Source organism: Accipiter gentilis, chromosome 14 (genome assembly GCF_929443795.1).
Source record: "Accipiter gentilis chromosome 14, bAccGen1.1, whole genome shotgun sequence".
Lineage (NCBI taxonomy): Eukaryota > Metazoa > Chordata > Aves > Accipitriformes > Accipitridae > Astur > Astur gentilis.
The window spans coordinates 21643834-21715238 of record NC_064893.1 but is presented as its reverse complement, the minus strand read 5'-3'; the positions used below and the strand labels follow the sequence as shown (position 1 = coordinate 21715238).

Sequence of the window (71405 nt, the reverse complement as noted above, 5' to 3'; positions counted from 1 at the left end):
GGGAAGGAGGCAAATGGGGCTCTTTACAGCAAAAGCTCATTTTCCAGGTTGATCTTTCATTATTTTTCATTATTTAGCAGAAATCCCCATTATAATGGACTTAGCCATGGTGCAAAATAACTCAAGACCCATCCCAGCAGCCTCAATCTGTGCTGGATCCCCTTGGCTTCTGGGGAGCTCCCGGGATGCCAAGTGGCTTTGGGAGCCAGTTTCTCCGTAAGAGAATTCAGAAATGACAATGCTGTGACTGTATCATCGGGGCAGAACAACATGGGAACACTGACTGACAATTCCAAGAAAGCAAACAAGGGAGGGGAGAGATTTTGGTTAAACATGTCTTTTCAGAGATATTAGCTGCCTCTCAGTAGCCTTGCTAGCAAACTCTGAGATCTATTCCCCGGCTCAAGGGGCTGGTATAGCAGGACACTGGGCACTTCTAGAGAAATGCCACTGACTCTTTATAAAAACATGAGACCTTGTACTGCTCAGCTCCTTGGGCCAAGAAGAAAGGGACAAACTGCTGCTAAAGAATTTGGAAGTGGAAATACAATGACAACAAAGTGATTCTGTTGCTGGAAAGAAGGGGCAAAAACAGGATAAAAGAACCCCAAACGGCAGCCCTGGTCCAAGTTTTCATTATGGGTATTATTTGCCTGTACCAGTGTGATGTGGTAGAAACTTCCCAGTAGCTGAGAAGAAGGTTGCAGCTCTGTCATAGGCAAAGGTCAGGCCAGCAGAAAGATACAAGCATCCAGCAGTGAGAAAACGGTACAGAAACTAGCACAATTCCTGCAAAGGACTTGGCAGGAATTAATCTTCGCAAAGAGCTTCAAGTGTAGATAAGCCAGGCCTTGTGGGTGAGCTCAGAGAAGTCCTGTGCGCTCCTGCAGCTTTCTCAGCCCCTGTGAAGTTAAAGACATTGCACAGCAGTGTTTCCAAAGGAAAGCCCAGGATTTTCCCTCAATTGAAAAATAGGACAAAGCATGCGAGTGTGTGAAAAATGCACTCATCAAGGATCTAATTTTTAAAGGGAAGAATTCTATAAATGACCTAATAAAAAAGTGATCTAATTGTTTCCACAACTGCTTCCGAAATTACCAGGGCCTTTTCTCCTCGCTTGTCATTGTTCATGGAGTCATAAATCACAACCCGGGAGATCACTCAGCTCTTGACAATTTGCAACCGTACTACCAGGTCTCATATTCAGCCGGGCCGTGATCACTGACAAGCTGTTACTTAAGCAGTTGACAGGTTCAAAATAGCACAAACTACAAGGATACCATCAAGTAAAGAGCTTTTAATTCATTTTTTTTTCACATGCTTATCTTCTACTCTTGTTGTGAGCACTGTCAGAAAACATGGGTACTCCACCGTAGGTGTTGCAAAATCACATTGTGAAATCTAACATGAATATGAATTTTCCTCTGTCCTATTTCTTGAAATATTGATGCAATTTCATAAGGCAGGTAAAGGTCTCTCATTCTGAAGGACATTTATTCAAAAAATTCTTCCGTGTGTTACACGGAGGATATTTTCTTACTTCAATTGCTGAAATAGGCTTTCATTAAAAATGAAAAGCACAGGAAGCTGAAATTTTAGGAGAACAACTGACCTTCCAGAAAAACAAACAGAATCATATTGCATCTCACACCTTCTTATTTTTTGGTAGCCATCTCTCCGGATTTGTCCTCGGCAGCATTTGGATGCTGGCAGCCTGCATGGTTCCCTGGGAGCGAGGTGCTGGAGCCAGGGCTCCTCTGGTTGCACACCGAAGGGAAAGCCACCCGTCTCGTTTAGCTGCCTGAGCAGTGCGGTGGCATAGCAAAGCAAACAGCGTTACTGACAACAAAGACAGGGTGATGACATATGTATTTTAAATCCCAGCTAGCCAAACAACAGTAGGTGTTTCTCAAATTTGATCCTCCGGTTGACAAACACCCTTCTGTCTTTTGTTCCCCCAACAAAACTGAGCTTGCTCATTTTGCAGCTATATTTCATTCCCTGGTCAGCCTTGCAGATGTGTTTTGACATTGCTCGGTGAACCTGGGCCATATTTTAGACACAAAGCTATGGAAACTGGGGTGCATCTGGCACTGTGAAACATCACACTGGGATCCCTCTTCTTCCCTCACACCAATGGCAGCAAATGTCCTTCCTAAACCACTTCACAAATAATCCAATAATTTATAAATTTCAAACTCATTCCTCTAAGCACTTTTTTGGATTTGATGCCATTAAACAAAAAAATTTATACTAGGTATTAAGCTGAACTTGTAATGTCTGGCAAAACCCCTTTCAGTCCTTCTTTTTGGGATGGTCATCCCATGTGCTGCAGCTTCTTTCTTTAAGAAAACTCTCCCATACCCAGGGAAAGTAATAAAACCAGTTTTTTCAATGAATCATCAGAAGGTGACCTAACCTTTGCTGAGAAGAAGCAAGCACCTGACAGAAAGTTGGGGCCAGGGAGTCAACTTTCCTGACCCATGCAAGAGATACCAAGAAAGGAATTTAATAACTGAGCACTGGCAAGGGGAGAGCCAGTGCTGTGGTGAACTTCAAAAGCAGCTGTATTGGAAACAAAATGAGGCATTACCTGTGGCAGGAGTAAAAGTTGTACAAATTACATCACAGTGGGAAGAGTGGTGAAAAAAAAAAAAAAAAAAAAAGAGCTTGTAGTAGTCTCATGGTGTTATGTTTTTGGGTTTCTTTGGGGTTTTTTATCCTCTAAACACTGCCACCCTGGGAGAATGCAGCCCTTTTAGGTGTCCTTTATTTGATTTTGGCCTGGTTTCATGAGCAGAGGGCACTGGTGGGCAGCGTGCTAGGTAGGGGTCAAGCACTGAGCTTGAAATTTCCCTAAACATTGGCTGGAGAGCACAGCCAAGGCAACTCCTCATGGCCAGGAAGGGGGAGAATATGCTTATGGGAGAGCTACATGCTGCAGGGCACTTCCCTGTGCCCTCCCAGCTCAGGTACAGGAGATCAAAATGTTACCTGCGCTTGCGGAGAAACCTGTTCAAAGTCAAGTCCTCCTGCTTAGTGCAGGTTTTGCAAAAAAACCACCCCAAATGCAGAGACACTTTGCAGACAGGGCAGAACAGTAACAGCTGGAGACTTTTCTTCCTTTTCACTCTAAGTAGAGCGTTATTGCCTCCAAGTTCAGATTTGGATATGTTTTTTTCCCCTACTGAATTCAAAGGCAAAGTGCACAGCTGGCCTAGGCTCCAGTCTTCTGTATACAAAATCGACTTGCCTTAAAGGAGGATCAGATCTCTGCTGATGACACTCAATAGCTAGAGCAAAATAAAAGGGCAGCTGGTCAGAAATTGCTTGGTGAAACACCACTAGACACCAAGCAAAGCCAAGCAGCAGAGCGCTCTGGTGGCTTTGCGTGGAGACTTGGTGGAGCACTTAGGGCAACATGTCATGAAGCACTGTGTCATTGTTATACCTAAATAGAGAGTGAGCCCCTGTGTAAGGGGAGTCCAGGACAAAGACTGAATGCACACAAAAGCATCAGCTCCAAAGAGCTGCTTTCAGAATTGCCTTCCTGCAAAGGAATTAAATACTGCAGGACAACTAGCAGTCCTGCATATTCACATTCATTTAGATATTTATGCGATTGTACAGTAATATCCAAGCTCTCCCACTGGAGATTTTTAGCCAGTTAAGGAGGCACAAAAAGGGCAAGTGACATGACCAAGGCCACAGAGGAAATTAGTGGCAGAACAAAAAGAAACCCTGATTCTTCTTCCCCACACCCCCAATTCCATTAGTTGCTCAAACTTCTGGAGGACTGTGCTTATAGAAACCAGCAGGAGTTTCAGTGGTTTAAAGGTCAGGCCCAAGCACAGCAAAACCCTGGGGCAAAAATGTGTTTCTCCTCTCCCTTCCCTCCAGCAATTGTATATTCCAACACTCTCAGTGGAGGAGGTTAGTCCTTCACTGGAGTCCCTTGAATAAAAAGAAGCTTCTGGGAGCACACTGAGCAAATGGGTTATTTTGAAAGGACAAGTTAGCTCTATAATTTGCCTTCACAATGTGTTCTGCACTCTAATTACAAATGCAAACACAGTAATTGAGAACAGCATCATAAAACTCTTAAGGAAGCCGTAAGTGATATAATACATGGACATGTTTACCATTTGGTGCAGCAGGATGCCTCTGTGATGTTTTCCCCATGTTTAAATAGGGTGGAGATTTGCTTTTCTTTCAGAAAGTTAATTCCATGACAGCAGTTCTCCCCTCAGCCTCCCTGCTCCTGAGCCTGGGTCAATTAAAATACAGCTTTTGGAAAACATTTCCTCTCTTTTCTCAAGTCAGAAAAAACCCTTTTTCTTTCAAAAGGTAAAAAATGGTTAATTAAAGCTATTCTAAAGAGAAGAAAAACAGAAAGGTCTTAGTGTGTTCTCCACCTGTGATGTCCCACTCTTGCCTGCAACAGCAAATAACTCAGCAGGGTGAAATGTAGAAAGGACTGGGGGGGCTGTACTGCTGCCCATCTAAACTGTCCTTGGGGAGACTTCAGCCCTTCCAGTGGTTTACAGGAGAGAGGCTCTCCAGACAGCTTTCCTCCAGGTACCCGCTGCCTGAATAATGGAGGCAAGTGGTGCCTCTTGATGCTCTCCACCCATTGAATGAACTCTGCCATGTGCTGGGGTGTGGAGAAGACTTCAAAGCTCTGGTTTTTTCCCAACAGAAGAAGGGTGAGTAGTTTAGGCCGATGAATGGTAAATGAAGTCAGGCAAGCTCCTGGCAGACTGGCTGAGAGTTTTCCTGCATGGATGGACAGCAGGAAGGTCTGCAGCATCCTGCACATGGTGCAGTCCCACTTTCCTGTCTTCACCCACTTTGTCCCTTTTTGCCCTTCTATCCCTCCTCCTCTGTCATCTCTCAGGTCACCCTCCCCATGTGAAACTGGGGTCTTGCTCCAACAAAGACTTCAAATCAAGGCAAAGTCTACGGGCCTCAAAAGTCTTCCCAGACACAACACAGAGAACAGAAGAAAAGTGGAAAAATAAATGTAATATCAGCCTTGTCCCCTGGAAAGGACCTTTGGGATGCTGGGTGGTAGGGAGGAGCGGACAGGAGGGATGCTCGGCACTTCAGGGAGTACCGCAGGAGGAACGGTGGGACCGACCCATTTGCAGAGGAGCCAGGTAGTGGCACGGACAAATAAACCGGGAGAGGATTAGGGCTGAGTGTGCACCGATAGGGTCCTACAAGCTCACCTAAGCTTAACAGCTGCTAAATAACATGACAAATCATGTGATTCAAACCAGAACAGTTCAACCTCCCTTTCGAGATCAATGAAGACGTGTGTCCTATCTGCAGCTCGCTCTGGCTCACACGCGCGCACACCCCGTCTCTTTAGATTTGCTGAAAGCTGCTATGGCCTGATTTTCAGAGGTGCTGAGTGCCTGCAACTCATCATGACAGGCTATACATCAAATCCATCACCTCTTGAGAAACTTGATTACCCTAGTGGAAACCCTCATTTCAAGCGTTTAACTGGTTCCTACTGGTTTCAGCCGGCCAGCTAGGTTTTGGAATGGATCACTTGGTTTGGGCTGTACTAATCCTTCAGGAGAAATAAATCCAAGTCCATAAAGACCAGTGTAGGAATCTACTGAAATGTCTAGAAAGGTATCACTTAAAAGAAAGAAAAAAAAAAATCTATTTTTAAAACATTGAACCAATAAAAATAACTCACACTTGGCTGGTTAGAGCTGTTCATCAGGTGACTTGCTGCTGAACAGATGTCTCCAGCTGGGAATTCTTGGATGAAATTCTCTAGCTTCTCCTTTTTTTATAAACCAGTTATTAAAGATGTACATTAGAGGTTTGAAACGTGTTAATTCAAGCCAGAAAAACAAAACAAAACAGAAACCACACATACATTGCCAAAAGAGAGGTTGCTGAGGTGTAATCACAGCTTTAAGGGGTGAAGCTCTTTATCTGGATGTTTGAAGGATGAAAGCACAGTTATTAAAAAACCTGCAAATACAGAGTTAAGGCTGAACATAAACAAGGCACTCTCACTGAATGCATGGAGAGTCTTAGAGAAGCCCATCCAGGAGACTCTAATCTGTTTTTTCACAATGCTCAGAAAATGTACAAAGTGGTAGTTAACTGGTATATGGAGATTAGTTCACCACAATTAGAGAATTTTTTTCCCTAAATTTTCAGCCACAGTGGGTATTTATATTTATATATATTTTATATATATATATAAGCCTAATTAATACCTGTATTACTGTTTAGCCAAAGACTCTGGCTAGAAGAGGGATAACTGAATCTGATGTAGCATGGGTATATACTGATTGCTTCAGGAGATGTTTCTTTTCTACCTTAGAGGGCATATACTGGAAATTTCGGTGTGCATTTTGTCTCCACTAACGTATGAGGAATTGATCCCAGCAGAGAAAAACAAGCAGAAATGATCTCCCTTGCTATAGCAAATCCAATGTGTGCCATAGGATTGCCATTAAAATAGACACGGAACTGAAGCAACCTTCCCTGACCACCTTTCATTCTCACAGCAGCCTGCGCTCACCTCACACCATCCCTCTCCTTGCTGCATTTCTCTGCGAGCCGTCTCTGCAGCCAAGGAGATGCGATCACTATTTATGGGATCTCAGAATGACCCATACAGCAACTGGCCAATTTGGCTGGGGAACATTTACCTTGGGAAACACTGGTTGAGAATTTGTAGCACCACTGTGCTGCCAGCTCTCCTGCACAAATGAATTTAACCGTTCTGCAGAGAAGCTCTGGAAGCAAAGAACTAGTTACAGAGAAACTGCAGCTTGCCCTAGGAATAGCAATCAGCTTCGTGAACCCTCCCCATGTCCTGGCCGAGTTCATATTAGATCTGCTCCCCTCGGACCCTCCATAGGATCCTTGTAGTGGCCAGTGATGGGAAACATCTCCAGCTTTTCTAGGCCCTGGAGGTCTAGTGAGATTTGAGCTGGGAGGTGTTCACAACGCGCAGCAATGCACAGACACACGTGCTAAAACACAGTTTTATTTCCCAAAGAGAAAATGGCAAGCTGCACTATAAGCCAATATTTTGTTTGGGCAAACGGAGCATAATTTACACTCCGAGACCGATTTTAAAAGAATCTGATCTGGCGCTATTGAAAGCAGTGGATCTGTTTATATGTAAAAGAAACGAAGATCGGGAGCCTTTTTCTTTCCCCTGTCTGGGTAACAGCTGAATAAGTGTTCCTCAGGCTAACGAGAGCAAACAAAAGCATTTCCCCAGAATTATTCCCTTTCTTTGCCTCTCTTCTTTTCCCTTCTCATGTTTAGGACTTCAAAATGTTTGGGGAGGAAGGTGGAGGCTTGCAGAAGCCACCTTGTTTCCAGTTTGGCTCACCTTTACCTCTCAGAAATGCAGAGAAGGACTTTAATTTCACTGAATAACAGCTTTCTACTAAATACTTCCTCACTTTTCTTCTACACCTGGATCTATATGGAGGGGCTAGCGTAGAAATAGGTGAATAAGATTCACCTACGAATCCTTAGGTGAATAGAGAGCTTCATTCCCAAAGGGCACAGTAAACCTGATCCTTCCTTTTCTGATCAACAAGAGCACAGAAGCTGCAAATCTGACCAGTACATCAAAAAGGAGCTTGAAAAATACTTTGAGCAAAAAATGCTAACGGTGCATCCTTCTCCTGTAACTGCACTGATATTAAATCAGGAAACAGTACAGAACAACCACAAACACATATATACAGGGGCTGTCAAAACAGAAACAAAACAAAATCCCTAATGGGGACTAAAGGTGCAAAGAGCAAAAAGAAGAATATACAGTATAGGCTTTAAGATTATATTTAAATCCTTATGCAGCAAACGCTGGAAAGGGAATTCCAAAAATTTTCTATATATAAGCAGGTTTTTTGATCCAGGACTTTGTGCAATGAAAAGGAATTACAAATCAGTCTGAATGAAAGGGTACGGGTGCCAGCGGGTGTCGGAGCATGCCTGTGGACGCCTGGGCTGTAACGACAGCCCCCTGATCCTGTAAAGGGCCAAGGGACGTGCTCAGCTCTGCTGCGAGTGGCCTTTCTGGTGCCGCGGCCGTTGAACCTCGAGCAATGCTGGTCTTTCTGAAAAGAGGCTTGCGTGGTGCTGGGTTTGCTCAAGAACAGCTGAGGCCAGATCTTCCTTCCCTCCTTCCTGACCATCTAAAGATCTGATCATCAGGAAAGTCTCCCACTGAGTCCCTTGGAAAAACAGGCAGCAGACTGCGGCCAGAAAGGGATGCTGATCTTTTCTGGAAGATCTCCTGGCTGCTTCTGACTTTGTGACATTGGGCATGGGTCCAGGATACTTTCCCTGTCCCCCTGACATCTCCCTTTTCTACATCCCTTCCAAGGAAACTAAAAACCTTGGGAAGATGACTTTTCCCACCCAGACATCTGTGCAGTACCTCTGTATTCATAAGAGAAGCAGATAAGGGATTTTTTTTTCTAGTAAGATGTTGTCCAAGTTGAAAAACCTTTGAATGACACGAAATGCCATTGCAAGATACAACTGCAGTAATTGTAGTTCTTCAGCTTCTACTGGCTACTTCAGTCCCAAAAGGCGACTTCTGATCACTCAGAAAGGTTTTGGTGCTGCTTATTAGCTAATGCTCCTAGAGGGGCTCAGATAATGAATTCAACATGCCATGGTTCAAGTGGGAAGCAGAACTCAGCCAAGCACAGGAGGAAAGCTGATCCTAGCAGGACTCGAACAGGGGATTTTGTGCTTCCAGATCAGGTGTTTCTGCTAGAAACCATTTTTACCATGGTGTCAAGGGGAATAACAAGAGCGTGTATTAGAGAGGGGGCTATGATGAGGCTGCAGAGTTTCGAAATGATGAGAAAGAGACAAATTCTCTTGAAAATAAGTTTGGATCGGCTCATTCATGGTATGATGGGGCTAAGGCTGGAAGAAATAACTAGAAGGAGAATGTTTTGCTCTCTGCTTACCTCCCTGCCAAACACGCCCTGGTGGGACGTTATAGAAGAGGGTGAAATGTTGCCATTTCGTCTCGGACACCCCCTTCCCGACCCCAGGGTGCAGCGAGACCCCGAGCAAACTGCAGAGGGTGCCACCGAAGAGTTGCACTTCTTTCTCTGAACAAAAAGGCAGCAGGAAAGGCACCGCAGCACCCACCCCCCCAGCCCTTTCAGCCCCCCTCCTCGGACCGCTCATCCGTGCAACCCTGTGCCCGGCGCTGCCGGCCCGGGCTAACCCCCAGCAGCGGGGGGCACGGGGGGGAGCCACTGCCCCCTCAAAAAAAAAAAAAAAAAAAAAAAAGAAAAAGAAAAAAAGATAAAGATCCCCGCTCCCCGGGTCCTGCATCCACCCACCCTCGCAGGGACGCGGAGCCTCGCCCGGGCATCACCCCCAACGTGCGCTGGTGCGGAGCCCCGCGACCCGCTCCGCGCTCTCAGCACCCCCCCGGCATTTCCAGCCCCCCCTTCCCTCCAGGAGCCGTCGCGCTCCCCCCAGCTCCCCCCGGTTCCCACCCGCCCCCTCCAAAGCGGCGCTGCCGGCAGCCGCGTTCAGCGCTGGCTGGGGAGGGGGACGGCGGAGGGGGGTCGGGGACGGGCCCCGCTCCGGGGGGAGCCGCGACGGGCAGGGGACCCCTCCCTGCGCCGGGGACCCGCTCCGCACCACCCCCCCCCCCCCCCGCCCGCTACCGACAGAGGCGAGGGCACGGGTTTAACTAAACGTGGTGCGCTCAAATCAAGCCCCTAAATTTAACGCCGTCCCGTAGAGAAGTACCTGTCCGGCTGTACTTATTCTGCAGGACACCCCCCTCGGCGACCGAGCAAACCCCAAATCCGCTGCCCGCACATACTGATCCCGACACCCCCCACTCCCCCCCTCCCCCAGCAGGGATTTAATGCTGGACACTGCGAAGACTAGGGGAAGAAAAATACCCCCACAAAACCTACCCTTCTGAAGTGTTGCTCCACTCCCTTCTCACAGATCCACCTGTGAAAACGTGTCTAAAGTTAGTACTGGGATTTGCCCCGCTCTTAACTGGTTCAGGCTAAAATCTGAAGAGATCCCAGTTAACCCAGGAGGGTACAATAGCTTATTTTATACTGCAAAGCTGCTGTGCAGACTTTGTCCAAAGAATGTTGCACGCTTTACTTTGACAATCCCCGCAGAAAAGAGAGAGAGAGAGAGAGGAAACAAAGACTTATGATTACCATTAGTAATTTAATCCTAAATTCGTGGGCCATTCCCATCAGCCCGAACAAGCACGCATCAACACTTTTCTTTCTCATGCACATGTATCTGCGATAGATGATTAACCAGGTCCCTCGCTGCTTACACAGGGGAAAAAAATCCTGACAAACAGCACGGCGTCTGCTTGCAGTTTGGGAAATTAAAAATCAAGCGAGGGGAGGTAAGAATTAGGAAGGTGATGCCCTTTTCCTCCATCAGTGCCGGCTGCCAGGCACGGGTGATTTCGGCTTGGGTGTTTGTTAACAAAACTCCCATTTCAGAGAACATATCCCACTAATGTTATGGGGTAAAAAAGCTAGTTCTGGGGAAAAAGTAGCAGTCGGCTACCAAAAACGAGGAGCGCTTCTCAAGAGAACCGGTAGCGTGGAAAATACATATGTAACAGTCTTCTTTTTATCAGTTACCTAGACCTGCTGTTTCTAAGATTTGGGAATTGGGATGCCACCGTAATACGGTTCCCTTTCTAAATGTCATCCCCTACCACCCCTCCCGGCATCAGGCAGAAGCCCTACCAAACCAAACAGCTATAGGTAACTATATGCTCCAGTTTTAAGGGCGAGCTTTCAAATTTTAGTGGCTCAGGGACCCTCACTGCCCTGCCCTGGGCGGACACGCCGGATCGAGCTGATCTGAAATGACACTATCATTTTCTTTGAACTCTTGCCGAATTCGGCCGGGAGTTTGCGAAAGGGAGGGGGGAGACGAGGGAGAGCGGGAAGGAGTCATTCTTTACTCGAAACTAACCTTCAAAAAACGGATCTCAAAAAATAGAAAGAAAAAAAAATTAAAGCCGCTCGATTAGCAGCTTTCGGGTGTAGGGAGAAGGTCGCACTTAAACAAAAATTTCTCGGAAGGCTTGGAGGGGAAGCGAGCTGTGCCCCGGCGCTGCGATGCCGGGCAGGTGGGTGCCTCTTCTCCCCCCCCCCGCCCCCAACGGCGGTACTTTTCCTCCGCGGGCGCGGAAGGGACGGGAAAAGCCTTTCGGCAGCCGCCGGGGCCGCCGCTTTGCCCCGCGGAGGCTTTTAGGGTGCGTAGGGCCGGGGTGCGCGGAGCTCCCCCTGCGCGCAGCACCGCGGCCGCCCGCCTCGGCGGCTTGTCCCCGCGGAAGGGAAATTCCTCGTGGGCTGCCTCGCTGGGCTGCTTAGCCCAGGAATCCTCTGCTTCTGCTCCAGCAACATTAATTCTTCCCCAAACCTTATTAAAAAAAGAAATAGATGGGACGGAGGAACATGCCCCCTAACATATAAATCCCAGCGAGAATAACCTTTGGTGGCTGAATTAAAAGCTCTACAATAAACAAAATTGGCCTTTCACGGGGGATTCGGGGCACAAAGCGGTTCTTAGTTTAGCCAGCCGCGTAACGTCGCAAGTTTTGTGGGATGCATTTTGTAGTGGGGAGCGAGGGATGGAAGAGCAAAGAAACTGACCCAGAAAGTGCCCCGAAATTTTATGACGATGAAGATGGGCGCGCAAAAAACGATCTGTAATTCGCGGTTTAAAAGATTAAGAAAAGGGACAGAGTGTATATGGACGGGGACATAATCAGATCAATGCTTCCTCCGCCTTTCAGTAGCTCCACCTTGTGAATATACCTCAGTAATTATGAGAGAGGAAAAAGTATTAGCCATCTAATGGCACATTTTGCAGGGCTGCATCCTAGCTTCCCAAGCGCTCGCCGGGGTCCCCTTTCCCTCACTGGCAACGATAACGTTTGACGTGCAGGTGAAAATAAAGCTCTCCCCAGGCAGCTTCCAGGACCTCATAAATAATAACTACAGCGGACCCGCACGGGAGGCCCTCGGCTCCCCCCAAGCCCCCAGGGAGGCAGCAGTTCCCGGACGGGGACCACCGGGCTCCTGTCCCGGTCTGCTCTGCCAGGGTGGCCGGGTCCCCCTGCCCGGCCCCTGCCTCTCCGCGGAGGGGAACCGCGCACCGCGGAGCCCTCCGCCTCTCTGCCGCCTCGGGGCCGCTCGATAACAGCGAAAAGAAGGCGATTTCCCAAATCTGGCACTGATGGGGAAACCAGCAGCGCCGTGCCCGGGCGGAGCCCGGAGCCCCCGGCACCGCCGGGGCTGCGTTGCCCACGGGGGACGCAGGGCGCGGGGAGCGGGTTGTTCCATGCGTGTCCTCCCCCGTACGCGTTTAGAGCGGGGCAACCTGCGGCGGGATGTTTGCGTGCTCCCGGGAGCGCAGCCCCGCTTCAGCCGGGAGCGGGGTGCGGAGGGAATCACTCGCTCGCCCCCCCGGGACCACAACGCGTGGGGAGCACTGGAGCTGGCCCCTCTCGGGCACTATTCACCGGCAGTTATGTCCCGTCCAAATGTCGCGGGGAAAAACTCAAACGAGGCGTTGCCGCGCGAAATTAAACCCCGGAGCGCCTGTACTGCGAAGGGGGATTTCATCCAATTCCCCCTCCTCGCTTTCCACCCCATCCCTTCAACCTGCTGCCGGAGGGACCCCTAGATTTTTTTTTTTTTTTTGTCGGGGGGGCGGATTTTGCGCGACTTTTGCCTCCTCCGTTCTCTGCGCGGCCGCGGCTGGCTCCGCGGAAATGCGGAGGAGCGGGACAAGCGGGGCCGGGCTGGTGGCATCGCCCCGGCTATGGTGCTCGGGTCCGGCAGGACCGACGCCGGCGGGACGGGACGGGATGTCTCCGCTTGGGGACTTTAGCAGTGTTGTCCCAGCTCCAGAAAGGCAGTTCCCTCCTAATTATTTTCTGAAAAGCAGATCTTGAACTTTTTTTGTTCTTTTGGCTAAATAAATTGGAGGGGGGAGATATGGGAGATGCTGAGGTGCAGGGGCGGAGGAGCAGCTCCGGAGCGGCGGGGCCGGGCCGGACCCGCGGCAGCCCCGCTCCCGCTCTCTCTCCTGCTCCCTCTCCGGCTCCCGCTGCCGCTCCTGCTCGGCTCCGCTCCCGCCCGCCCGTCCCCTTTTTTTTTCCGGGTGTTTTTTCCTCGTGAAAAGTAGCTGTTATTCTCCAAACGGACACTTGGGGTCGCACTTTCTGTCTGTTTGAGCGTAAAAACAGTGTAAAAAGAAGTCCTAATCTCCCTTAATCGTTACAAAATGTTCAAAAAAAAAAAAAAAATCCTGTTACCGGACCAAAAAAAAAAAAAAAAAAGAAACTAAAAAACCTTACAAGCCGAGTACTCCTTTGCATGCAGTCACTCACTCAGGGAACAGCAGAGGAAAGCAAACACGGTCCCCTCAGAACTGAAATGTAATTATATTTTCTCCCTTTTCTCCCTAATATTTGCAATTGTCTGTGTCAATGCCTTTGCTTTACTTTCGGGAGAGATTTGCTTCCTGTAACCGGGAGGATTTCCCCGGTTGTATAAGGAGAGCTGACAGCCTTGCCGAGCCGGTGCTTCCCTCACTCGCGGGTCGCAGCGCATCCCCCCCGGCACCACCCCGCAGCCCCAGCGCTCGCTCCCCGGCCGGAGCCGGTGCGCGTTCGTGGCCCTTTTTTTTTCCGCGGTACCTTTCGCACCGGGGACGCTTACATAAAGTTGGAAGGGGCGATGCGTGTGCGTGGGATGGGGGGGGGGGGAAGCTTGACCGCCTTGAAATTTGCTACGGGACGGCAGCGGGCAAAAAGGGACTTTGTTATATTTAGAACAAAGGGACGGGCAGGATGTCCCCGAGCCCTCCTCCTTTGTGGATTGCAGAGGCCGAAAAGGAGGAGCGGGGGGGGGGGGGGTGTTGGTGGAAATAAGTAAATAAATAAATAAAAGAGGAGGCGACCGTGCGGGAGGGGGGAGCAAGCGCGGAGCGCCCGGAGCAGCGGGGCTGGGAGCGGCGGCCGCTCAGCTGGCGCTGCGGAGCTGTCACGGAGCGGCCCGCCCCCGCCCCCGCCCCCGTCCCCGCCGCCGCCGCCGCCGCCGCCGCCGCCGCCGCCGCCGCCCGGCCCCGCCGCCCCCGCCGCCCGCCCGGGCCCGGCCCCGCCGCCGCGCTGCCATTGGCGCGGCCGCCGCCGGCCCCGGCCCCCGCCGCGCTCTCGGCGGGCACGGCCGTATAAGAAGCCAAGGGGGGCTGCGCTGCGAATCACAGCTGCACAACGAGCGCTGGAGGCGGCAGCTACAGCGGAGACCTGGGTTTTTCTCGTCCCCCCTCTCCTCCTTTTTTTTTTTTTTTTTTTTTTTTTTTTTCCTCCTCCTTCCCCTCCTTCCTCCCCCTCTTCCCTCCCCTTCCCCTGCGCTGCCAGCGCCGGCGAAAACTCCCGTGCAAAGCCCAGCCACCGCCGCCAAATAGCCAGTGCGCTCCCCCGGCCGCCTGCTCGGACTGGAAAGTTGCGGCAGGCTCCGGTGCTCTGCTACCGCGGGGAGAAGGCTCCGGACTTACAAAACGCAGACGGGGGCACGGGCTAGACGTTTTGCACCGTTCTTCTTCTTCCTGCGCAGACCCGAAGGCAGCATCTTTGTTTTGTTTTGCTTTTGCCCTTTCTGCTCCCGCTCCTTTCTCCTTGCGACCGGGTGCCTAAGTGCCAGGAGCTGCTGCAGCCGGCGGTGCGTCGCGAACGCCGATCTAAAAAGACAGGAGACATCCAGGCGGCCCCGGGTGCCGGCTCGTCCTTGGCTTTGTTGCTTCGGACTGAAGAAGCCCCAGAAGCCGGGAGAAGGAGGCGGCGGTGCAGGGGGAGCAGAGGCGAGGAAGCGAGGAAGCAAAGCCAAAGTTGATTGGGAATAAGGGAGCGCGGCCAGCCCTCTGCCAGGCTGCGCGCTGGAGTGAGGTCTCCAGCCCCCGCCGCCGGGAGAGGTGCCTGCAAGACAGCGATGGCCGGAGAGCTCAGCATCGGAGCCGAGCTGCCCACTAGCCCCCTGGCCATGGAGTACGTCAACGACTTCGACCTGATGAAGTTCGACGTGAAGAAGGAGCCCCTGGGCAGGAACGACCGCTCGGGCAGGCACTGCACCCGCCTGCAGCCCGCCGGCTCCGTCTCCTCCACCCCCATCAGCACCCCCTGCAGCTCCGTGCCCTCCTCGCCCAGCTTCAGCCCCACCGAGCAGAAGACCCACTTGGAGGACCTGTACTGGATGGCCAACAGCTACCAGCAGATGAACCCCGAGGCGCTGAACCTCACCCCGGAGGACGCCGTCGAAGCCCTCATTGGGTCCCACCAGGTGTCCCAGCAGCTGCAAGGCTTTGAGAGCTTCCGGGCCCACCACCACCACCATCACCACCATCACCAACACCACCACCAGTACCCCGCAGTCACTCACGAAGACCTGGCCGGCAGCGGGCACCCTCACCACCACCACCATCATCACCACCAGGCCTCTCCCACTCCCTCCACCTCCTCCAGCTCCTCCCAGCAGCTCCAGAACTCGCACCAGCAGCATCCCCCCTCCAGCAGCGTGGAGGACCGGTTCTCGGATGACCAGCTGGTCTCCATGTCCGTGAGGGAGCTCAACAGGCACCTCCGAGGCTTCACCAAAGACGAGGTGATCCGCCTCAAGCAGAAGAGGAGGACCTTGAAGAACAGGGGCTATGCCCAGTCCTGCAGGTATAAACGTGTCCAGCAGAAACACCACCTGGAGAACGAAAAGACCCAGCTCATTCAGCAGGTGGAACAGCTCAAGCAAGAAGTGACCCGGCTCGCCAGAGAGAGAGATGCCTACAAGCTCAAGTGTGAGAAACTTGCCAGCAATGGCTTCAGAGAGGCCGGCTCCACCAGTGACAACCCATCTTCCCCCGAGTTCTTCATGTGAGTGCTTAACAAAAATAATTAAAAAACAAACAAAAACCCCCCACCCCCCAAACCTGACCCCCGTCACCTTCCCCTCCCGCTCCCATCCTCCTCTGACATCTCCATCCATCTGTCTGCTTGACTAGAGAGAAAGAAGGAGAGAAAAATAGAGACTTGATTTTTTTGCAGCATCCAGTCTTCTAGAGTAGCTGTGGGAAAAGTAGGCTGGGGGTGGGGACGGGAGAGGTAAAGTGCAACTTTTCAACTTTCGTTTGCGAGTTAGAGAGAGGGACAGAGGCAGAGGCAAAGGAGAAAAGGACAAGTGGAGCGTTTTATAGATCGCTTGCTTGCAGAACGAGATGGACTTTAAGAGAATAATAATAAAAAAGGACAATGAACAAGCCATCTATAACATACTGCCTGCTTGGAAAAAGAGAGGACACATACAGCACCATCTCATGCACAATTTACCTGCTTGGAAAAGAGAATAACTAAAAAGGACAATATATGCAAACTCTTCATATATTGCCTGCTTTGAGAAATAAGTCACAGGACTCAGATGGGACATTCAATCTAAGAAAGGAAAGAAAGAAAGAATGAAAGAAAGAAAGAAAAAAACTCATCAGTTTTATTGCCTGCTTGATTATATAGAAAAATACGAAAATCTGCATTAAAAATATTAATCCTGCATGCTGGACATGTATGGTAATAATTTCTATTTTGTACCATTTTCTTGTTTAACTATAGCATGTTGATCATCGATCATAGATTTCTGTTGTTGTTTTGTTTCATCGATAAGAAAAGCATCACAAGTTATCAAACTTTTTACTGCTTGTGCAGTTTTGTTCGTTGGTTTTGCTCTCTTATTTTCTTTTATGGTTGTTAGCTTGTAAATATCTGCTACTTCAAACCGCACAGGAGAAAAAAAACACAAAAACAAAATAACATTTCAGCAGGCTGGTTATACGGTTTGTTTGGTATTAAAGAGATAAGTAAGGAAAAAAAAAGTTATGGGCATTTTGCATTAGAGAAAAAAACAACTTTGTATATCTGGTGCACTTTTAAGTTGTATTTTTTTTTTTTTTTTTTTTTTTTTTTTTTTTTTTTTAGTTTTCATTTTGGTTTTTGTTTGTTGGGGCAGAAGCAAAAACGCCTGAATGGCATTGACAAACCTAAACTTAACAGGGAAAAACTCTCATCGGTCACTAGAGCCTACTCCATGCCTTAAAGTGGCAGCGAAGCTCTTTCCTTTCAGGACAATTCCCAGCCTGGAGTGGTTAGGCTTGGCCATATAGTTTCCCTTCTGATTGTACACTCAGGAAGCGAAGGACGGACGAGATACCAGTTCCTTTTAAGAAACAACTGCCCCTTGATTTTCGGTAAATAAAGGAAAAAAAAAAGCCTCCTTGTTACGAGGGCTCCTTGTCGCCACTGAAGTTAGGTTTCTCAGTGGCAGCAGTGGATGAGTGGGCTGGAAAAGCATGTAAAACTAAAACTTTTTTTTAAGACAACATACTGCAACTTTTAAGTGTATTCTTTTGCAATGATTTGTAATCTGCTTCTCTGCTTCCCTATGCAGCGAGTGACAGTTTTAGCCAAAATTTATTTGCAGTTGTATAGTAGTAGTAGTTTGGAGTCTTATGGGTGTTTTTATTACTTTTTTTTTTTTTCCTCCTGCAGGTCAGTAAAAGGATTTACGTTGCACTGACAAAAATACCAAAATGAAAACTTATTTTTTAGTTTCCTTTTAGGATAGCTGGCACTGCTGGCCGGATGCATTTTAAGTTTGTATTAGTTTATAAATTAACAGTAATAACAAGATTGTAATGAACAGCATGGTGCTTGCAGTTTTAAATATTGTGGATATTAGTCATGCATCAGAAAACGATCTTTGGTTTTTACTGATTCAACTGTGTTGAAATCAAAACATTGCAGCAGCGGAAAAAAATTGTTTTTATTTCATGTAAAGTTCTGAAGGGATCAATTTCAAATCCTGCTTATGATATGAAAAATATTAAAAAACCTGGTCTATTGTAGTTTTATTCAGACTGGTTTCTGTTTTTGGTTATTAAAATTGTTTCCTATTTTGCTTATTAAAATCATTGAAATGGCATTTCTTGGAGGGACCTGCTTCTCTGACGTCTCGTGTTCCAAAAAAAAAAAAAAGACAGGAAAACTTTTGGACCCTTATCTACCCTCCCACTGCTGTCCAGCCAAGCTCCTCTCCTGACGCCCAGCGCTGGGGTTTGCACGGGGGGTTGCGAAGCTGCTTTGCCCACTCGGGACGCTGCTGCACGCAGGGTAGGAGCGCTCAGCCTTGCACCCTCTTCCACTTTGCCCCGATCTCGCCCGTGGCAGGGGGTGAGCATCTCCCCCCACCCCGATCCCAGCCCCTCCGCTCCCCGCCGTGCGGCCGCCCGCCGGGAGCAGCGGAGCGGCGGGAGCCCCACACCGGGCCCGGCCGCAGCCCGGCGGGGAGCGGGAGCCTCCGGCCTGAGCCACCCCCGGGCTGTGAGAGGGGAAACGCTAAGTGCAGGCACTTTTTTTTTTTTTTTTTTTTTTTTTTTTGCATTAGAAAAGGAGAGGACTTGGACAAGTCTGTCCTTTTTCCCCGGCTCCGTTGGGATCCGGGCTGGCCATTCACTTTCCTCCTCTCCATCTGCACATTTTATTTATACCGGCTTTTTTTTTTTTTTTTTTTTTTTTTCCAACGGGCAGTTTAGAAGATTTTTTAGATGCGTGTGGAGAAGGCGACAGATCTTCCCCCCCCCCCCCCCCCCCCCTCCGCCATCCCCCAGGGCTCAGCACCTCGCAGCCCCACCATCCATCAGCTGCTTTAAAGGCAGGTAATCGCGCATCTTCCTAAATTGCAGCCGGAGGAGGTTAGAAATCGCCCCTGCTCCTCACCCGGGTGCGGGAAAGAGAGAGACAGCCCCAGAGCCGGGTCGCAGCGTGTCTGCGCGCTGCTGCTCTCAAAGTGTGAAAACCGTGCTGAACTTTAAATCTCTCTCAAAATCCAAGGCACCACACAAACAAAAATAATAGCCTCTCTCTGCCTTGCTTCTCGTCCCAACAGCAGCGAGCTGTCTTTGCAGGGACGGCATAATGCTCGTTTGGCCAGCAAACCTGTTAAGGACGGGGGCGGGGGGAGCAAATACAGTGACTTAAACCCCAAATCCCCTCTTAAATCTCAGCCGCATCCCTGCCTTGTCAGAGCCAGCTGGGCTGGGGAGCTGGGAAGGGGCTGTGGCCCGTCCCAGCCCCCCGGCTGCATGAGTCAGGCCCGGAGAACAAGCTCGTACCCTGCTGCCCTGAGAAGGGGGGGACAGGAGTTTGCAGAGGAAAAGGATGAGAGAGCCTGGCTTTCCCTGTATAGCCTCCCCCCTTGCCAGTAAATGCTATGGCTGCAGAAAGCCTGAGAGGAATATTGTTTGTGGGAACTGCCACCGCATATTAATGTCCCCTCATGCATGCATTGAATAAATCACTAGGGCTAATTGAACAACAACAACAACAAAAAAATAGGAAAAACAGGCCTTAGAAAAGCCCTCCAGATTCCCACCGCAGAACTGTGTCAGCGGCGGGGCAGACCCGCTGCCCGGCGAGGGCGGCTGCGGCGGCCGGTGCCTTTGCAGCGCCCGGTCCCATTCCTGAGGTTTAATTTAGCCCACGTAGAAGAAAAGATAAACGCAACCGAGCACCCCCACGGGCCATGGCTCGGGCCGGTGGGACTGGGACCCGCCGGCGCTGGGAGGGACGAGGCCGGCTGAGCCCGGCCCGGCGGGACGCAGCGGAGCGGGGCTGCGGGGCTGCCCTCCCGGCCGGGGGTCGGCCTGCTTTCCCCTGACCGGCTCCGGGGGGGGGACTCCGACATACCGAGGGGGGCGAACACCCACCCGCACATGTGCTCGGCCCGGCCTGCGGCCGAGCAGGGCTCTGCCCCGGCGGCGGCACCGGGGACAGGCGGCCCGGCGGGGGTCGGGGCGGGCAAGGCCTGCCTGCACCCCCCCCCCCAAACCCCGCTGCCGCTGCCCCCCCCGCTTCCCGGGCCCCGGGGGGGGAGCCCCATCAGCGAAGGGTGACCCCCTCCCGGCTTCGCTCGCGTATTGCCATCCCCGCGTATCGACTTTGATCCCTCGCCGTTCATCACTGATTCATAAAGGCTGTTGACGCAGGAGTCGGGGGCACGATGGGGAGAGCGGTTGCTCGAAGCGAAGGGGAAAAGGAGACCCCCCCCCCCCCCCTTTTTTTTTTTTCCTCCCCGGACCGGCCTGCCCGCGGGGTGCTCCCCGGCAGCGGGGGGCTGTGTGGGTCAGCTCGAGGCCGCTCTCCCGGGGCTACTTGCTTTCCATCCGGAGCGCTGCGGAGAAGTTGCGTGTCGACTGCGGGGGAGAAAGCATCTTCCCTCCCCAAGCCCCTCTTCTTGCGTGCGCGTCCTCTGCCCGTCCTTTCAGCCCCTTCTCCCCACGCGTAGCCCGGCTGGGGGCCCGCTGCGCGCCCGGGAGGTGCAGCAGCCCCCGGGCAGCCTGTTCCCCCCCCCCCGGGGCTCGGTGGAGGCCGGGAGTCCGCAACTGCTGCCTCGCAGTGCCCACGAACGACACGGCTCGGAGGGGCCGAGCGCTGACCACCTCCCGCTCCGGAAACCGCCCAGGCGATCAGTCAATCGCCCTTGAGGCTCTCCGGAGCGAAGATGCTGCAAACAGCCTCCCAAAAAGCACCGGCGTAGCCAGGGAGCGGTCCCCACCCCGATCCGCTCCCTGCAGCCTCGGGGAGGATGGGGTCGGGGTGCCAACGAGACGGGACCGGGACCGGGACCGTGCACCCCCGGCCAGAGCAGGGGGTCAGGGGCTCCGGGCTGTGCTGGGAGCAGAAGCACGGGGGGGGGGGGGGGGGCTTTGCAGCTAGAAATGCGCCGGTCGGAGCCCCCCGAGAGCAGCACGGCGGGGGCGGGCTGGCTGCCCTGTACACCCCGGGCGTGGGGGGGTGGCGAGGAAGAGCCCGGGGTTTGCACCGCTAAATTTGACTGCCGGACGACGGTTCGTCTACGTGATCTCGCGTAGCGCAGGAGGACGAGTCCCTTCAGCGAAAATCATATTATTTTGTTTGATCTCGTAGTTTTGCAAGAGCTATTGCTAACAGCTGGAGCGAGACCTGCCCCCCCCCCCCCCCCGGGGCAGAGGTGACGGCCGGCTACGGCTGCTCCCACAATTAAACGAGACGCTCAGACAGGAAACACCATTGGCAACACCCCCTCCCCCGTTTACGGACAGAAAACTTACAGACTGTCTCTGCCAACCGTTTAATAGACTCTTTTCAGCATTCCCTTCCCTCCTCCCCTCCAGGAGAGTGTATAAAACTGATTGTCTTTAATTCTAAACCAGAGAAATCTAAGACTAAAAAGACTTTTCGAACTAAAGCTAGAAACACCATCCTAAGACTTTCCAGAGATGCTGAGCGCTGCTGCCGGCCGGCGGATGAGTTGCTCCGTACTGGGGTGGGCAGGTGAGATGTGTTACGAGGATGAGCCGAGGCTTGCGAGATAACTGTTCCCAGCTGGTTTAGGGTTTAGGTTTTTTTGGTTTTATTTTTTTTTTTTTCCTTTTTCCCCTTTCGGGCTGGCGCAGCGCCCGCCCGGCTCTAGCAGCCTGGTCGGTGTGGGTGATTGACAGACCAAGGTCAGGGAAGCTCTTCGGGGCTGCGGGTGTCGGGTTTCGGGGAGGACAGATGAAACATCTCCAGCGCTCGGGAGAGCCCCTTCTGGCTCCGCGGCCGCGCAGCCCGGTGCGCAGGCTCCGCGGGGCCGTGCCCCGGGGCTGGGGCAGGGGAGCCCGCCGGAGTCCGCCGGGCGCGGAGCTGCGGAGCGGCCCTGCCAGGCGCCCGGCGCAGTCCAGCTCCGCGCCTCCCGCCTGCCAGCATCCTTCCCTGCCGCTGCTTCGGCTCCCGGGGGTGTCCCTTCTTTCTTTTTGAAGTTCTAAGTTTCGATCCCCTCCTCACAGGATTGAAGGGGTACTTCCCCACCATCGAGGGGCAAAGAGTTATTTTGGTCCTTATCTGGACAAGTTTCAGTTACAGTTTCTTTTTTTTTTTTTCTTTTTTTTTTTTTTTTTTTTATTTTAAATCACTGTTTCACTCCGTTAAGGTTACAGTAAACCTGAAGTTACGTGCGCACACACATACACACGCACTCTAAATAGCTTATTGCATAATCCTGCGTAGCGTGTTCGGTAATGTAGCATGCAGCAGTCTGATAGGATCCCACACTGGACTTTTGTTTTATGCAAGAAGGAGAACAAGGGCAGGGGGGGAAGCTTTCAAGTGCTGCCTTTATTTTTAAATGGTGACTTTCAGTAGTGAATTCTGAACACAGCATGAGGTGCTGCAAAACGTTTTCTTGCTATTGCATCCAGGACAGGGAAGAGACAATTTATATTAGTGAGCTGGTCCTGTGCATCATGGTGTGTGGAAGTGTTAGAAAATGGGTTGTGGTGTACTTGAGATCTTAGGTACTGCAAATTCTTTGCCTTAAACAGAATTGCTCCAAAGGGCGCTTATTGTATTTACAGGTTTGTCACAATATGGTTAGAATAAACACTGCAGTAAAGAGGAAAAAAAAAAATCCACATAACGAAAACGACATGTTTTCCTGTCCCACAGAGGCTGCTATTAGGTTTTAGAGATAGCTGTCCTCTGCCATGTTTTATTTCCCCTTTTAAAGTTTCACTGTTTGTCTTAAGGCACAGATTCAAAACACTGCATTTCCACTTTATACATGTGTTCTCTTAAAAGATTTGTTTAGATAAGGAAACCAATGCTAAGTGTTCTCACTTGAAAGAAATTAAATATATAGAATGATAAGCTGCTGCTAAAATATATAAAAAACACTTAAATTAATAATAAGAACTTGTTCTGAGGCAAAATTCAATTTTACTTCCTATTATGCAATCTTTGCATGTAAAGTTGCTTTAATGCAAAATAGCAGCTCATCAAAAATTCTGTTTTATTGGTATCAAAAATTTATGATATCCTGAGGCATGAGGGGCAGAGAGCAAGGTAGGAAAGCTGTGTCCTTTTACCAAGTTTAGTGCCTTCTTTAAAGAAACATCTCAAACTTATTTCCCCTCCCTTCTTCCTCGTTTTTGGAGGCAGTGGGCGAAGGTTTACACCAGAGAAAACTCCTCCACTGACAATGTCACTGTGCAGATCTAATACACCATTTTGTTCCCTGTACCCTCTCTGCAGACTCTTGCTTTCACGGCAATACTAGGAGATACTAGGACATGTCCACACAAATATAGAGATGGGATTATTTCTAAACTCGTGATGTTTTCATTCCATATTGCGATAATGCATATGTATTGCAAATAAATGTGCGTTATTTGTGCCCGTATTTGACTATCGAAGCCTGCAACCTCCCACCGATAAAATGTAGAGATTTGATGCTGCTCTAGCCTCAACTTCCCACTAATGAGACTTCATTTGTTTCCAGAAAGGTGCTCCTGGCTTTATAAAGGGTATTAAACACTCAGCAACAAGGGCATTGTGTTCAGTACGATTTTTTTTCCTGAAATAAGCGTGGCAAGAACTCAGTGCCAAGCACCTGAAATCTGCATTCATAAAAATAAACAATACTTACTCTTTCTGCAGTAGAACTTCAGGCAATTTATTAAAGGAGGCCACTGACCTTTTACAGTTGGGGAAACCGAGGCACTGTGGGGTGCGGTGACCTGGCCAAGGTGAGCCGCAGGCTGATGGCAGGGCTCAGTCAGACAAGTCCCTCTGGGCCGTGCTGCCTCCCTTCCCGTCGCCGCAGCGGGAAGCACAGGGCAAGATCACGGATCGCCAGGGGATGGTGATGGGGGGGGGAAGGCAGCACAAGCCCCTGTAATCCTGTGTTTTTATGGATCCTGTCTTATTTACTGTTGAATGGGGCAGAAACTTTCCTGCTGGTTCAGGGGGCCTATTCAGAAAAGAAATTATGGAGGGCAATAAACCTGCACCTTGGACTTCTGCTGACTGCTTCTTCCTTGCTCTTATGCTATGGTGCAGTTACTACCTAAAGCCTTTACAAACACGAGAAAGGGAACATATAATTATAAACAGATCCCTGAGCTAGCACTGGCCCTTACAGCTCTCTGGATCTGCATTTCCCCCCTATTTAAGGTGGCCAACAATTATAGGCAAAAGGGTTTTGAGTCTGAAATCTCTGCTCATGTGATCCTGAAGGAAAGCTTTTACATTTATTCTCCGTCTGTCTCCCATCTTACTTATTGTCCGACGACATCCAGCTCCACATGTCGTGTTAGTGCTATTGCCGTGCTACTATCAGCTCTAGCACTGAGCCATCCCGTGCGGTTGCCGAGGCTGATAAACACAGACTGCGTTCAGGACACCAGAAAACAGGGGACTGCTAAACTCCTTTTGACACAGGCCATACTTATTTTTATGTCAGCCTTGACCCATGGATCAAGCATTTTATTCTGGGTATTGCAGTGGCAACGCTACACTGGTCTGCAAGAGCATGTGCTGATTGCAAGGATTGGAAGAGCACAAATTCATTAGGTCCAGCACTGGTTTTGCAGAGTGACAGGTTAGCCTGCTCCACAGATTGATAAAATGGGGAGCAAGAACGTTAATAGAAAATGGTTTTGGCAGGGTATTTCCAGGTCCTCACTTACCTCAAGTCAGGCACCCAAACGAGCAGGGTATTAAGCAAGCACCTATAAGCCTCTGGGTCTATGTAATAAAGTGACTTATACATAAGTCTGACAGACAGACAGGAGTCATGGTTAATAACAATAATAATAATAAAATGTCTATGCCTTTCTGATTTGCAGTATTACCAGATATCTCTCATGTAGTGATTTCTGTGCTACTGCGTGCAGACTTAAACCATGAGGTGACACAAAAGAAAAGGACCCTTTCCTGGTAACATTAAACAGCAGGTAAGTTAAAATTTGAAATAAACAGACTTTATAGTCATGTTACTCCGATCAATAATTAATGAAATAGCTTGGATAAAATTTAAAACATAACACAGGTATCACCTGGTCTCTGCTCCAGAATCTAAACCCAATGTTTCTATTAAATAAATCTTGTATCTTTTAAAAGAAGCCCTTCTTCATAAGCTGTTTTCAATTGAACACTACAATAAATATCTCAAGATTACTGGATCACATTGTTTACAGATGACACAGTTTAAAGGTGAAGTTATTTTTGGTTTAAATCTTCTGTGTTTTAAAATGAAAGGCATTTCTGGAGTAGCTGCTGAAAAACAAAAATACCAGGAAAAAAAGAAAAAAGGAAGAAGATAAAACGTGGCACTGTGAGGGTTAAGCAAGGTCCTAGAATCCAAGTAAATATTTATATGAGTGCTCAAAGAGGGGGGGAAAAAATCTCAATATAACCAAAATATAAATCATGGTGCTTTATGTTAGCTGTCAAATTATTCTAGCCCCTGCATTCCAGTACTTGCTCTACTGGTAATGTCACATACAATATGTGGGCTTATGCCCTGCTGCAGGTTTGGCAGGTAATTAAAGTCAGTTGCATGGAGGTTTACACAGACTCCCTCCGATCCACTGAAAGACAAACAACCTGTTAACTGTGATAGCTGCAAGTGTGCAAAACTAGATGGGAGCAGGGTTTCTCACAAGCAGGGGAGAAAAGCCTGACTCCTGTGTGCGGGCTCAGTGCCTTGTCTCCAGCGTGGGTTAACTCTTTGGAGCCTCTGTAACTCCTTGCTTTTTGCAGAGGCAATGAAAACTGGCTAGTGGCAGAATCAGCAGCCAGCTGTTTGTCAGAGGGAAAAAAATAATAATAAAAGCAAGCCCCGAGGGCAGCTAGCCCTCGGGTCAGGTTTGCCTGCATTCTTGACCTGGGGGGGACTATTCTTGCTAGAAGTCGTCTTGGTGATTTAGTCTTTCTGCTTTGTCTTGGCACTGTGTATTGGAGACTACAGTCATGACAGAGTGACTTATTCCCAACAGCTTCATGAAGCAGCCTGTTCTCCAACCTGAGATGGTCCTGGAGACCCCCAGCTCCTTCCTTGAGAGGCAGCCTGCAAATGATGCCCAGACCTTGCGTCTCATGGCCTTTGATGAAAACTCTTTCATAAAAGAGAACCAGAATCAAACTGCGGGGCTCAGCCCCCTGTCTGCTTTCCTCTTCTCATTTGACTCCCTTGTGTGAGGAGGTGGGAAGTGAGGTTTTCGGGTACACCTCTCGTTTTGCTCTTCCTGTCATAGGTGTTCCCATCTCGGTGGGGTGGATCTTTGCACTGGGAGGCACCCGCGCGTCTCCTGCTCCGCCTAGGAAATGGGCACAGGGCTGCAGCTTCTGCTCTGGGAACCGGAGTGCCGTGAAGCCACACCTGTGTGGGTGCAACCTCGGTGTCAGGGAGCCATGCCAGCACCGACACCACTGCCGTGCGACACCCTCTTATTTAACCACCGAATTAGCATGGCACCAAGATGACGGGTAACTGCCCTCCGGCTCTCTCCACACGCCATGCGTCATCCCCACCTCCAGCCTGCAAAGACAGAGGCTGGGGGCAAAGAGTAAATCCTTCCCCATATGGGTTGCACTGCACCGCCTTTCTATGGAGGCTTCCAGAAGGGAAGTCAAGCTGTAATGGGGACACCCATCTGCAAGGATAACCCCTCCACTAGCACCATTTCACAGGGGCTAGTGAACAACCACCATCTGTTTAGCTGCCATCCATTTGCCTAGATGTGAGAGTACCCTTTCGTATTCATTTAAGCAGTCTCTTATGCTAATCTCTGTCTACCTTCTTTCTTATCTTCTAGTCATATACAAAATCAGAGAGCAAGAGCCTTCCTGAATTAGCCCAGATTCCTGTTACTCAGCTTGGGAAATGTTGGGTTGAATCCCAACAGCAAGGGAAAAAAACCCTCCAAAAACCCAAAGCAAGCAGAGATCAACTATTGGAATTACTTAGGTCCATTTACCTGCCCTAATCAAACAGTGATTTGTCTGTCTGATAGGAGTTTAGATAAAGTTTTCAGCAATTTGCAGTAATTAAATGTGAAAGGGGAAGAAGTAGAGGGTTTCCAGGCAACATGCTGTAGAAGGGGAGTTTTGGAGGAAGGCAGAGAACCCCTTCTTAAACATCTGCCAGCCTGCATTGAAGGTAGCGGTGATTTCTCTGCTCTTACGGAGTTCCCCCCTCCTCTTCTCTCCCTGCAAAAATGTTATCCTACTGCTAAAAATCAACCGGAGGAGAGAGAAAATCCCTGGAGAGCAGGAAAATGTTTTCCAAAACAAGTTATTGCCTCTGATTACAACAAGTGACAGATATTAAAAAGAAAAAAAACTCCCAAGGAGAGACACTATCACCTCCCCCATAAGGACTTTGCTCCCATGTCAGAATTATGCAAGCTAGAGCACAGTGCAATGCTCAGTATATTCAAGATAGTTGTCAAGAGCAAAGTATAAACATTTCCAGCAAATGCACTTAATGGAAGTTTGTTTGCCAAGTGCTGCAGTCTCCTTTCTTGGTTATGGTGAGGAAAACATCTTTTTCATGAAGTGGGGGAAACCCCCTTCTCCCCCAATTAAAAAGTCCTAAACCTTGGAATGTAAAGCTTTTTCTAGCCTTTTGCTTTGTTACCCATGGCTCTAGCAGCAATGTACCCAAAGGCTACTACAGTCCCCCATCACGTACTCCTTTTTACAAATGTTAGCTGTGAGAGAACAGCCCCATTCACAGATGGGCCTGAGCTGATCGGCAAATGGATGTGGGGAGTGAACCCGCAACTGTGATCCAAAGGGGATGCAGAAGAAATGGAGTGGAGCCCCTGTCGTGCATAAAACACGGCTGCATTCCTGGGAGAACAGAGTCTGTGGGAATTTGACCACTGGACTTTGTTGGGGCTAGAGGTCCACCCCAGGCTCCAAGAGGGGTTAGGTGCCTTGTGCCAGGAGATAGCTGAACACAGGGAAGAGATACACTGCAGCAGCAATTAAGCTATAATCAGTATCTGCCTTTGCTTGAATCACTTTGCTCCACCCTGAACATGCAGTACAGCAGGGCTGGAAGCTCCTCCAGCCAAGAACTTGGGACTCCAGGGAAGGGGTGTGTTTGTTCCTCTTCTGAACTAACTACTTCATTCCAAAAGCAACCACAGTTGTCTTGAGCTACTGTCGCCAGTTCAATATGCCTTTAGCAGGAAACAGAAGCTTTCTGTGAATGAAAAAGGCCTGAAGATGATGCTTCTGTTTTAATTAACTAATGAACCCTATAGATTCATGCTTTTTCCTTGAAATCTCAGTTGGCTTCTTTAATTGCTGTTCTCAGTGACACAATTTAATTCCCCCTCCCCAGACTGCACTTGCCTTTTCCCAGGGCACTCTCACTGAGAACGCCCACGAGAGTCCGCTTTCGTAGCCGGAGTGCGGGAGGAGCTGCTTCCCATTAGGGAACCTGCTGATGACTCCAAGATGACTACAGAAAACCCTCCCTGGCTACATCCCTCCATGCTCCCACATGATAGAAATGTTGGCTGGAGAGGAGCTCTGGAGGTCTCTCATCCAACCTCCCACTCAAAGCAGGACTGTTGCCAACACTAGATCAGGTCAGCCATGGCTTTGCCTCAGCAGGTCTTGAAAATCTCCACGGGTGGAGATCCCACCACCTCTCTGGGTGTCTGTCTGTTCCACTCACATTCTGCTAATTCTATTTCTAGGAACCTACCAATCTCCTAAGCAACTCTATTCTACCAGCAGGACAATAACTTCAAGATGTTTTGCAATACGCCCCACCCCCTGTCCTTCAAGGACCTGATGACCCAGAAACACACAAGAAGTTGAACACCTGTTATGGGAACTAGGAACATTAAGTCTTCTGTTTAGATCCTCAAAATCCCCACCAGACTGTTCCTCAAGCTTACAGGCTGGAGGCACCTGCAGTATTAGCAGTAAAGTTCTCCAGGCCCCTAAAGTTCTGCTCCTGGGACAGCCAGAAACAGCTTGCTGCTTGTCTCAAGCTAAGGTCTAATTCACATACATAAAAGTAAGATGTTATTCTGCCTCTCCTGGCTTAAGGCCTAATTTGCTAAGGTATTCTCAGAGCATTTCCATCAGATCTGCCTGATGTTGCAGCAGGATTTATGTACTGAGTGTATATGTAATGTCTTACCCGTGTGCCTATACATGCATGTTTGCAATCTCCTTCTTTCCTTCTGGCCCAGGTTATTCTGTACAAAGCAGAACAACTTTGGTAGAACAGAGCAGGAAGGTAACGGTGCCAGGCACCTCTGGGAACGGGTGTTTGCACCTTTGGGTGCGGTAGCAAGCCCAGTCCCTGTCTCTTGCCCCCTAAGCAGGCAGCCAGAACTGGGGCCTCTGTTTGAAAGGAAAGCTTTGGATGCCCGCTCTTGAGAGAAAATTATGTATGTGACAGGGAGGCAGATGCCAATATAGGACTGAATGGGGTGGATAATCCCCACAAGAGCATGATTTAAACCATTGCTTTATTTCTTACTAGCTAGCATGGATGGCATGGTTGTTTAGCTGGTGATAGGGCTCATAGAAAAGTCATGAGGATTACAGTGAAAACATCAGTGTCCTGGTATTTTCACCGCCAATTAGAAGCTTCAGCCGTGATTTGGTTGCTATCAAATCCACACAAAGGAAAAAATCCCATGGAGGAAGGATCCAGTATCTACAAATCAGAGGAAGACAAAATGCTGGACTCAAAACAGAGGGCACTTTTTTGTAATGATAAAGCTAAAATAATTGGTGGTTGAAACAACTCATGAGGGGTTGCAGAGGTATACTCCATTGCTTGGAAATTGTAGGGAAAAGATTGGGTATTTTTCCAAGAGTTGTTTTAATCAAATTAGGAATAAATCCAGACATGTCCTATGGTCTATTATACACGTGAAATCAGATTAGATGGTCACAGTGGTTTCTTCTGGTCTTACAATCAATGAAAAAAAATGTAATTGTGGTGATAGTGAAACAGTGAAGAAATATACTGCTGAACTAGCAGGGAGGCTAACGGATATATGAAAATATTATGAATTCTAGAACTTATATAATAGATTGCATTCACTTCAGCAAGAATTCCACCATTGTTATTTTTTTCCACATTTAATTTAAAGAGGCAATATCCTTTTAAGCTTTCATTCTGCAGCAGGGTAGATTAAATTTAAAATAGAAAAGTGCTGCAGAATAGATCTCGGGATGTTCAGGGCTGGAGGACAACTTAATGAAGCAGAAACTGAAATACCATACGTCTCCAATAGCTTTAATTTATACAAATATTATCTTTGTGTCTTTCATAACATGATGCAAAGGAGCTCAGAGTACAGTCTAATTCCTTTGCTTTTCAAGATAATTTTATCCATTTTAGTACCTGGGTTTGAAACCAGCCCAATTCAAACCAAAAGAGCTATAAAGATTTTTTGCTCTAATTGCTGAAACAGGCTTGCACATATAAAAACAGTTTAATGGCTGGAAAAAGGCTACGTGGTTTATAAATAGGGATAAGTACCAGACCACCTAGAGTCCAGTCCTGCCACAGGTATTCAGATTGGTCAGTGCTGTCAGACGCAGACCACTCGGGATCGGTGGCAGAGTTGGCCTCCTGGGTCCCACTGTGATGGAAACTGTGAACCCTCCTAACACAGGTACTCTTGCAGATCCAGCACATCATGCTTGAAACAGCTTGGGTTTGGAGGACTGTACTGCATGCACCTTTGCAATTTTTTTGGCCTTTCTTATTCCATCCCAAGCTCAGAAAGCAGGTAAATGGGACCATGGCCCCAAACCACTTGATGCTAGCGATAAAGCCAAGAGCAGTAGCAGCAGCGGGAGGGAGCCATGGTTGAGCACGCACTTGAGACAGGATTTATTCTCTGTTGATGAAGGATTACATGCTGGCATAGGCTCAGAGAAAGGCCAGGGTGCAGTAAGGCTAATAACCCCAGCACTGGGGCAGTCACAGGCAGTGCCCTCCGGTGTGGCTCTTCCTCACCAGGGATGAAGGAGCAGTGTCACCGAAGCAGATGACGTGGTCTGTGTTGTGATCCCTGGAGATCTCCCCTTCCTTCGCAGCCCTTCTGGCTGAACACAAAAGTGGTCAAACCTTTTAGGTCGGAGGTAGTAACTTTTGGTGTACTTGGCCTCCCAGATATTTCAGGTTGTCGGTGTCCCAATTCGTGTACCCCACAGGATGCCAGAGCCATCTCTGCTTCTAACTCACTGCGTGATTTTGGTTAAAGCAGCCTCCAAGTGAATTAATTTTCATTTCTGTGAAGTGAAATAATACCTTTTACTAATCTCTGAAAAGGACTTTGAAACTTAAATAGCAGGTATCTAATGTCTAGCAACTTATTTATTCACAGATGTTTGAATCTGCTCAGGACATGTAAAACTGGACTTTTTTCTTTTCACTCCATGTGTTAGAAGTGGGGAGAAAGAGAGAAAGAAAAAACATGTTGCTGGAAGACATCATTCTGAATAAAAGTAGAGTTCATTAGTGAAAAGGGTTCTTCTTTTCTTTATTCTTCATAACATGCATTTTCATGATTGGTTACAAGTCTGGCATTGCTTCTTCCTTCATATGGTGCCAACAGTTTTCTGTGATCTTAATTTCCCCCCCCCTCTATGAAAACCTCGGGAAAAAAAATTCCATATATTAGCCTGCAAGTATTTGATTGACACATAGATTAATGCTACACAATTAAGGAGCGTTATCAGGTGAGTGCTTCAAAAATCACAATATTTCACAGGCAGGCAGGCTTCCTGACACCACGGTAAGTAGAAATACTTTATAAAAATTATTTAGAATCACTATCTATCATCATGAGAAACCTTGTGTTGTGCTAAAATAATTGACAGGTTGATAGCTGTGAAATGTTTCCAATCCAATAAAATACAACATAGTATTTCCAATAACACCACCAATACGCAAGGATTTACAATGGTTACCAATTTATTATGAAAAACGATGGAGTTCTAATTTGTGAGCAACTTGAGTGTATTTCAACTCCACGATCAGTGTCCTTCAAACCATCGCTAATCCAGTCATTTCTTTCATGAATAAACGAGCCATGAATATGCATATTAGATGTAGCACAGCATGGGCTGCTCTGCCACCTTACATCCAGAAGGTCATGGACATAAATCTTCCTAGATGCTAAATATTCCCTCTAACTCAGCTAGGTATCGAGCAGCTCCCCAGTTTCCTACACCATTGAAGAGAGGTGTAATTGGGTAGAAACCTTCACGTATTCACTCCCCCGTGGTTCACATGGACGAAAGAGAAGCTAGAATTAAAAGGATGGAGCTCGAAATGAACCCGCCAGGCACTTGCAGGCAGTTCATCAGTCACTTAATGTGAACCTAATGGCTCTCCCTCTTCCAGGAGCACCGCTCGCTTCCACGGCTGGCATGGGGAATTCGGCTGCACTTGCTTCGCTGATACATTTAAGCTAGGCTGGAAATGGATCCTCTCCTTCACAGCCCCTGCAGGAAATACTTTCGGGGATCTTCGAATAAAACCCCAAATTTCTGGGTCCCTTGGTGCCGGTGGACGAGGCAGCCAGGCAGTCGGCTTGGGGCCAGGGGCCAGCCGGGAGCTCCAGCCAGCCCCTCTCCCCTGCCTTCTCCTCTTCCCCTCCCATATTTCCTACTCTTCCCTTCCCTCCCAAGAAGTTTGCAGGCAGCATGAAGAGTGTGAGCTTCTCCTTTACTCAGGAGAATCAAAACAAGAGGTGGAAGATGCAACACCTCTTTTGTTTGTTCATTTCCCTTGCACCTGTGGAGTTATTTGGGCTAATTCTGATCTTGTTAAGCAGGGGTTTAAGCCACAGAGAAACTCTGATGGGTGGTAAAGGAATAAAGCTTCTGCTAATATTAAAAAAAAACAAACAAAAAGTAAGAGATGTTCCTGACTCAGACCTGTTCTCTAGGCTACAGGAACACCAAAAGCATCAGGTAAAATTTTTTCCTTTTTTATGTAAGTTTTCTTTAAAGAAGAAATACCTTTGGATTGTTGATTTATTTTTTTCTTTTAAGACAAATATTTGTTTTAAGCAACCATCTAGACATTTCCAGCGAGGTTCAAGTATCAGGGATTTCCTTTCCCCACCCTGCCCCCAAAATTAACAAGAAAGAGAAGGAACATAATATCCTAGAGTAACAATTAACCTTCAGCATGCTTGCTTGTCATGCAGCATATGCAGATGCAGGAGGAAGAAAAGCTCAACTGAATGCACACTGAAGTACTGTCCTTTCAAATTCTTACTAGAGGACACAGGTTTATAAAAGAGTCCATTAAAAAACTGGACCCGATCCTGCAATAGGCTCTTGTGAGGCATGGAGGTAAATGTGGTCGTCCTTCTCCAAGGTCTTACTGCAAGATGAGGACTTCCAACAGGAATTTTCCTAACTCCTAGGTTATTGAAAAAATATATGTAACTATATCTATAACTATATATATATAACTCTCTATGGAATGATATATTTAACTGTACATGTGTATAGCTATATATAAAGTTATACATATAGTAGTAATGAACATCACTACCACTCCCTTTGAAGCTACCTGACACTTTTCACTAGATAAGCTCAACAAACTTCAAGAACTCTCACTTGGACCCAGAAAATGTTGTTCAGTTTTTTCATCAGTAATCTAGGAAGGGTTATTGATAGCTTTTTGACATTCAGTTTCTGTGCTGTTCAGCAGAGAGGGCTGGGTCTGAAACTTGTGAACCAGCATGAATTCCCGGCCTCCTGCTCCGTGTGGTATTGCTCTGTTGCCCAGCAGTGAAAAAAATTCTCACTGTCCAAACTGTAGCAATTCTTGTTAGAAGGTTGTTTTTGTTTTCAGAACATGCTTTTTTTCCCCCCATGTTATGTATAATTGTTCCAAGAAAAGAGATATTATAGTAGGTTATTGCATTATTTAGATGGTATGCAGGACTGGATTATAATTTCCAAGGGAAAGAAGTCTAACACCCATCAGGAGTTATTCAAGCAGATTAAATATATCCACTGGTCTTAAATCCAGGCAGTGTGCTGGTTTCACCACTGCATGAAATAAATCTGGGCAGGTCAGGTTGGCTTTTTACCCCCCCCTCCGCCCGCTTTTTCTTTACCCAACCTGGCTTAGACAGCTTCACTCAAATATTTTCTTTCACATGTTGCTGGCAAAAGCATCAAAACCATAGCTGGGCTTATATTACAGCTGACAAATCACAGTAATTCATGATCAGAGCTCCTGTAGTTATTCAGAGCAACTAGTGCAGCCACGGGGGCTGAGAGTGACTGACAGCACTACAAAAATTACCTGCTAGAATTTCTTAGAGCTGCCAAGTAATTTGGGCTAACAGCTCTTTTCCTTAAAGAAGCACCTCGTGAAAAGGGTTGGCCCCATGGTACCTCATCTCTAGATCAGTCCCAGCAATCAGAGCAGCAGGATGACCGGGATTAAATTAGCTGCAGAGGTCTATGATGTTGAAAAAGTTGTTATTGTCAATGAAAAAAAAACCAAAGCCAATTTAACAGCTCTCCAAGCCTCCCCAGTTAACAGAGGAGGGTAGCCCTGGAAACGAGAACAAATAGGACAAAATCCCTGCTTTTCATCCGTAAATACCTGCTATATTCTATGGATGGAGATGAAGAGTTGCAGGTCCCTGCACAGGGAGAGTTCTTGCTCCTTGCTAGCACGTGCAGACCTTGCTACCACAGTCATTTCACAGCTTACAAAATTACACTTGTCTTTAATAGTGGTTTAAATTCCTTGACACACCAGTGCTGAAAAAACCTGAATAATCTGCTTGTAATGAAAAGTGAAACTCTCATCACCATTTCAAGTTACAAACACCAGTTCTGTTCGGGAGAAGTTTCAGGGCCTCTTTTTCTAAATTTATCCGGGTTTCAAAATTACTGGAGGACAACTAGTCACAGCCTGGATTCCTTGTTTGATTTTACCCTCTTTTTAAAGGTTCCTTTATTTGTCTGAAGTAGTATAGAAAATAGTTTAAAGTTGATGTATTTTGATCCTTCACATTTTAAAACCTCAGTTTTCAACTGGCAGCTTCTGGCTTCTCCAACAAGTGTTTCCAATACCTTTAGAAACTGGTGTATTGTCTGATAGACTGCATCTTCAAAGGCTACCTCTTTTCAGGGGAACAGAGCTGGTAGTTTTATTCCAGGAAGTTTTCTGCATGACACAAGGATCTTTTGTGGGCACTTTGCTCTTTTTCTTTCTAGGATTCCTTACTCTAAAATAGAAGTAACTTTAGAGAAAAAAAGTACAAGACCGCTCTTTGTGCGTTCAGCTAGCTAACTGTCATGATTTTATGAGGAGTCTCATGATACTTGGTATTTTTCTTAAAACCCTAGACCTTGGAGTCATATGTATATACCAGAGTTTCAGCATTAATTAAGAGAAGAAGGCTTCCAGTCTGTGTGCATCTGGCAAGAACCTGAAAATAGTGAACCCTGAGAGCAGGAGAGAAGAGCCCTTAAACTGCTTTTCACAAAACTCATGTTTTGGGAGCTAAAATCCTAATTTCTGGAGGGACAGGGAGGTGTGGAGGCAGGGGAGATAGGAATCCTTTGCCCAGCACGGAGCTATGATACGTCTGCCACTGAAACACATCCCCTGAAACTCAGCCCTCTGTTTTTATTGTGTTAGGCTAATTGGAGTCAGAGGCCATTCAAACCTGAAACAGGAAATGAGATTTGGGGAAAACCCACACCCAGAAGACAGGATTAAAGGAGCTTCCTCGAATCCCAGCTCATCTCTTGCAGACAGACCGTGAAAGTTTCAGATGCACTGATTCTATTCTAAAAATTCAAATTCTAAAGTGAAATCAAGCAGAAGCAAAATACTGTCCCTTAGTCAGCTGACAAGTTAAGAAAGGAATTGGAGGGATCCTAACAACCTGCAGGCCAGCATTCAGATTTATCACATCTAAGGCTTTATCAACTGAAGGACTAAAAGCATCTTTCAAGCTGCTTCAGGCCACAGAGAAGCTCTCTTTAAAGACAGATACTGCCAGTCTCTTCTCCCATAGTTAGGCTTTTCAGGAGAAGGGTTTTTTTGGTCAACACAGAAGACTCTTTCCTTAAAGCTCCCACAGGGAAGCAGAGAGTGGATAATCCAGATCACAGAACAGGCCTTGCTCAGCGTAGTATTTTTTCCTGTGTCGTAACAGACGTTTGATAACAAAGCAAACCTGCATCAGCAAGTCAGCCCATGGCAAAAAGAGTAATCCACTTAAGTTGGGTGGTTTCTGTGGTGCAATCCAGTGTAACACTGCTTCCCCTCTGGCAGTCCTTGCTAGAATCTAAGACATGTTATAAGTAAAACAAGTTTGTGAGGCTCAGACAAGAGACCACTTTGTAAAGTAACTTGTGCGTGCATGACTTGAAAGAGCAAGAAGAAAGCACACTTAGGACACGTTATTACAGGAGCTGGCAGCAGGTAGAGGCCTCCTTTCCTGTTTTAGCTGGTTTGTTAGTAATATGACTGCAGCACCTTAGATGTCAGCTGTGAATTAGGACTCCACTAGTCCTGGCACCTAGAGGTGTTCCTGGTCCTAAAAAGTCCATGTGTGGAGGGGCTTTTCTGAGCTGTGCAGATAAAGCTCTCCAAACACCTGGCACCTAGTCAGAGCTCGTCGGAGAGCCCAGTGTCTGCTCCTCTTGAGGTAGGGGGTACGTGCATGAACAGTCACGCTATCAGACAGGGACTAGAAGGCACCTGAATGCAATTGCAGCTGAATACAGCACAGCTAGAGCACAGCCTCTGAAACCTTGCAAGGTTCAAGTCTTTTCTCCGTACGTTTCTCTGGTATGCATTGATCCTAGAAAGAAAATCTTCATTTAACTTTTCTGCAGGCAGTTTAGGATTTTGCAGGCGAGTCCAGGATAGGTTTGTACTAGACATAAGGCATCTGCTATAGCAACTTCTCAGTCCTCTGCAGCTCTCAGTCTGGTCTGCCAGAACCCTCACTCCTGAGCTGTGATCATTGGTTAAGGCATATGGAGTTGCTCTGCAGTATGCACAAATGAAGCCATTGAACTGCCTCACGTTATCATCCAGTGTAAGAGCTAGACCTGTCCTCAGCAGTGAGCAGCCAAGGCACTAACTCTTCATCCTGCACAGGTGTCTGCTACTACAGGAGGAACATGAAGCCATTGCCTTTGGAGGAACTTGACCTACTTTGGAACAGGGATGTCAGAGTTTGCAGTCTTCCTCCCCACTTTTACTAGCCGCTGTTTATGTAGGGCCTCCACACCACTCATTAAAGGGGTGGCAGCAACCCAGCTAGAATATACTTCACTGAGATCAAAGCATCATGCAAAAATCCCATATTCAGTGTATTTATTAGAGATCAAATAACATCTATAAAGCGTATGATTTTTTTTTTTTTTAACTCTACTGATCCTACATTGAGCAGCTGCTTATCTCCTATATTATGGAGATCTGCCTTGCAACTACAGGGAACTGAGGAAGAAAGAACAGGCATATTTCAAAATTCTTCCTTTTTCTGACTTTCTCTCCCATCCTTCTCTCAGCCCCTGCAAGCAAGAAAGAAAAAGAGCCTGAAGACTCTTGGTACCCTGCTACTACTGCTATCACCTCAGAGCAACCAGCTAACTCTTGCTTATTAAAGCCCCTCACATGAAATATAAAATAATTTCTACTGAGAAAGAAGTTCTGGCACTATCTTTTCAAAATAAGGCTTTGCTGACCAGAAGATCTTTGCTCAAGAAACCCTCCTGGTTTTCCTAAGCATCCCACTTTGAAAAGAGACACATGGGCTGTTTATAACCTTACAGCTGCCACAGCTGCTTGCCCTTTACTCCAGCCTTGCTCCATGAACATCAGCTGTTTACCCCCACCAGCTCATCAGGCTGATTAAGTTAAGACACTTTCTTTCCTTCCACTTTCCTGGAACATTTTTTGCAGTATCTGCAGGTAGTAATTTGGGGTCCAGACAGGCTGGGAGGACTCTCTGAAGCGTTTTACTCTCCTGTAAGGCTATGCTCAGCAAGTGAAGCAGTTGCTGGTGGAGTTTTATGGCAGGATTTGCCAGGTAGGAAGGGATAATATGATATGCAATGGGAAATTTAAGAAGGGGAAGGATAATTTGGCAAACATTTTATATAGGTGCCCACTGGGGGGAAAGAATAGTCATACAGTTAAAATACTGGCTTTGTATTACAGTGCTTGGCCTTTGGCTTTTCCAGAGGCTTCCTGTATAACCTCTGACAAAAATCTCTGGGAGAAAATTGTTTTTGAAGCTCTTTAGGCAAGAAAAATAATAAGGAAAGTACTTTGGAGATCTGCCTTCCTCAGTTTCCCATATGTAAAAATGAAAGCAATAATGTTACTTTTTCTTCTGCATCCCTGTTGGTTTCTCCCAGATGAAAGGTGCAGGGTGGAGAGTGCCTCTGAGGACAGGCTGCACTCTGCAATGAAGACTGAGCTTCAGATGAGGTCTGCCCACACTGCAGACCCTTGTTCTTGGTGAGCAAGCCTGCTTGGAGAGGAGGCCCAATGCGCGCACAACCAGCAGCGTTGGCTGGTGTCGGTGTGGTGCCCCACACCGTAAGGGCTCCATGCTTCCCGGTTTCCTGTGGGTCCTGACGCAGGGTAAGGAGCAACTCAGCAGGTTTGGGAGGAGTTTGTGCATTTGGTTTTTCTTGATTCCACTTAGACTGAAATCACTTGACAGTATTCTTTGATGGGTGGGAGGGAGTAGGTGAAGTCTTGTGAAAAATCTTTACTAAAATACTTCAGGTTACTCATTTTAGCATATCAATTTATTGAGACATTTGGCATAAATTCTGTAGCAATTCTCCCCAAAGACTTCAGCAATTCGATCCTTTTTTTTCTAAAGCACTGTATACTTTAATTAATAGCTTTTATATTTTAGAATAGCCAAAGGCAAGCTTCTTTAACCAGAAAAATGTATATATTGACACACCTTTAAGGCAGTAAACTTTTCTGCATATTAATATTGAAAAGAAGCTCATTAATTAGGCAGTCACACACACACAAATCTTTTGATAGAATAAGTGCATTGAAAGTTTTAGATCACTTGGGACAAGTTCTGCCTGGAGCAAAGCTGCAAAGTTAATGCTCTGTATTAACTCTAGCAATCAACCCCCAAAATGGCTGCATCCCTCAAGGCCAGTCATTCCATTTGATCAGGTTGCAAAGCAAATTAGCATTCTCTTTGCCCCGGCTATGAGGCTTCCTATTCTTTTCATGAATGATTTATTGGTCTCCCCTGCCCAGGATATGCTTGTTTTACCATCTAGTTTTTCAGTGATGTTTGCCCCAGCAAAAGGTATCCCCTGTGGTTTTGGTGCTAACTGGAACCTGCACTAGATGCTACTCTTGGTCTTGTACTGAAAAGCAGCATTTGCTGCATGGTGGCAGGAGTTCGCTCTAGCGACTGCTTTCCCATTAATATTCCTTCAAATTCTGGCTTCTTTATTCAGCTAAAACTCCCTCTTACAGAAATGCTCACAGACTTCAGGGAAAGCCCTGCCTTTGCAAGGGGATGATAGCCAAACACTGCAGAGGTGACTCACGGTAGCTGGTTCTCTTGGAGGATATCTTGCAAAAAAAGTCTGGGAGTGAAGCAAGAAGTCCCACACAGGATGTTTTTCGTGTACTCTGAACCGTCACATGGAGGCTGCAGGGCAGAGGTGTTCCTGAGCATGCCCTGCAATTCTGGCCCCCCAGTCTCCCACATTGGCAATGCCGGCTGGGGTGTATCAGGGTTCCCCACAGCCTGGGTCTCTCTGCTATGGAAACTAGGGTCAGGGGTGTTTGCAGGGGAAAGTGTCTCATCCAGTCCTGGAGTCAGTGGAAATTCTCCTCTGTTCTGCACTTTAGGTATAGCAAAAGAACATCTGCTGGAACAGCTGAAACAGTCTTTGTCCTGGGGGTTCTTCAGTAACTTCTTTGTTTGTTTGTTTTTGTGTTGAAGTTCACTGTAAAAAAAGCAATGAGTAAAAATAAGATTGGGATGATGCTTTCACCCTCTTCCTCTCCCATATCTTTGCCCTGTCTTGAAAAGGTTCTTGAGAGACAAAGTCCTCCTCACTTCTCTTTTCTCACTTCCTACTTAACCTTGTTATCAGTAAAACCCTGTCTGATTTTCAGGAAAACTCTCCTACAGGTTACAGAGGATTCAGTCACTTTGCCTAAAATCTGAGTCGTCTTTCCCACATATTCCTGAGATGAATCAGTCTGTTAGTTTCAGCGTAGTCCTTTTTTTGCTCCTGGAATTATTGACAAATACATGGAGAATCAATTCTAATGAGCTCTACTAACCTACTGTACAGACCCGATGCATCATGTGTATTAAGTAGAGACCTGAACTTCAGACAGGTACCCAAAATGAACGTGAACTTTATCAGCTATAGTTTGACTATCATGTATACCTACACTGATTTCCATGAGTTATTGCTTATTTTCATCTGTGCAATCAAGACTAAAAGCTGCGTCTTCTGATGTCCAGAGAACTGTGACATGCGAACTGGTCTCATTAGCACTCATGGGAGATGCTGGTACAGCCTGGGAAGAGAACGTGCAGCTTCTGACTTCTTAAAATTTAATGACACAGTTTATAGGGCTTTGATCCTCTAAGTTATCTTTACTTACAAGCAGGCTCATGAAAGTCAATGGGACCTATTTACAATACAGAAAGTTAAACACAGGACTCGGTGTGTGCAAGATCTATAGCTGCAAAACCAATATTGCCTTGTACAAATGTCATAATTTTTTCTAAAAATTAATAAATGAAGAGATTGTTTCCTTTTCACCAAATATTGAAAGCAATTGGATTCTCTGTGCCCCTTACAAGTAAGTGTCCCTCATGGGCTGGGGGGAGATTTCAGCACTAGAGTTGAATACATACTATTTTGTACTTTGAGCTGCTCTATATGTCTCTCCTGGTAGATGTGTTTCTCTTTAAAATTCTCAAGGATGGTTCAATAATCCTATAGAATTTCTATAACTGTCAATGAAGTGCCTCTGGCTATTTTCATAGGTTTTAGGCATAGCTTAGCAGCAGCTTATTTGAGTGAAAACAGCACAGGAATGGAAGAAATATTCCTTGCCAGCTGGAGTTATGCTGTGGGCAGATTTCTCTTGTGTGTGAGTGTCCATTACCTGATGTAGAAGAGAAGCTGTTAAACAAGTCAAACCAGCACATTGGTCCAAACCATTCCATTCCTCATCACCAAAGTATATGAGAGTCTTTGCTTAGATGCTCAGAGAAACAACTAATTCATTGAATTTTCTATGCTGTCAGATGACTAGTATGGAAAAACTTCAGCCTGAATATTCTAGGTTTGGCAAAGTTATAATTTGCTGCAGATGGGGTCTTAACACAAAAAAAGAGCATTTGGTTACCTTAATAAAGGACAGTATTGCCTATAAATATGTGTCATTGTGCTGGGAGGTATCATAAAAAATAATTAAAACCAAACTGCTGTTGTCAATGTTGACAGACATTAGTCATGTCGCCAGCCTGCGATGCATTGCCAGGATGAGGTAGGACTGCTCTGATCCCAAGGTGAGATGCTGAGTATCCTACAAGCTTAGCAGAAGATGCTGAGACAGCCTGGGCTTTCCTGGAGCTAAGCCCTGGAACCACATCATCTGAAACCAAAGGGTAATGTAATGTTCCTGTATTCTTAAAGGCCCTATCCTGAAGCCCAGTGATCTCACTCCTTCAGTTTTCTAAAGACCAAGCCCTGACTCCTTCCACAAATGACACACCAAATGGACCAGTTAAAAAGGGCTACTTGGAAAGGTAAGACTGCAGGAACCAGTGGTTCTTATGGTAGTTTTATGCTGTTCATTATTGAAAAGGAATACTTTCCTGGTGCCTGACAAGACCAAAAAAAAAAAAAAAAAAATATTGTCTGTTAGCTGGGTGGTTCTTCAGATTTTGTGCTCAGTTACTAACCACAACTTAATGATAAATGCATCAGCTCTGCTTCTTTGGGTGTCTACTTGTCTGTGCCCCTGCTTGTTACGTGCCTGTCCTTGCTTGCCCTTTTGTCCGTTAAAAAGACACAGAACTCAGCAGAGGCATAGGGCCAGCCCTTCCACCTATGCAAGCGGGGAAAGGCACATGGCCTTTCCCCAGTGCACCTGCAGGAAAAAAAAAAAAAAGAGGATTTCTTGATCTAGGCAAGGCACGTGGCTGACCACGCTTAGATGAAAAAAAATATCATATATTCCACTGCTTTGCTTGAAATTTGGCATGTAACTTCAAAGTTAGTTTTAAGTACAGGAGATTGCACTGCACTGGCCTGGAGTTGCCAAAGTTGCTAATGGACAGTGGAGGCCTGGATACAGCCAGAAAAGGTCTGCCAAGGCATCGGAAAGCTGAAAATTATTTTCTGGGAGAACGTATGCACCATCAGCAGCACCCACGTACTGGTCCTAGGAGCTCTTTTAGTTGTTTCCTTCTACTGAAAGGTTTCTTTGCAGCAGTCCTCCAGAGAATGGGTCTCCATAAGTGCAGAACAACTGCTGCATCCTGTGTTGAACACAGGATTTGAAACTGTTCTGATACTCTCCAGAGAAGCGTTAAGTACCAGCTAAGTAAACCGCCTGCCTTTGCTGGCTGCCTTAACAACTGCTGAGGACGTCTTGCAGGAATCCTTCCCATGGGAAAGTGGGAGTACTGCGAGGGACCCACCTTTCCCCCTCCAGGACAGATGAGTCAAGAGTAGTTCATCTTCCCAAGTCCCAAATGTCACGTCTCACTACCCCTCTGCAAAAGGAACTGTGACATCTCCTGAGTCATGGCACTCTTGCAGCTTAGAGCTCCCAGGCTCTAGGGTCACTGCTCTGGCAATATGATTCTAAAGTATGGTGAGCAGAAAATCACAAGTATTTCCCCACAAAATATTTTGGAAAGAAAAAAAAAATTCACTTTTTCCATTCTTTTGGAAGAAACTTTCCAGCTACTTGCTTAAAAACAAACAAACCCCAAAGGAGAAAACATCCAGCTTCTGGCTATTTCCAGTTGTGTGGAAATTATTCTTTCAGTTTGGGGATTATTTTTTGATGTGCTGAAAACCAAACTGTTTAGATATTTGCTTTTTTTTAATAGTTTCAGCAAAACACATTGAAAAGATTTGGCTTCATCTGAGTGTGGTTTGGGAACATTTTAAAGTTCTCAAATATTCTGTAGGAAGAGGAATCTCTTTCTACCCAGCTTGGCCATCTGCCTGCTATAGTAATGATCATTTCCTTGCCTATTTTACCCCTTTCCTCCCTCACATATTTGCACTTATTCTGAATTTCTCTGGACAGGGACTTTACCTTCCTTTACAATTGTTCGGCACCCTCTATATTTAGGGTATTACTTTCATGCAGATGAGAAGTAGTGATAATAGATTTGAAAATGTATATTTAAGTCTAAAGGCTATTTAAGATTCCCTATTCAATTTCATAGAATAATTAGCAGGCAAATCTATACAGAGCTCTAATTTTCAGTCTTTCCTGAGGTTAATTTCTTCAGGGTTCAGTCACAGTGCTAAGTGTTTCTTGTAGAAGTTTCTAGAAACATTTTTCTGGTCATTCCTCAGAACATAAGAATGCATTGGCCTTGATTCTTTGGCCTGTGGAAGCTCAATGTAAAAGCCCTTGGAAAAACTTGGACCATTGGACTTGGCTTAAAATGTTCAGCAATTCCATTTAGACATCCAGACTTTACTCAAAATACTCAAGCCTAGAAATGCAAGTTTTTCTCCCAAAGGAAAATGGATTTTTTTAACAGGACTTCCTGACTGCTGCTGGTGGTGATATTATGGGGACAATCACCATTGTGGCAGTTCTTTGATGCCTCTCCTTCTGGCCCTTGCTGGAAAGTAGGAAGTAGTGAAGTGCCTGAAAACATAATTAATACTAGTAAAACTTTGATCAGTACTTTCATTAACACATCTGCAAATGTTTCAACTATACCAGGTAATAAAACCTCCCAGAGTCTTTTAATTGCCATTTTATTACAGATGGAACTGATTGTACCACCACCAGTTACAGCAGGCTGAGACTTTCCATGGCAAGCAAACGCGGTTAGGATAACCCAGGTCTCTAAGACCACAAGGCACTGAGCAGTGGAACCCGGAGCAAGCCCCATCAGCTTCAACTTGCTCATAGTAGTTTACTAGATAAATGCAGTTAAAAACCCTACAGTTAAAAAAAAAATAAAATAATAGCATGTTAGCCTGAGTTCCAGTTTGCCAACTTTTTCATTTGCCTTTCTTAATCAAATTGTTAATAACTGAATGAAAATATCCCACTGCGGCACACGGGAGGTGACAGACTCTTAAGTACACTTTCCTAGCCTGGTTCCACAATGTAACACTGTATGCATGGCTGCTTGTGGCTATCATTATGTGGCTATCAGTTTCACCTTAGTAGATTTTGGACCTGTTACCTAATTTCAACCCATTCGTCAGTGCATTCAAAGATATTAAGCACTTAGATGTCTTAGGAAAATAGGTGCCTGGGTTCAGGAAAGTGATTTTGTCCGTGCTTCCACTAAACCAGCTGTATGAGCTCATCCCCTATGAGACATCAGAATATCGAGTCAGTCTTGAGCTATACGTCCAAGGGCTACGTTGGTTCTGTTGCTCACGGGACTCTATTTCTGAAAATGATTCATCTCACTCATGCACTCCTACACACGCAGACACTTTCCCTGCTCTCACCACAAACACTGCTTGGCAGGATGATTTTTTTGCAGCTGTGTAGATACCCTCATGATCTCTTCTTTTCGGTGTCCTGTTTATCTCTGGGTAACAGGCATCACCTCTTCACTCCATTCTCCTCTGCTCTGATTTTATGCCATCCAGCATTTCCTAATATCCAGTCGCCTTCATTAAACAATTGCTCTAAGGTGATTGACTGTGCATATACTTCCTTTTTTGTGGTCCTGTTTATGTTTTGCCAACAAATGTCCCTAAAATACTGTCATTGCTGCTTAAATACTTTCTCATTCTTATGTGCTATTACTTTATCCATTTTTAATTCCACTTAGGTCGCAGTTCTGCAGCTTTGCCCCTGTGCATGTAATATTTTTCTGAAGGCCTTTGGAGTATCACTGTTAAGGGTCTGTTGATTTGGAAATCACCTTCTTACCAACAATAAGATACAAGTGAAAAATTATGTCAACCCTCTACTACTACTGGGATGACTTATAGCACATTCCTCCTCCCAGTTCATTCTTTTTCACACTTTTTTTTTCCTCCAGAAGAAATGGGCCAGAGGGCAAAGGTGGAATCTGGTTCGTGGTTGAACCTCCCCAATGTGCAGAGGTCGGTAAGTCTGTTAGAGACACAGGGGTTAAAGCTGCTACAGGGATCTCTGGTTTATTTTTCCCTAGAGCTTGGGTAACGTTTCCTCTTATTTTGTTCCCTCTCATGTTTTTATCCTGCAGTTTGAGGTAAAATCATCCTGAAGTCTCCCACGCCCTCCTTGTCATCTTTGTTCCCTGCCATCTCAGCTTGTTTAAACCTTTCATTACTCAGAAACCCACTTCCACCTTCTCTAATCTGTCTCACCTCTTCTGCACAAGTCTGTGACCTTCAGCCCCCCTGGCTTTCATTCCTCACCAGAGCTTGGTTACGTCTGATGTTGAAATCTCCTCTGTGTACAGACACTGCAGAGTTCCCCTTTCCAAGTTGTCATGGTTCTTGTGTTTTTGTAAGAAAACAACCAATCGTGTTCCTACCACAAATCACTGTGAGACCATTTAGGGCAACTCAGCCTCCTTATCTGAGATCAGATCAGGGCCAGAACTAAAAAACCTGTGCCACAAACTCTAGGGAGCCTGGATCCAATTCTGCATATTATGGCAAGATGAGGAAGCATCAGGCAGATGTGCATTTTTATTCCACTACTTCTATCTCCAGTGTGCACAGTCTTAGTCATACTCAAGAACTTCTCAACACCCTATAACAAGATCTTCAGTAAAAGCCGTTAATATGGCACAGGAAAAGACCAGGAGACAGTGAGAGCTCTCATTGATGCTCTAGGTCTCTTGAATAGCCACCAAGTTTTAGGTTAAATTACCAAAACAGGCACTCCTTAGAAGCTGGTGTGCTGCAGAAGGCAGCAAAGAACTGCATACAGTACCTTTTCCTCTGACCTTGGAGAAAATCTCAACTCCAAAAAAAGGAAACAGCTTAACCTTACGTATATACATAAAAATGTTTGTGTGTCTGAAGCAAGACACACAAATAGAGAGAAACTGTGGATTTTTTTTTAATATTCTTTATTGGATAGGAAGTCCTCTCTTGAATATGCAGAAATGGACTCTCAAGAGAAGCTGGGGTTGTAATGTTCTGAGCACCTGAATGCAAAGACCCATTTCTCCTTGTAGCCTTTCTCCAAGGACAGCCTGTTTGATTTTTCATGAAGCTGACTTGTTTTCTGCTCCCTCTGCTCTGGGATCTTCAGGGCTGCTCATCTTCCCATGCAGCCAGTTCTTCCGTCCGTGTTCTCAGGAGCTCGTAGCACACAGCTCCTCATTATCTTCTGCCAAACTAGTGATTTATTTGCAGTGGTGTTCCCATTGCAACATCACATTGCAATCCCCCTTAGTAGTGTCTCCAAAGAACTGTACGATTATAATACAAATATTTAAAGGCTGGCTGTGAATCTGAAGGTGCAATGCTGGGTTGGGTTTGGCAGACTCACAGGTAGCAAGCTTGGGTGGGTGCGGATTTCTGCCTCAATAATTAATCCATCCCTAGAAGCGTTATTTGAGGCTTGGGTGTCAGAGCAGATTTTGTTGAATTTTAATATTTCCTGTAACTTACACATCTCATCATTGCCCAGTTATTGTTTCCTATGCTCTCTGGAACGATACCACCTTCCCCCTCGCTGGCAAGTTGCGGCTCTGTGAACATGTTAAATCTCTCATCCCATTCCAGAGTATTTTCAGCCCTCCAGCAAAGTGTTTGTAATCTTGTCACCCCATGTGGTTTGATCTTCAACACCCAGCAAGGGTGAATAAACTTGCCTTGTAACAGCTCCTCGTTAAGGGAAAATGGCATATGACACACCCAATGAAACAAAGCAATGAGTAACAGTAACATTATAAAGACATTTAAAATGTAGGTCTCGGATTCCAGTGGTCATGGGTCCTGGTAAACCATTGCCATCCCAGCAACCTATCCTGTAGCTACAAGTTATCCAAGCAAGGTGGGAAGCATGAGGGAAGGGGAGACACCACGGCGGTAGACCTGAATAACTGAGGCAGTCCCAGAGACTGCTTTACAGTTGCAACATTGTGCGATGAGTTAAGAAAGAAAGAAAATAAAGCAAGCAAAGTGTGTAGGAAGCACATTTCTTGTGGTAGTCAAGTGACACGCCAGTGTTCAGAAAAGCGCATGCAGACTACGTGTAGCTTCATGTGCAATTACGAAGGACGTGGCCATTTACCGCAATTGTGAATGCAGTTGCAATTAGTACGGTGAAAGTATGGGCCTGAAGTTTCCAAGTTCAAAAATGCCATTTATGCCACTGTTTAGGAAAAGAAAAAGGACATTAAACTGCAGTGGTTCCTGTTTCTTGGCGGGAATGGTAGAATTTTGTCACAGCACAAATTTGTGAATTCCCTTAAGATGTTATTGCTCATGCACAAACACCCGTGAGGTGATCCCTGCTTCTTTGGCAAAGTGACCAGTTTCTGTAGACTCTGGTCTGTAAAAATAAACTGAATGGAGTAGTTCTTTCCCTTTGGATTTTTCTCACTCAGGAAACACCTATGCCCAAATCCTTAGCTAGTGTAAATCTGCAAAGCTCCTCTGACTTCAGTAATGCGATGCCAAGTTCCTCCATCAGAGAATGTGACCTGTTATTTTGGCTGAGCCTGTAAATTGCCAATTCTATGTTTTTGGACCAATTGTTAGGTAGCTAATCCTTCAATTTGCACATGCAGACAGTCTGAACACTCCCATGTGAGTTTTGGCCAGAGCAAAACTGTAGCCAACACAAAGTGAGTGGGCAAGCATCTAGGTGTGTAATTCAAAGCATGCAAACGTGGAGGCTGAGTTTAGATTTCCCCCAAATGCAGCCCTTTAAGTCTTTTTTTTGCAATCTCCTTGTGCACAAAAACCACACACACAGTCCCTCAAATCCCACACTCACAAAAACAGCTGTAAGAGAAGAAAAGACAATGAGGAGCATTGTGGAGGAGCAGTTAGTCAAATCTCCCCCTGCTTTTCCCACCCGGAGCCAGCACATGCTGGGAGTCAATCAGCTCTTAGGGAGTCCAGGGAAAACATACACCCACAGAAACTACTCAAATAATCCCATTCCCTCAAATCCTACAGGACTTCAATGGTTTCATTGTGGGACTTCCTTTCCACCAACTTCTCTAATCCAAAACGATTTTTCAAAATGAAGTTTTGCAGGAAAAAGTAAATTTATTTTTCTGGGTATTTTTTTCATCCGCATTGCGTTCTCCCAGAGAGAAAAAAGTAATTTTTACCAGGAGAGACTGATTAAACCTACAACTGTCAAAAGTGGAGCCTAAATGGAAGTTTATGTGTAGACACCTGCCAGCGCGGTCAGTGGAGGCTCTGCTGTACCCAGCCCTGAAGAGGAGTAAGGAAGTTTCCTAGCCGGGGGCTTAAAACCCTAAACCAGTAAGTTCTTCATTAGGAAAAAATAGTTCGGGGTTTTTGCTTTAATTGCTTGACTCATTCCTGAGAATAGCTGTGCAAACTACTTACAATAATCTGAATTCTCAACAGGCTTGTTAGAGCCCAGTGCATCCAGCAAAGCCATCCCTGGCTGACTCCACCTGCAAGTGCTTCCACTGACCTCAGCGAGCTGGCCAGCGTGGAGAGGCTCACCCGCATAGTTACTCGCAGTATTTTATTTACTATGGTAATGATGCAATGACATAAAGAATTAGGAGCCATGGAACAAATACCTGTGAGATTGGGCGTGCCCGCTAAGCGCTTCTGAATGCTCTGAAACTGAGATTGAATTGCTTATGGAAGCAGGACTCCTTGCTGATCGATGCTGGTTCTTGGCACCAGTCAGTATGTGATGAGTGAAGAGCAGCCTTTCTTCTGTTACTGCCATCTTTCTTCTTCCAAGCAGCCTGGGGTCATGACCTGTCCGGGACTTGGAGCCTGTTTATGAACGAAGTGCTGGAACTGCGAGATCCTTGTCTTTTGTGACTTGAAGCAAGAGCCAATGGAGGAAAAAGGCAACTTTCCGCCCACGTCCAATACCTGGGGACACATCCTTCATGGTGCCATTTCTGTCACCAGGAGCACAGGAATGGTGAGTGAGCCCTGGGCCATCTGCATCCCATGAGCGGAGCACTCGTGGGCAGGCGGAGGATTTGCTGAGACCAACAAGGAGGATGGGATGTGGCGGGGCCCCAACATGCTGGTGAATCCCAGCAAACGCAGCTGCATGGAGAAAGAAACAAGCTGATGGCACCAGGCTGTGGTGCTACCTGAGGCTGCCTGTGCCATGGGCTCCCCAGAGCCCTACTCATCGCGGGACCTGGGGAAGTGAGAGCCATTCCTTGGCCCCCTGCAGCAAGCACAGCTCAGCTGGGGTATCTGGAAAACACAGGCCTGCACACCATTGCTCTGCGCCCAAACACATCGCACAAGCATTTAGTTAGTTCTCTAATTCCTGAGGATTTATGAGCCTCCATCTTCACTAATTTGCCTCAGTACAACATCAGAAGGTGTTTGAGCACATCCAGGAAGTATTAACTAGGGACTAAGTGCTTCTAAAAATACTATGCCTGCCAGAGAGGGTTAAATTTAAAGTAAAGTTGGGCTTGGTTTTTTTTGTTGGTTGGTTGGTTTTTTTTTTGCCAGAAGCAGTACCCTTGAAGAGTCCAGTAACCTGTCTGTGTCTTCAGAAAATTACAGGTGTTTAAGCAGGCTGTGCTGAAAGGCAGACTGTGAGATAATAGGTGTTTTCTACCCCTCCAGGTTCTTTTGCTGCTGCTGCGACTCCTCCTTACCTCATCCATGGGGTCTGACGGCGGATGCTCTGCTTTGCAGCAGTGGGTCACCCCGAGCCTGTTGGGCAGGTTCAGTGGCTGAGCTAAGGCTGGTGATTATGTGCTGGGATGGTTTGCTGGGGCTGAACGTGCAGCTGCAGCGCAGGACCCGTCCTTTCCATGCGCTCGCTTGCCATCGCTGCATACCCGATTCTGACCTGTCCTGAAGTGTGGTGGGTTCTTATCTTTTGCCTTGGTGGCTTCTGATTTATTACAATTGAACTCCCAGCTAGTCTGCTATGGGCAAACCCGCTGCAAATGCAATCAAGGAAACAGAAATGCTCCTTGCAATTTGTAGTCTAGCCTACCAAAATAAAAAGGGTGCAAAGATTGTGCCTCTCTTCTTAGATAGGTTACCCCAAAGGATTTTTCTCTTCTACTCCCCTTTCTGCATGCCAGCCAGACAATACCTTTCGGAGTGCTCCCCTTTCCTTTTAAAAGACCTAGAGGCACAATACATGTGTTAGGAGAGACCTTTGTTTTACACTTCCTCCTCATTTTCTCCCCTCCTACATTTTTTTTAATGTACTCTTAAATATTGAATTCCATCTTTAAAACTTTGTCCTATTGTCAAGCTAGAGAAAGGGTGTCAATCAGAGCCAGTCAGGCTGGTAAAGACTCCCACTGACCTCAGCGAGCCCTGGTCAGCTCTAACACCTTCTTGTCTTGCACTGCCATGGCAAGAAGTGGTTTGAGTGGAAGGGAGATTGGGGAAGGTTACAGGGAAAGAAAAGTATCTGTAGGTAGGCTTGAGGGAAAGGAAACTCAATTCTGGGAGACCTCAAACAGCTGGTTAGCAAAAGTACTAGTAACTTGCAAAAAGAATAAAAGGGACAGGCAAAGCAAAACAAGAGGACCTGTCTGAATTCCCAGTCGGGTTTTGCACACACCGGTGACGATGATTCACTGTCTGGTTTTCACTTTGTTCCCTTCCTTTGGTACTTGGCAGTTTCCTAACTCTTGTAAAGCTCTGCCTGTCCTTTCACTTTTCCTGACCCTTTTGCTTTTTTAATCTGGCTACTTTATTAGCAATGACCCAAACTCCATAAGATTTGGGCCCCGCTTTCTGTCTGTTTATTTAATTTCAATTCATTGACTTATGCTAGAAATCATTTAAGTGCTTTAAGAGCATAAATGAGAAAAGAATGATTATTATTTTGTCAGATCTCGCCTCACAATTAGTAGGGCATTAACATTGGAAAGTTGATAAAAAATGTCCCCTTGGAAAGATATATGTAGCAAAATGAAACTAGCTTCCTTTATTCCTTTCCTGTTTTTGCAGACATCTTCCCAAATTAAAACTGTCACCAAATATGTCTACTAAACTTTGGCAAGGCTTACAGCGAAGCTACTCCCTGAGCAAACCATTCCCGCTGAAACCCCGTTATCTCTCTTGTGCCTGTGGGAGTGTGGCACTAGTGTGACATGTGGCTCCCCGCATCTGAGTGGTGAAACCTGCCCGGGCACTGGGGCTTTGATTGGGTCAGAATCTGGTCCTTTTTACTGGTGATGACAAAAATGTGGGTCTGGTAGCTCTGACAGGGAAAAGAAGAGGCAGGATGAGACCTGCACGCATTTCTAATGCTATTTTTTACCTTTATAACTCTAAACCAAGCTGCAGGGCAGACAGGAGAGAGGGCAGGGCAGCTGCCTACATCTCCCAACGCTGCCAGCAAAGGATGATGGAACAGGTTGTCCCTGGAGAAATCACTTCTGGACTGTCAAGGACCTGCAGCAAACTTCCTGATAAACGACATTTTTCCTGTAATGATTTTGCTTTAGTCAGAAACAAAACATTACCTTGCCTTTTGCTACAAAGTGGGAGGGGAGTTGCTCCTCTTGTCTCACTCACTGCAAATTTCTTTTTTTTTTTAAATTTAGAACAGAAACATCTTCTTTACAAAAATCTACATACTTTTCACTGAAGTTCACTAGTTTGATCCCCAAACTTTCAAACTGAATATTTTAACCAGCTCTTTCATAAATACAGTGCTGGATGTTCCAACCCACAGCAGGAGGCTTCTCATGCGCATTCAAATAGTGCTGCATCTTTCATCACGGGAGAACTGTCCGTGGCAGGTCCCATGAGCCCCTTTTGCTCTCTGTTCAGGTCCAGGCAATCTTTTTGGTCTGTTCCTCCAGCACATTTCAGAGGTGACGCCGGCTCCTCGGGACGGCAGCCGCTGCGAGGTGTTTGCTGCTGTCTCCCCTCAACACCCAGGCAACAGCCCTGACTCACAGCCAGCCATGTTCAGCCTCCAAGGGATGGTTTTAATAAGACTTTCTGTTTCAAGGGGGAATAAAATTATATTTTCTTCTCATCTCAGCCTCTATTTCCTTCAGCTCTCAGCAGGCAATGGCTTGGGATATTTATTGCTTTCTGTAATTTCTTTTGGGACCCCCTTATTTTTATTTTATGCATGGCCTAATGCAAGTGTCTCCCAATTTCAGAGGATAATTAATTTGTTTCCTCTCAATAGCAAAGTGTTTGCTTTTGCCATCGAGTTGAGCTCTAGATGGTATTCACCCTGGGCAGCGGCCTGGGCCTGCAGTCCTGCAGGGCTGTCTTTGGGAATAAGCCCCAGTGAATAATTTATTTTTCAGTTTGGCTGCTGGGAGTCGAGGGGAAATTCAGTTTAATTCAAAATCCTCCTTCCCTGCACACATGCATATCTTTTTTTTTGCTGCGCTTTACCAGGTTGCAGAATGGGTAGTTTTGCTGCTATAAGCCATATGCATGTGTTTTGCTTGTATGTTTTTACATTTCTATGCTTAGTGCTGATCTTGAAGACATCAGCTACTCATAGCCAGCACAGGGGCCACAACAGAGAAAAGATGCTCTCTGCATCCTGCCAAGATGCCAAACAAATATAAGATCATAGGGACAAAAAGGTTGCTTCCATCACCTTTCCCTCACCCACGTACTGCTGCAGCAGGGCATGGCCAGACCCAAGGACGCAGTCAGTGGCCAGGGGCAGCTGCTGGGAGGTGGACAGTCCCTGCAGGGCAGAGGGCAGCGCACACATGAAGGGGACAGGAAAGTTCTTCGAGTTCTGTGCAAAGAGGAATCGGGAGTCTCAGAGCCCACCGAAGTGTTTCACTTCCTCTGAAGATGGAAACTGTGAAGCAACTACTGGCAGTAACCTGTTTTATCATTGTGAACTGAACTTGGTATTTGACCCCGTTTTGAAAGGTGAGGAAGGATCTGTCTAACTCTGTACATATTCTTCTGCTTTCTCTTCCATTCTAGAGCTAGAGCTCTAGTATTCAACAAGTAAATATATTGCAAAAGGAACTTTGTTGCCATCACTAATGTGGCCTGACAAAGTTCCTGGGGCACTCATTGGGCACCAACTTGCTGCTGCTCTTTAAGGAGATGCTGCTGAAATTTCTAGCCTAACATCCTCCAGGACCAGTTTATTCCTCTGCAGTGTTGTGTAGTGGTTATTTTTCAGCTTACACATGCTACCCTCTCCCCTTAAAGGATTCTTGTGCCTCTTTGCAGCCCATGTTTTGCTAGGCTAGGTAGGGGCCAAGCCCTCTAGATATGTTCATATGCAGAGGAGTGTCCCAGGTCTTCTCAGGCTGCGCGCTGTGCCACTCCTTGCAAAAGAAATGCAGGCTGTCTGTGCTGCATGGGTCTCACCCATGCTCTATACAATGACATTTATCCTTCCTGAGCAACAGGCGGTGTGGTTCAGGACCGATCTTTTGAAACGATAGTTATTTGCTGGATAGGAGTTCCTGAAAGAGGAAGTGCCTCTTGCACCCCAGTTCCTTTTGCTCTTAATTGGGCCATGTCTCAGAGTAACCCAAGGTAAGAGGATGGAAAACCACGTGCATCTCACTTCACAGTGCTCCTCTGCTTCCACAACTGTGCTACATATGTCGGCAGTGCCTGTGGTAGTTCAGCACCATTAAACCCTCGTGTCCTCCAGGGCAACAGAAAGTTTCCAGGGGTCTGCCCAATTCAGCCTCTCCAGAAGCCAATGGGATTTTTCCAGGGGAAAAATGCAGCTTTGGTCACATATTTTGGAGGTAGAAAATGCCCAGAATGAGGTTTTCCATTTTCCCCTTATGGCAAATTTTCATTCAAAGACACTTTCAGTCTAAAGTCTTCTGCTACAGGTACTGGACTAGAAAACAAAATTGAACTGAAATGAAGCTTCCTTAGCTGGGGTTAGCCAAACATTGAACTTCGTTCTGGCAAAATAGGGCTACACGTGTCATTAAATCAGTAGGACATTATTTTGAAGTGCAACCTACCAAGGCAGGCTTGCTAAGGAATAGTATGGTGTTTTCAAGACAGAGGGGCTTATTTCTCATTGCTTTGTAAAGCTATTTACAGCTAAACTGTGTCATCTAGGTTATACAGGGTCACTGAGTGTCTGTCTGAATACCAGACAGGTGAGATACATGTGTATTATATCTGATTTTTTTTTTTTTTTTTTTTTTTAACCATGCTTGCTGTATAAGGTATATTTTCACTTCAAAACTTAACCTCTCCTTGCATCAGGTTGGGGGAATTCACCATGTTGTGAGTCAAAGCTCAGGCGAGCACTAGAAGAGATCACTCGGGGAGGGTGTGGATTTGTATCCCCAGACGCCTGAGAACAGGTTAGGCAAACAAGGAAAAACTGTAAGTAAACCTGATCCTGCCTTAGGGAACTGAGGTGAACTACACGACCTCTCCAGGTCCCTTCCAGACTATTTTCTACTGCTCCAAGACCAGAGTTACAGCAGGAAAGGGAATTTGGCTCTTTGAGCATTTAGTTACTTTGGGAGTTCTGAATTTAACACAGCCATCGTGTACTCAGTGAAGCACTTGAGCATCAAGGATGGTGCCATGAAAGAGGCTGTTCTCTGGAATACAGAAATGCCAGCTTGCAGCTCCAGTGAAGGTCTCCTGCTGAGGACACAACAGCGTCACCAAAGCTCAGAAGCAGTCCCCAGAGAGGTTGGACAAGACCCACGTCTGCTAATACCAGGCTGAAGGGGGCCCTGCTGTAACTATGGGGTTACAGTCCCAGAAAGAAGCTTCCCTCCCCTCCCCCCCACAAACACAGCAAGATTTGTTCCCCTCCTGTTAGCAATTGAAACTTATATATCAGCATTAACCCTCAGGCTAACATTAAGCTCATTGACTCATAGGCTTTTCAGATCAGGAGGGACTATTACTCTCACCTTGCCTGCCCCCTTGCAGAGACTTCAGAACCTCACCCAGGTATGTCTACATAAAGTCGTTAATTCCTGTTTGATCAAGTGCAAAGCCCTCACCTAACCTGGAGAGAGGAAAGGCAAGAGGGCAATGCAGCCACATGGCTAGTCTCGCATTGTAGGACCAGGAGTGTGCATACTGCACAAGCTCTCTCAAGGGGATGCATATACCATTTCTTCTCCCAGTGAATCTGCACCTGACTATCACATAACTGCTAGAGAGTGACGAAGCCACCATCTCCCCTAGCTCTAGTAGTCAAAGATGTTTTTGTACACGTGCATCTGATTTGTGGTTTGACTTTTTCCAGTTTTAGCCAAAATCTATTTGAGCAAAAAGCTGCCTATATTTTTATCCTCAGTAATACTGCTTAGCTTTTATCCAGTACTCTTTATCAGCAGAGCTGCAAGTGATCTATCAAGAGGGTCAGTATTTCCTCCCCACCCCCCCAGGAAAACTGAGACACAAAATAATTTATCATAAGTTGTATTATTATGGGTTCATATTTCTAAAAAATAAAGGACCACAAAAAAGTGCTTTTCCTGTTGTCTTGACTGCACACACACTGGCAGTAACGGCATATGCAAAGTTATATTCCTAAAAAAATACGATTTCTTGTCATCAATAACACTGTAAAAGTGGCTCTTTGGAAAATAAAGCTCCATAAATCTGAACCGTTCACTCCTGCATCTACATTTTCTTTTTCTTTGAAAAGTTTTGTGATAGTGGAGAAATAAAGCCTACAAACTCAAATTAATCTAGTCTCCAGCTAGCCCTCAATAAATGTGGTTAAATCAATAGGAAGCAATACAATCAAAAAGTAGAAAGAAGTAATGATACCCCACAATAGAGGCATGAGAAAGGCAACTGCAGACCCTATGGAGCTGTAATGCTGGGTAGTGGATTAGTCAGAAGGAGGCACAAACTGCTAAACAAGGCAGCCCCCCCCCCCCCCCCTTCCCTTCAGTGTACTAATTAATCAGGCATAAAAAGCTCATCAAGAAGCAGTCCAGCAATGAGAACCAGACTGAAACAAGGTTATCCTGAAGGTTAAAGACACAGGATCTTCTTTTATTACTTAAAAAAAACAAACAAAAGAAAATCCCTCTTGTCATCCTCCCCTGATACACCACTCAAGGGCTGACTTAAACCAACCTCTTCTTGCAGGGGAGGCAAGATTGACAGCTGTTGCTGAGGCCTTAAATCTTCTCAGGAGGGGAAAGTGAACAACAAGGGTTAATACTGAGGATGGCTAATCAGTTCTGCCTTTCATTTTCCTGTCCTTTGTTTTTCAGCCTGGAGCTGTCATTGCATTTACATAGGTAGCCCTTGGTAGTTTCCTGGCTGTTGCCTTTTCATTTAAGTCAGAAAAGCTCAGCTCTCCAGGCAGATGCCAAAATGAGTTCCTGCATCCACAAGGGCTCAGCATCACGTGAGCATGGTGGGAACATCCAATTGCAGAGGTTTTATCTGCTCTCATGACTGCTGACATACAGCGAAAACCTCAGTCTTCACTGGATATGCTAAACACTGGAGAATGGGGTCTTGCCTTCAGTTTTGGGAAATGTTGATGACTGCATGGAAAAAACCCCGCATGCATCAATGGCAGAGTGTTTTCTGGGCCTCTGGACGATGAACAAACTGCTAGTGATCTTGTTCCTTAGGTCACTAGGAAATGGTCACTGCCAAGCAGGACCACCTTGGCTCAGTAGGCATTAGGGGTGATGTATACTACTGCCCTCTACTGCCATCATCACCCAGATTTAACCATAGGTCATGCCTCAGAGTCATGCCTGAGACTTCTTTAGCTGAAATGGGACATCTGTTCTTGGAACAGGGCTGTCTGTGTTAGGTACTTGCAATCCATGTGAAGGTCTTGATGGCCATGATCCACAGCAGAGAGGCAGCCATGACATATTAGTTAACAAAATATTATAGCTTCTGGTAAACAACCTTAATATATCCCAAACCAGTCATTCAAATGTATTTTTTTTCTGCATAGTGGCCAGCAGTCTCCTGCAACTCTTTTTAAAAAAACTATATTGCATCTTCAGAACTTCATCTTGTGAAGCTGCAGTAAGGTCTCTCTGGGACTGTATTACCTAGATCTATATATTATGTCTTTTCTTAGTCACCTGGTAGGTAAAGACATGTCTTTTAGTACTAGACTCTTAGTTGGAATATGATTTGATGAGTGTTGTTACCTAAATGCTTCATGGAAGAACAGCTGGTTCTCATTTCTTTGTATTACCCCAGCTCATTGCAACTGCCCCTAAAGTGGGCAGTCTCAGATGTGCAGCTAAGAGCTGGATTAGACAGGGCGGTCCCCTCACTGCCCAGGGTTATTTGGAAACCCAGATACCCAGTGCTGCTGACCACTTTTGCCCAAACCCAAGTATCATTTCTTGGGAAAAAGGAAGAGGACTCAGAGCACACACTCTGTTTGGTAGCTGCTGGCATCAGTCAGGGGACGAAGTGGCCAGAAGGACAAAACCAGAATATAAACAGGCAGAAGGGAGAGGGGAGACAGAGAAGAGAGATGAGGGAGGAAGTGCTAACCAAAGGAAAAACAAATTAGGTCTGAAGTATAAAGCACTAAAAAGGTGAGTTGGCTGTTACTGAGACATATGAATGGAGAAAGAGACATGAAGAGCTCAAAAGTGTTTGCAGAGGTTTGAAGTACCAGAACTTTCATACTATGTGCAAATTCTGTGTGAAGTAAAATACTTTAACAGCACTGAGCTTTTCTACTGACTAGAAGCTGCGTTGGAGGAGGTGTCCTTCCATCTTGTTGTTCCCCTCCTTACTAGCCTTCTCTTAATCAGGAATGAATACCTAGGTTAAACCAGGTAGGAGTTTTGCAATGCAGGGGAGAGATTACTGGCCATAAATGCTTTTATATTTTGGCTACAGGAGAAGTGAAACTAAACTGAAGAATGCTGGCATTATTGGAGAAGAGTAGTGTTTCTTCCAAGCCTTATGCTCATTAGGAAGGCTTTTTTTTATGCCGGTACATCACAGGTGCCTCACTTTTAGGTGGGCATGAGAGGTGAGCAGCTGTGTTCTCTGGCATGTTCCTCTCTGTCTCCTGTGAATCTCTCCAGAGTATCCAAGGGAAGAAAATGCTGCTCCACCTTGGGCCAAAGGCTATGTCTACACCTAGCTAGGATAGACTACCCCCAGGACAGCCTGAAGCCAAGCACCTCATGTTGCTATTTCTGCAGCCAGAACTCTGCCCAGGCTCTGTGACCTGGCAAATCCCATCTGCCTCTGCCAGGAGCAGTACTTGATCCCTTGTAGGAAGGACCCAAGACCATTTTGTCTGCCCTGCATTGGTCATATGAGAAGCTGCAAGCCATAGCACTGAGTGCCGGGGCTAAGCAGCGGAAGATACACCCAGGATCTCTCCTCTCCCAGTGTCACTTGGATCACCCACAACAAGCCCCAAGGATGCTTCCACAGGTAAGTGAAGTGAAAAGGAAGTGAACATTGCCTCAGGTGCCACTTTGAGTTTGTGTTCACAGAGCAAAGTAGCTGCAGTCAGTGGATCCTTACTGGAGTAATTGGAAAGTCTTGTGTAGGGCATCTAAATCTACTTCTAAATTAGGTGCAAGAATGAGTTTCAACAAGGGCATCTGAAAAGGGGCATCAACTCCAAAGCCCAAACAGAAAATTTACAGCTTAGGTATAACTTCAGTGTTGACTTGTGTTTTCAAAATATGGAGGCCCACCACCATGTTAGGCAGAAATTTAATCACCCACCAAGAAGTAAAACATCCTGTACCTTGAACAGAAAGATTTCATCACCGACAACTGTCTGTACAAAAAAGAATTGAAAAGATGTTCATGTACTTAGGACATGCCACTTAGGTACCAAACATACATCCACATATTAAGGCATCACCGGCAGGAGGAAGAAGGGTGTCTTTGAGAAAAAGAATAACCTTGAGGGCACAACAACTGTCCCAGCATCAAAGCTGAAAAAAAGAAAGAACTGCCAAGGTATAGTTTTCATCCTGTGTCCTTGTCTTGGTATTAAAATGATAGTCAGTGAAGGCAGTGAAGGTATGGATGCATGGCTGACAAGCAACTTCATGCTAACTAACCTGTAGGCTCAGCCCAGAGGTTGCAAGACCAACATAGCAAAAAAGTGATCAGCTAATGCTGATCATCAGCAGTGAACTGAATCTGTCAAGGTGTTACCTTTATTTATTTCTATTAATAACACTGGCAGATAATATATTTTGCTGTGATAACCTCTGATCTTCAAAGATTAAAGTTTCCTTCCTTTTAAAGCTACTAAATAGTATCTTGCTTAAAAGACATCACAGGTCACTGGCTTTTCTGGCTCTTCTGATACTCAATATAAGCAGTATTATTTGCATTGAACACAGTAGACCTTTGCCTCTGGACCTAAAGCAAAACCTTGGAAAGAAGGGGAATGTGTACTCCTTCCTTGCCAAATGGCCAGGTGAATTGATTTTTTCTTTTTTAGTTGTCATTGTTTCTCTGTCATTAGCGCTCTGTAAATAAACTTGGCAATGTCTCATTTTGAAACTGCCTTTGCATACTTAACTTCAGACCTCATGGAAAAGAGGGTGAATTAAAGGTACATTATGCTAATGGATATGCTGAGAATGATGAGTGGTCTTCTAGGACGTAGTCTGCAGAAACATGTGCTGTTCTGTAAGAGTGACAGGCAGTTTGAGTGGCATGTGGAGAGGGAGGAATAACAGGTGGGGACCAGGAAAGTCAAGGTATTACAAAATCACAAAGTATCACAAATTGCAACTTTTGAACAACATCCAGCACTAAAGCATTTCCAAAGAGAAAAAGGCAGGTAAATTCAGATTCTGCAACACAAATCAATTTCTTTTAACGAATGGATTTAGTGAACAGGGAAGAAAAATCCTGTTTTAAGCACTTTTCAAATGCCACAGGTACAAACTGCAGTTTTCTTGATTGAAATGTTTGTTTGGGTGTTTTTGCTTCTTTCTCACCTTTTGAGATCTGCAAGCACCAGCAGACAGGAAACCTTTCTCTGTATCACTACACAGTATTTAAGTGGACTGTAGTATTGCAATACAAGTGTCTGGGGTCCATTCCTCCATACGGCTGGAAGCAGCAGGCCCCTTACAGCTAATGCTTGGTGGGGATGTAAATCTAAGTGGTTATTCTTGTGCTGTGGAAGCAAGGGCTGAGCTGTCCATTCATCTTTGCTTGAGGTTTTGAATGATCACAACATACAGAATAGTGGCATTAAAGCCTGGGCAGGAGAAGAACTTCTTAGTCCAGCATCCACCCTGGTGATATCTGTGAATTCAGTAAGTAGTAGGACCAGTCAACATTGCTGTAGGTGAAATTACAATTATGGGAATGTACCAAATATGATGAACAGTTACTATGCAAGGGAGCTGGCTCACTTTCTCAGTCAGGGTCATCTTGGTACTATGAAACCTAATTTTTTTTGTAGTGAGCAAGAGTGAGAAGAACAGGAACTTCATCTTGAATCAGGTTTGGCCTGAAAGTCTGACAGCAGGTTTTGCTATTAGAACAGGCAACTGGGACAGAGCTTGTTAATTTTCTTTTTATTTTCCTGTGAAAATGCAAACAAAAGTTGGTGAGGCTTGTAAAAGACTTGAAAGTCACTGTCAAAAGCAGGCAGACCAAGAAGCACTGCAGGTTTGCAGGTAAAAGATGATAATTTGAAATGCCAAAATGATTATTGCTGGCCTATGCTCCTTGTACTAGTGGAGACAGACATTAGGTCTGAGATGGGTTGAATCATGTTCTGGTGTCACGTTCCTTTGGCTGCAGAGGAAGCCTTGGAAAAGCAGGGTTTTATTTTAGATAGCTAAAGCTGGGTAGGGTGACTCCACACCAGAGGGGCTATTTTGTTCACTTGAGGCAAATCCATTTAGAGCTTTGATTTTTAGCTCGATCCTGGAGCTGAAAGGACAGATTTTATGCCAGACTGAAATTATACTGCTGGGTATGAATTCTTGGTCTTCTGAATGAGTTCATTAAAGGATTGCAAGAGATGCAAACATCAACTTCTTGCTGATTTTCAGAGAGATCTGGCATGTGCTAATTCATATCAAGAAAGAAGGATGGGAATGAAGAAGCCCATTTACCAGATTCAGCTCTGCTGTAACATAATGAAACTCAGTAGAAAATTTGGATTTGAGAACAGGTCATGCCCAAGTGTAGGAAAGCTGTAGTTCATAAAGTCATCCAACAAAGTCCTGAACTGCCCTTTCAGAAAGCCCTGATGTGATCTGGCTTCAGGGTAGAGCACTCTTACAAAGTACCCAGATTAAGTACACAGCAGATATAGGCTATGACATGGTCATGCAAACAACAGCTCTTATTAGAAAATTAGGTGTCGTTAGGGCCATTCTCTGGCAATGAGGCCAACTGACCTAGAATGTCCATATTATGAAGCTCCTCTAGTCACCACACAGGAAGACTGAACACACGGCGTCTCTTGGGAACGGTCTCTGGCTGCACTAACTCCCGAATTCCTGGGATGTGTGTGGGAGAACGCTAATTGATCCAGGACAAAAATGTGCCAGGGCAGGTTCTAGGAATTTAACAATACAGACTATCAAATTCCAATGCCTGGGAATATTACCTGCCCCTGTTTAATTTACTAGCAGTATAGGTGTAGCCCTAAGGGCCTGTGCACACACACAGACACCTATGGTGCATTTGAGATGCTTTTTGAAAGGTGCCTTGCAGATAATGTGATGATCAAGAAACTGACTTAAGAGCAACAAACTCACTGCTGCATTTTTGAGTTCACATTAGAGCTTTTTTCATTGTGCTTCCCATGGCTAGAAACCATTCTTTTACATATGGACAGCACCTAAAGTACTGCTGAGAATATTGGAGATAAATACATAAATAAAATATGTCTCCTTTACTCTGCCTCATCCTGTATTCTAGTCCAGAAGACAGACTTTAGAGGTGCATTTCATGCAATCTATGTTGAGAGTAAAAACCCAGTAACTGCATTTTCCTTCTGACTGTGTGAGCCAGAGAGAGTATGAGCCACCGGGGAAAGGAGAACATAGAAGGCTTATTTGTCCAGATTTCAAGGAAATTCAGTTCTCCCTGTGGATTAATTCTGATTGTACAATGGCAGGCTTTAAATGTTTGATTCTTGTTTGTGTCTGTTTTTTAACCCGTATCTCAAGAGGATTTAATTAGATTTGATGTTCATGATATGCTATTTACCGGATTATGATGAGATCAGCTGATAAAGCTTGACATAAACTTGGCAACTTGTTTGGTACTTTCTCAGTCTTTAGAATTTAATTATGGCAATTTCAAAACAGGAAGCTTGGAAACAACACGGGGATTAAGGACTTGCTGTTGCCCCACTGGGATCAGTAAGAGTTGTGCCATTGGTTGTCACTGTTGTCACCGGCTCTCAGCATGCACAGCCGTCTGGGATGTGAGCGCACGTGTTCCCGTTCTGCCTAAAATGGACCAAATGCCAACGACATTTCTCCTCGGAAATGATTCTCCTGAGGAATCCCACCAACTTCAATGGCTTTTCGTGGCTAACGTGAGAATGGAGTTAGGTGACACTCTAACGATATATGTAGACATACAAAAGCTTGGGACTTATGTTTTCAAGCAATTTCCCAGGAATCTTCATGGATATATGTCTCAGTGCAGCATAAAATAAGTTCAAATGCACAGGGCCAGAGCAGATGGAGTTCTTTGCTCTAAAGATTATTTGCATGAGAGTGCTATTTTTCCACACTTCCACCCATTTTAAGCTTTCTTTCATTTTTACCATGAACAGCTACTTCTGGTGGAGGCTGCTCTGTTCCTTCTGTAAGCCATCCAGATGCCAAGAGCCAACACACTGCAGTGTACACAAGCAAGTTCCTTCCTAAATCTACCTATGGTTAAGGATCAAAAGATAGTGGTTGAAATGCAGAATTGTTTCTTTTTATAGCTTTCCACAAGCATAGAGATCACATCTCTCTCTGTTTGATCTGTATTTTAAGCACCTAATAAGTAGCCTTGCAATTAAAGCATCCCAGCACCCACAGCTCTTGTTGAAACCAAGGGGGTGTAGGTTACTCTCAGAACCAAGTCACAGCTCTCCTTTTTTTTTGAGCACTTTGTTACCAGTGCATGGTGCCAGGTAAGTGGAGTGCCTTTCTCCTGTTTTCCAGTGTAAGGAAGTGAAGCAGGCATTTCTGATATTTTAGCCCTCAGATGGTTAAACATGGATTCTCGGACCATTTTAATAATGGCAAAAAATGTAGATGTATGTGTGGGGAGAACCAAGGGGATTCAGGAGCAAATGTTACAGCTGGGATTTGAGGGCTTCAGACACTTAAATGTTTTTGAGAATCCTGTTTCTCACCTTCTTTGGAGGAAGCATCTGCTGCAACTGATGAATCCACTGCTGCAGAGAAACACCCCAAGCCCAAGTATGAATCCAGCCTGTCTGAGCTCTAACAAAAAACGTTTCCAAAATACCTTTTTGAATTCATTGTCCTTCCGTAAGGCACTGTGTGGTCCTTCCTTCTTTAGAAGTGTGTGGGGGAAACAAAAAAAAGTCCTCTGCAAATTGAACTATAGTTGGTTAGAAAATATTATGAGGTTTGATCCTATTTCAACAGGTTTACAGATAAGCTGTAGATACACTTTTCTGGATAAGTCCCACTCTATCCACCATTACACTGCATGGTAACTGAGGTAGTTTGCTCTGAGGTACTCTACCCACAGTCTACGTCCTTATGTTAAAATTGATAATTGCTTGTCAAACTGATTGACATTTGTAGAACTGTCTTTTCCATGAGACATTACTCCTTCCACACACACCCACCAAAAAAAGAATAGACAATTTGATTTTGTACTGTTTTTCCCCTCTTTTAAGCACAGTAACTTTTTCTGCCTAAAAGTAGTAATTACTTAATGAATAGTCCTCCATGTTTCCCTGTCAGTCACTCACTGTAATGAACAACTCGTTTTGTCTGCTTTGTTAACAATAAAAAAAAGTATTAAACTAATAATAATAAAGATTTTCTAGGCCTTCGCTGTTAACACACAGGGTGCCCCACAGAATGTCTGACTGGGATAACGAGAGGGGGAGGGTGAATTTTCTCTCTAGACATCAAACAACATTTTGTACTTTTCTTCAAGCTGTGGGACTATTTTCCCCTTGCTACTTCTCCTGTATCTTCTTATCTTCAACCACCCTGAATAATTGGAGCATATTTAGGGAACCAAGTCCAGCTATTATTTGTTCCCCCTCTGTGAAAGTTTTTTTTTTTTTTTTAAGCCAGATCTGTGAACCACTGTTGAGCTGTCGGTATTGAGGTCAAGGCTTTTTACAAGCTAGAATTTTTATCATGAACTGGAGCCCAGAGTTAATTGTACACAAAGACACATTGTTGTTTCCATTAGGATTTACAGTACCACTGAATTTTAATTATTGGGTAACATTTCTTCCATTATAGCTCTCACTCCTCCTCCCCTTTTTGTGCCAACCCATGTTTCTTTTAGTTGCAGCAGCTTGCAGTGCAAAGTGCAAAATAACCCAATAAATAAACAAATTGTGACCTCAACTTTGATGAAACATTATATTTGTCCCTGCCTAAAACATAAAAATGAGGACAAAAAAACCCCAAGAGAACAATTTAATGCAAGCTACAAACTGTAATCTATTGTTTCCTGTTTATCGGCACTGGTTACTTTTAAAGTTCAAAGCCCAGTCCTAGACAAGAGCTATACAGGAGGTCTTTATCATTGCTGGGACAAAACATTCACTTCTTATTGACAAAGGCTCTTGTAGGCATTAAAATGTTCTCAAATTCTTTCTATTTGATGATAAAATAGACATGCTGAAATGCTTCATCAATTGCCATGAAGCAAATGCTTCTATGGAGTTTTCATGCAAGTAAAACTAATAATTCACTCCTAGACTGTGAGCGGTTTCACAGGCAGAGTGTTTGTATGACTGAGCCTTGAGTCTTTTTTTAAAAGCAACAAGCAGTAGTTTCAAAAGGCATCTAATAAACACGAGACTGTATGTATTAATTAGCTTGGCTCTTAATTTTCCTCCTGGTCTCCAAGCTTGAGTTCTGTGCAATATGTGGAGCCTCAGTCTGTGGAGCAGAGTTGCTTTAAGTAGCCCCAAAAGTGTAATGGGAAAAAATGATGCATTCAATCAATAAAAATCCCTTTTCAGAACCAATTGTATAAATAGTTGGCATCAGTTTATCACTTAGTCTCTAGCCACTTCAGTCCTGTGTGTTTTATGAACCATAGATATACCTCGTATACACAAAAAAAGTTTTTTGGGCTGGATCAGTCAACTTAAAATGAATTCAAGCCCCAGTGGGGGATGACATCAGAGGTGTGGTGGGTTTCCAAAGTGAAATAAACCCAGAGAGGGCCCTGGAGAGGTTTCGTGGGTGGGAGGACCGCAGTGTGTGCAATGCACGGGGTAGATCCCTGTTGCGTGCATCCCAAAGGCAGAGCCTTGCCAAATGCCTGTGTCCAGTCTGCAGTGCCAATAGTCAACAAGGAGGGAATAAGAAGGTTCCTTTTTAATGATTTTATGAACCTTTCACTCCCTCTTATTCTGCTGGCTGCGTTCTTCTCCCTCTCCCCTCCGATTTGCCTTCCAGCTCCCGCCCACAGTGTGGCTCTGATTCTGGCTCTGGATAAGGTGGTCTCCATGCAGTTCTCCCAAGTGCCCATATTTGCCTTTTGCTCACCAGGTCAGAGTGTGGTCTTTGGCTGTGTAGGAGGAATTATTCCCTTTCTCATATCCAGCTGACCATGGCTGCTGCCTCCATGGACAAGCCAAGTCTTGGTCAGCCAAAGGGGTGGGCAAATACTTGTTTCCCTTCAAAATTCCTTGATAACAGGAAGAACCTATGAGCTGGTCCTGGGGGAACCCCAGCAGGACCTGTAGAATCACAGTGGTGCTGGGTTTACCTCCTTCACTCCTGTATCTCTGGACTGAGTGAAAAGCTTACATGAGTTGGGCAAAAAGTATCAAAGTCAAGGGGAAGGGTAAAGGGGTCTGTACATCTAGGAAGTCATGAATTGCTTAATGAAAACTCATCCACCCAGCAGCATGACAGCAGAGATGGAGACCAGTCTGCTGGGCTGTTCTCTGATTTGACTGTTGTAATAAATGCTTAAAGAGACAGGGTTCCAGCCTCTTTCTGTGGATGCTGTTTCTTGTGCATGTTTAGGGTGGATCACATAGAAATTACACATCTTTAAGAACCTACTTTGTTTACATGCTTAAAAAACAAAACAAAATTGATTTGGAGGAAGGGACACAGGCAACATGGGGACCTTTTTCCTCCTATTGGCTTACTGACAACAGTGTGGGTGTGCAAAGAAGCAGCACCATAAACATTACAAGCAATATTGTCCTGTCTCTCAGCCTCTGCAAGATCTGGATCCTCATTCCTGCAGGATTCAGGAGCAGTCTTGGGTTCCCCGTTGCTTTATCTCTTCTACTATGGGAATAGACCAGTTCTGAGGGTTAAAATTTGAGAGGGAAATGCAGAGGAAATGCCACACCCCAAAGGAAAATCTTCAGCGAGATACCAGGAGTCCCCTGTTCTCCAGGAACCTTGCAGCTAACCAGAACATTTGGTCTTTTCAGTCAAATTCCCATTGATTTTGCCTCAGATATAGACACCAACATTTTGGCAGTCTGTGCCTTAATAACCACTACTAACCATCCTTGGAAGACATAGAATGACTCTTGAGATGAATCGATGCCTGTCAATGTCTCTGGGCATGTAAACACACCAGTTGCTTTTAAAAACAAAAGGGAAAAGTCATGCAGTTGAGATTTCTGAAACTCATCCACAAGGGGAGAAGCCAATGCACAGTGTGGGTGCTGTGCTGAAGGCTGCCCGTCCTTGTCCTTACAGAAAACTGCATGAGGCAATTCTGTGTCAAGGAAGCAATGGGACTTCCCAGGGACCCAAGGGGGGGCTTAGCTACTGTAACCACAGAGTCAATTAAAAATATAAAAAAAATTAGGGAAGAGGTAGGTACTGGTCACTGTGTACCCATGGCTAGGAGAAGTGAGATTTACTGTGCCCTGTTATGGGGCAACAAAGAGAGCATAACAGATGGCTGTTGGATTGAGTCTTAGGAAAGAAACGCCAAATGGGACTGTGCCTTTGAAAGAGCCTTCTGTGCCTCAGAAGGGCAAATATGAGAGAATGGGTCATAGCTCTATTCTGCTGTGGCACGTTGGGAAGTGATGAGAGAAGGGTTCCTGTTGTAAAAACGGCAAAAGATCAAGTCTTTCATCGATGACGTGAGGGCAAGACTTCAACAGAGAAGTGACTAAGATCGCCAGCTACTCTCATGCTTGCAACAGCTCAAGAAGTGATCTGGTTCTCTGAAGGGCAGAGCACGCAGCAGCACCCACTGGGTGACTCAGATATTTGGAAAATTACTTTCCTTAACTGCTGGTTTTGGAGCCTTACATTGAAACTCCCAGTTTTGCAAATATCAGTTTTGCTAGTTGCGTGTGTTGTGTTGTGCTGTGCTTGGACAGAGAGGCAACAGAAATGCAGAGAGGGCTGTCCGGCATCCAGCAGCTGCTCAGAGAGCAAACCATGGTCTTTTCAATGAAGATGCCTTTTATACCGCGCAAATCTGCTTGGCAGAATACGTACATTTTGTCATGCAACATGACCACTGTCTGTCTTTCTTTGGTAAGCCTAGTGGCCAGGCAGCAGCCATATGTCTACAGAGAACCCGTCTTAGCTCTTTCAGAAGAAACTTGGCTGAAAAGTTAGATCCTAACAATGTTTTGGGAGTTGCTGTTAGCACAACTGATAGTGGCAGAGCAAACAGTTCCCTGTGTAAAAAAGACACTTTCCCCCGTCAGTGAACTTCTTTCCATAGCTTGATGAAACAGGATATGTTGAACTGACAGAAAGTCCCAGATTTACAGAGAGTAACTGAAGGACAGTTTTCAACATTTGGTTTTTCCTACACAATCTGAAAAATTTTTGATAAAAGAAGGAAAAAAGAAAGAGGGAATTTCCTCTTTTCTCTCTCTCCACTCTAATTTTAACTGGTTTTCTTGGAATCTTTATAACTCTGGGGATTAAACTGAGCTCTGCATGTGCATTTTTTGTACATACAATTAACAAATGCTTGTCTTTCACCTCTTTTAGTAAGCAAGAGAAAACAGAACAGGATTAGCTTTGCTATCCTCCATTGAAAATGAGTTCCCCTACTGAGCAGTAAGCACAACCATGGAATACATGGTACTTACTTAATACACTGGAAAAATATTCTCTGCTGGACTTATGCTCTCTTTCCTAAATTATTTTGCTTGTTGTTTCTTGGTTTGGTGTTTTTTTTTTTTTTTTTTTTTTTTTTTTTGTTACAGCCAGAAGGGACAATCAACATAATTTCCGTATGCAAACTGGACACATATATTTTTTCCAGTAACTTTAATGAGAGCCAGGCTTGTGTAAGGAATTTGAGGGTGAGTTTCTTCCTGCTCCCTCTCACATCAAAAGAAAAGTTTTCATTGACTTCATTATTGCTAGGTCAGGATGGAGTAAGATATTGGGAAATAATACTCTGAGAAGAAAAGTAGCATCAGCAAGATGCTATAGTATCATTCTCTTATCGCAGGTCATTATCAAATTTATATAAATGTAAATCACCAATTGCACTAATATATTGCAGAGTACCTAATGCAGCAGCTATTTAATGAAGCAGAGGAGTAGCAGCAATGTAGTAGAGGAATACTCCCAGTGTTTTTACGCAAGTTTTATCAAGTCTAGAGAACCCACCGAGTTGGAAAGGCTACTGCCCTTCATTAATGCAGTAATGCAACAATGAATAAATCAGCGTGTCCTTCAAACTCCCAGGAGTCCTCCAGACCTACACACAGCGTGATTGTAAGATGAGGGGAAGGAAGGCAGGGAAGTCCTAAAGATTAATCAGATAATAAGGGAAATTCCTTTGTCCCAAGCACAAGGTCTTTTCCCTCCCCAGCCCCCCTGAGAACCCACAGAAGCTGTATCACCCCCGATTTGCAGCAGAGATAAGGATGCCCAGGCCACAGCAAGATGTACAACAAACACAACTTTATCTCCACCGCCACATGCAGGCTCAGGATCAATAAGCAGTCATCACTTAGACATCTTGCAGGAAGGATCTGCGAGATGAGACACCCTCTTGTGCCCCCTCCTCCCCCCGCCCCTTCCCAGCCTTAGAAGTCCCTGGGTCACATAAGCAGGGCCTTGGAAGAAACAGGAAAAACTCTTGCCCCAGGTATGAGCCTGGGTCTCAGCAGCAGCAGCCAAACAAATGACAAAGAAGGAAAAAGCTTGATTTTGACTGTGTTTGTTTTTTCTTGTTTGTAGAGTTTGCTTCTCAAAGCTACCATTGGAGAGAAGTTTCATTCTGTGTGTGCTTTCCTGTAGGCCTGGCAGGAAAACAGAGACCAAAAGAAAGGGGAAAAAAAATCCTGATGCTGGAAACATCTGGATTTTTATATGTGCTTAGCATCTCGGGAGAGTCTGGTTTTGTTTGTCCTTCTTGCCAATAAATTCAATGCTTTTCCCTGAAATATATGGGAGCAGGAAATATATATTAAAGATAAGTATTCCTGTTTAAACTCAAGCTTGGGTTATTAACAACAGTGTGGCCATGATGAGAAGCAGTGAGATGATAACCTTTATGAGCAATATTATGCTATCTCCCAGCCTCTGCAGAGTTCGCTGTAATCATTGTGTAACCCAGATCATCAAAGGAAAGATAAGATCAGATAAGCAAAATACTGTTGTGATTTTGCATCAATGCTATTTATTTTATAATTATTACTTTTCTTATCTTTGGTTAAAATGAGGGTGAAAACCAATTTTTTATTTACGCACATTTACATATATATACATATATCTCTGACCTATCAGACCCCTAAAAAAAGGTATGTCCATATATTATACTACCTCAGAAAGACCCTGGTTAAATTCCTGGTGGCTCAGTCAGATGGTTTAGCACACAAGCAGGCAAGATGCAGCCTTCACTGCACAGCGGAAGCCACCTGCAGATGGAAGATGATGGACAGAAACTTTTAGAAAGGCAAAGCCTCCTTCAAGAAACAGCCAAGAGACACCAACATGAGGAACTGTCTTGAGTGGGTGAGCACTGTTCTGGAGCTTACAGTCATATTGGCTGGGGCTGTCCTCATTCCCCAAAGGAGTTATGATTTCTGAGACCCAGAATAATCCCATCTAGGCAAAGTGAATGGGGCAGACCACTGGAAATGCCTTCTCTGCTGCATCTTGAATGCCTGTCCCAACCTCCACCTCCAAATAGACAGATGGGGGTCTCAAAGAAACACTCCCCATGAGGTGCACTTCTACAGGTTTCATATATCTGTAAGATCTGTAAAAACAACAGCAATTTGGGTGCTTACCTAAATCTTTTCTGAGCTAGACAGAATCTCTTCGTTTGCAAAACAAGGGGATGATCCCATGCCCACTGAGATAACTGGGTACTTTATCACTGATTTCAGCTGAAAGAGGCTCACACCCTCACTCTGTAACTTTCTTGAGGTCAAGTTTGCTTCCTATATTTCCAGCACTTCTGCTTCTGGTCCTGAGTGGAACAGACTTTCTTGTGGGTATGTTTGTACTTCCCAGTCATTTGCATGTAATTTTATGCAAACATTTTTATCACAGATCAGTTCACACAACCACAAGCTGTGTTTTTATTTTCTCTGTCAGCTGAAAGCTTCGTCTACATCGCTTTTTTTCCTCTCCTTGCTCCAGTATGACTACATCAAAGTAATTACACAGGTGCAAGCCCTGACTCTAGATGCTCTGCATTTGTGCAGCAAAATATTCTGGTTTACATGTACTTTATACTGGTCTGAGCCTAGGTGTCTCATACCTTGCCAGCTCCAGCACTTTTGGAGCTTCAGTGAAACATATGTATTAACAACATTGCAGCAGAGCAAGACTTAGGCAGGCAAGCAGACCTTTAAGACATTTCTTGTCACAGGAGAGAATTAAATTCTTTACAAACCAGGCAATTCTTGTGTTGGTGGATCATTTCTTCAAAAGGCTTGAATCAAAAGATCAAACAATGCTATAAAATCTTCCATTTGCCAGTCAATGACATACAT

The 71405-nt window shown here is 45.6% G+C and overlaps 1 protein-coding gene across 3 annotated transcripts; it reads left to right on the top strand.

Moving 5' to 3' along the window:
* Positions 1 to 14322: 14322 nt before the first annotated feature.
* Positions 14323 to 41690, top strand: MAFB (MAF bZIP transcription factor B). 3 transcript variants are annotated; one of them, XM_049817037.1, is made up of 2 exons: positions 14323 to 15964; positions 41654 to 41690. In XM_049817037.1, exons 1-2 carry the CDS (start codon positions 15033 to 15035, stop codon positions 41673 to 41675), a joined length of 954 nt encoding a protein of 317 aa, XP_049672994.1. In that variant the 5' UTR covers positions 14323 to 15032; the 3' UTR covers positions 41676 to 41690. The 3 variants fall into 3 exon arrangements, with proteins under 3 accessions (XP_049672994.1, XP_049672993.1, XP_049672995.1); XM_049817036.1 differs by lacking the exon at positions 41654 to 41690 and adding an exon at positions 17627 to 18059; XM_049817038.1 differs by lacking the exon at positions 41654 to 41690 and having other exon boundaries at positions 14323 to 18059.
* Positions 41691 to 71405: the final 29715 nt, after the last annotated feature.

What these genes read in the sequence shown, in the direction of transcription:
- MAFB (XM_049817036.1), top strand. Translation starts at nt 15,033, where the DNA reads ATGGCCGGAGAGCTCAGCATCGGAGCCGAGCTGCCCACTAGCCCCCTG. An exon ending in TCTTCCCCCGAGTTCTTCAT is followed by an intron (nt 15,965 to 17,626) that starts GTGAGTGCTTAA and finishes TTCCTCCTGCAG; the next exon opens with GTCAGTAAAAGGATTTACGT.